This window comes from Schistocerca gregaria, chromosome 10 (genome assembly GCF_023897955.1).
Source record: "Schistocerca gregaria isolate iqSchGreg1 chromosome 10, iqSchGreg1.2, whole genome shotgun sequence".
Taxonomy (NCBI): Eukaryota; Metazoa; Arthropoda; class Insecta; order Orthoptera; family Acrididae; genus Schistocerca; species Schistocerca gregaria.
The window spans coordinates 24,403,275-24,475,363 of NC_064929.1; the positions used below are offsets into that span (position 1 = coordinate 24,403,275).

The 72,089-nt window shown below is 48.5% G+C and overlaps 2 non-coding genes across 2 annotated transcripts; both read left to right on the forward strand.

The window, feature by feature from the left end:
- The first annotated feature begins 16,355 nt into the window (after nucleotides 1–16,355).
- Nucleotides 16,356–16,429, forward strand: Trnat-ugu (transfer RNA threonine (anticodon UGU)). Its single transcript has one exon. It is a non-coding gene; the product is annotated as a tRNA-Thr (tRNA).
- A 24,870-nt stretch (nucleotides 16,430–41,299) lies between these two features.
- Trnaa-ggc (transfer RNA alanine (anticodon GGC)) lies at nucleotides 41,300–41,372 on the forward strand. Its single transcript has one exon. It is a non-coding gene; the product is annotated as a tRNA-Ala (tRNA).
- Nucleotides 41,373–72,089: the final 30,717 nt, after the last annotated feature.

Here is a 72,089-nt window from a genome sequence, read left to right on the forward strand (position 1 = left end):
TTCGCTTGGCATGTGAAAGGTCCAGGGTTCAAGCGGCGGCGTCTCCATTTTTTGTGGTCAGTGCATGGTAAGTGTTGGTCGCGGCGAACCTAAAGGCACGCAAGATGTTGCAAAGCCAGCGTCACAGACTGATATGATGTATACTGACGTAAGGAGAGCAAGATGTAAGTGTGGGGACCGGCTGTTATCGAGGTGTCATCGAGTGCAGATCTGTCTTAGGTATCGCGGCTTAACCTCATTGAAGTCTAGAGGGTGGACAACACGTTGGTCTTACTAAGAGCGGTGTCCGAATTCTATTTTCGACGTTATACGTGCCACTTTCATTGTGGCCAACTACGATTCGATACAGAATGCACGAAACCTGAAAGCACCCTAACGGATACATAGAGAGTAGTGTTTGTCTGCTGAATAATGGGAGTGCAAGGGTCTGTGTCGTCTTTATATCTGTATGTAGCACCATCAGTCTTCGGGGGGACGGGCGTAGCTCAGATGGTAGAGCGCTCGCTTAGTATGCGAGAGGTACTGGGATCAATACCCAGTGCCTCCAGATTTTTTAACACACCTACATGCGCACCTTGATATGCAAGTGGAATAATTCACAGCCAGCAGATGTGTCTAGGAAGATACAAGCTTGCGCCGAGTTCACGTAAATCCCACTGCACATTCCTATTCTTTGCGTGCAGTCAGCTGCTACTGGTGTTGCTAGTTGTGACTGCTGATAACAGATGCCGTAGCAATCAATTCATGGAGTGAGTTGTATGTTTTGCGATAGTCTGTCTCTGACAAGCAAGCACAGGTGACATAGGTGCGAACACAGGAAGCTTGCAGACCCTCGCTGCCTGCAGACACCGAGCAGCCACACTAGGAGGGCGGCCTAAGCCGTAGGCGAAATGTACTCATTCGCTTTGGCGCGACGTCGAACTATAAATAATGCTGTCACTAGCGTAAGCGTCGTGGAAAGTCGGAAAAGTCGGCTGCGAGGGTGAGTGCCAAGTTTGGGGAGCGTTTCGTAGTATGCGCAGTGCAATGGAGACGCGGAAACTTGTTGTGGCCCAGTGTTTTGCAGTTGGACGACAAGATTGGTACACAGTAGTAAAGAGCGAGGCACTGAGTTGGCATAAATAATGTAGTGCACAATGGGGCTCGAGATGTGTTTGTTACCTCAGGTGCTGTATAATTGTCGACAAGGAGTGAAAACGGAGCAATTTGTGACGGCTCTTTCAATTTAAGACGTTAAAAACAGACGGAATTTGCATTTGTAATACCAGAGCATCGAAACTACTTGGAACTTTTGTGTATATGAACGGGTCCGCGCCTTTGTACTCTGCTCCCTTCACCGCTACAAACCAACCATCGTGTCCGTGCGCATCTGAGTCGCAAAGAATGGGGAATAGCGCAGTTTGCTCGTGCGTGGGGCGTAGCTCAGTTGGTAGAGCGTTCGCTTGGCATGTGAAAGGTCCAGGGTTCAAGCGGCGGCGCCTCCATTTTTTGTGGTCAGTGCATGGTAAGTGTTGGTCGCGGCGAACCTAAAGGCACGCAAGATGTTGCAAAGCCAGCGTCACAGACTGATATGATGTATACTGACGTAAGGAGAGCAAGATGTAAGTGTGGGGACCGGCTGTTATCGAGGTGTCACCGAGTGCAGTTCTGTCTTAGGTATCGCGGCTTAACCTCATTGAAGTCTAGAGGGTGGACAACACGTTGGTCTTACTCAGAGCGGTGTCCCAATTCTATTTTCGACGTTATACGTGCCACTTTCATTGTGGCCAACTACGATTCGATACAGAATGCACGAAACCTGAAAGCACCCTAACGGATACATAGAGAGTAGTGTTTGTCTGCTGAATAATGGGAGTGCAAGGGTCTGTGTCGTCTTTATATCTGTATGTAGCACCATCAGTCTTCGGGGGGGCGGGCGTAGCTCAGATGGTAGAGCGCTCGCTTAGTATGCGAGAGGTACTGGGATCAGTACCCAGTGCCTCCAGATTTTTTAACACACCTACATGCGCACCTTGATATGCAAGTGGAATAATTCACAGCCAGCAGATGTGTCTAGGAAGATACAAGCTTGCGCCGAGTTCACGTAAATCCCACTGCACATTCCTATTCTTTGCGTGCAGTCAGCTGCTACTGGTGTTGCTAGTTGTGACTGCTGATAACAGATGCCGTAGCAATCAATTCATGGAGTGAGTTGTATGTTTTGCGATAGTCTGTCTCTGACAAGCAAGCACAGGTGACATAGGTGCGAACACAGGAAGCTTGCAGACCCTCGCTGCCTGCAGACACCGAGCAGCCACACTAGGAGGGCGGCCTAAGCCGTAGGCGAAATGTACTCATTCGCTTTGGCGCGACGTCGAACTATAAAGAATGCTGTCACTAGCGTGAGCGTTGCGTGAGCGTCGTGGAAAGTCGGAAAAGTCGGCTGCGAGGGTGAGTGCCAAGTTTGGGGAGCGTTTCGTAGTATGCGCAGTGCAATGGAGACGCGGAAACTTGTTGTGGCCCAGTGTTTTGCAGTTGGACGACAAGATTGGTACACAGTAGTAAAGAGCGAGGCACTGAGTTGGCATAAATAATGTAGTGCACAATGGGGCTCGAGATGTGTTTGTTACCTCAGGTGCTGTATAATTGTCTACAATGAGTGAAAACGGAGCAATTTGTGACGGCTCTTTCAATTTAAGATGTTAAAAACAGACGGAATTTGCATTTGTAATACTAGAGCATCGAAACTACTTGGAACTTTTGTGTATATGAACGGGTCCGCGCCTTTGTACTCTGCTCCCTTCACCGCTACAAACCAACCAACCATCGTGTCCGTGCGCATCTGAGTCGCAAAGAATGGGGAATAGCGCAGTTTGCTCGTGCGTGGGGCGTAGCTCAGTTGGTAGAGCGTTCGCTTGGCATGTGAAAGGTCCAGGGTTCAAGCGGCGGCGCCTCCATTTTTTGTGGTCAGTGCATGGTAAGTGTTGGTCGCGGCGAACCTAAAGGCACGCAAGATGTTGCAAAGCCAGCGTCACAGACTGATATGATGTATACTGACGTAAGGAGAGCAAGATGTAAGTGTGGGGACCGGCTGTTATCGAGGTGTCACCGAGTGCAGTTCTGTCTTAGGTATCGCGGCTTAACCTCATTGAAGTCTAGAGGGTGGACAACACGTTGGTCTTACTCAGAGCGGTGTCCCAATTCTATTTTCGACGTTATACGTGCCACTTTCATTGTGGCCAACTACGATTCGATACAGAATGCACGAAACCTGAAAGCACCCTAACGGATACATAGAGAGTAGTGTTTGTCTGCTGAATAATGGGAGTGCAAGGGTCTGTGTCGTCTTTATATCTGTATGTAGCACCATCAGTCTTCGGGGGGGCGGGCGTAGCTCAGATGGTAGAGCGCTCGCTTAGTATGCGAGAGGTACTGGGATCAGTACCCAGTGCCTCCAGATTTTTTAACACACCTACATGCGCACCTTGATATGCAAGTGGAATAATTCACAGCCAGCAGATGTGTCTAGGAAGATACAAGCTTGCGCCGAGTTCACGTAAATCCCACTGCACATTCCTATTCTTTGCGTGCAGTCAGCTGCTACTGGTGTTGCTAGTTGTGACTGCTGATAACAGATGCCGTAGCAATCAATTCATGGAGTGAGTTGTATGTTTTGCGATAGTCTGTCTCTGACAAGCAAGCACAGGTGACATAGGTGCGAACACAGGAAGCTTGCAGACCCTCGCTGCCTGCAGACACCGAGCAGCCACACTAGGAGGGCGGCCTAAGCCGTAGGCGAAATGTACTCATTCGCTTTGGCGCGACGTCGAACTATAAATAATGCTGTCACTAGCGTGAGCGTTGCGTGAGCGTCGTGGAAAGTCGGAAAAGTCGGCTGCGAGGGTGAGTGCCAAGTTTGGGGAGCGTTTCGTAGTATGCGCAGTGCAATGGAGACGCGGAAACTTGTTGTGGCCCAGTGTTTTGCAGTTGGACGACAAGATTGGTACACAGTAGTAAAGAGCGAGGCACTGAGTTGGCATAAATAATGTAGTGCACAATGGGGCTCGAGATGTGTTTGTTACCTCGGGTGCTGTATAATTGTCTACAATGAGTGAAAACGGAGCAATTTGTGACGGCTCTTTCAATTTAAGACGTTAAAAACAGACGGAATTTGCATTTGTAATACTAGAGCATCGAAACTACTTGGAACTTTTGTGTATATGAACGGGTCCGCGCCTTTGTACTCTGCTCCCTTCACCGCTACAAACCAACCAACCATCGTGTCCGTGCGCATCTGAGTCGCAAAGAATGGGGAATAGCGCAGTTTGCTCGTGCGTGGGGCGTAGCTCAGTTGGTAGAGCGTTCGCTTGGCATGTGAAAGGTCCAGGGTTCAAGCGGCGGCGCCTCCATTTTTTGTGGTCAGTGCATGGTAAGTGTTGGTCGCGGCGAACCTAAAGGCACGCAAGATGTTGCAAAGCCAGCGTCACAGACTGATATGATGTATACTGACGTAAGGAGAGCAAGATGTAAGTGTGGGGACCGGCTGTTATCGAGGTGTCACCGAGTGCAGTTCTGTCTTAGGTATCGCGGCTTAACCTCATTGAAGTCTAGAGGGTGGACAACACGTTGGTCTTACTCAGAGCGGTGTCCGAATTCTATTTTCGACGTTATATGTGCCACTTTCATTGTGGCCAACTACGATTCGATACAGAATGCACGAAACCTGAAAGCACCCTAACGGATACATAGAGAGTAGTGTTTGTCTGCTGAATAATGGGAGTGCAAGGGTCTGTGTCGTCTTTATATCTGTATGTAGCACCATCAGTCTTCGGGGGGGCGGGCGTAGCTCAGATGGTAAAGCGCTCGCTTAGTATGCGAGAGGTACTGGGATAAGTACCCAGTGCCTCCAGATTTTTTAACACACCTACATGCGCACCTTGATATGCAAGTGGAATAATTCACAGCCAGCAGATGTGTCTAGGAAGATACAAGCTTGCGCCGAGTTCACGTAAATCCCACTGCACATTCCTATTCTTTGCGTGCAGTCAGCTGCTACTGGTGTTGCTAGTTGTGACTGCTGATAACAGATGCCGTAGCAATCAATTCATGGAGTGAGTTGTATGTTTTGCGATAGTCTGTCTCTGACAAGCAAGCACAGGTGACATAGGTGCGAACACAGGAAGCTTGCAGACCCTCGCTGCCTGCAGACACCGAGCAGCCACACTAGGAGGGCGGCCTAAGCCGTAGGCGAAATGTACTCATTCGCTTTGGCGCGACGTCGAACTATAAATAATGCTGTCACTAGCGTGAGCGTCGTGGAAAGTCGGAAAAGTCGGCTGCGAGGGTGAGTGCCAAGTTTGGGGAGCGTTTCGTAGTATGCGCAGTGCAATGGAGACGCGGAAACTTGTTGTGGCCCAGTGTTTTGCAGTTGGACGACAAGATTGGTACACAGTAGTAAAGAGCGAGGCACTGAGTTGGCATAAATAATGTAGTGCACAATGGGGCTCGAGATGTGTTTGTTACCTCAGGTGCCGTATAATTGTCTACAATGAGTGAAAACGGAGCAATTTGTGACGGCTCTTTCAATTTAAGACGTTAAAAACAGACGGAATTTGCATTTGTAATACCAGAGCATCGAAACTACTTGGAACTTTTGTGTATATGAACGGGTCCGCGCCTTTGTACTCTGCTCCCTTCACCGCTACAAACCAACCAACCATCGTGTCCGTGCGCATCTGAGTCGCAAAGAATGGGGAATAGCGCAGTTTGCTCGTGCGTGGGGCGTAGCTCAGTTGGTAGAGCGTTCGCTTGGCATGTGAAAGGTCCAGGGTTCAAGCGGCGGCGCCTCCATTTTTTGTGGTCAGTGCATGGTAAGTGTTGGTCGCGGCGAACCTAAAGGCACGCAAGATGTTGCAAAGCCAGCGTCACAGACTGATATGATGTATACTGACGTAAAGAGAGCAAGATGTAAGTGTGGGGACCGGCTGTTATCGAGGTGTCACCGAGTGCAGTTCTGTCTTAGGTATCGCGGCTTAACCTCATTGAAGTCTAGAGGGTGGACAACACGTTGGTCTTACTCAGAGCGGTGTCCGAATTCTATTTTCGACGTTATACGTGCCACTTTCATTGTGGCCAACTACGATTCGATACAGAATGCACGAAGCCTGAAAGCACCCTAACGGATACATAGAGAGTAGTGTTTGTCTGCTGAATAATGGGAGTGCAAGGGTCTGTGTCGTCTATATGGCTGTATGTAGCACCATCAGTGTTTGGGGGGGGGCGGGCGTAGCTCAGATGGTAGAGCGCTCGCTTAGTATGCGAGAGGTACTGGGATCAATACCCAGTGCCTCCAGAATTTTTAACACACCTACATGCGCACCTTCATATGCAAGTGGAATAATTCACAGCCAGCAGATGTGTCTAGGAAGATACAAGCTTGCGCCGAGTTCACGTAAATCCCACTGCACATTCCTATTCTTTGCGTGCAGTCAGCTGCTACTGGTGTTGCTAGTTGTGACTGCTGATAACAGATGCCGTAGCAATCAATTCATGGAGTGAGTTGTATGTTTTGCGATAGTCTGTCTCTGACAAGCAAGCACAGGTGACATAGGTGCGAACACAGGAAGCTTGCAGACCCTCGCTGCCTGCAGACACCGAGCAGCCACACTAGGAGGGCGGCCTAAGCCGTAGGCGAAATGTACTCATTCGCTTTGGCGCGACGTCGAACTATAAATAATGCTGTCACTAGCGTGAGCGTCGTGGAAAGTCGGAAAAGTCGGCTGCGAGGGTGAGTGCCAAGTTTGGGGAGCGTTTCGTAGTATGCGCAGTGCAATGGAGACGCGGAAACTTGTTGTGGCCCAGTGTTTTGCAGTTGGACGACAAGATTGGTACACAGTAGTAAAGAGCGAGGCACTGAGTTGGCATAAATAATGTAGTGCACAATGGGGCTCGAGATGTGTTTGTTACCTCAGGTGCTGTATAATTGTCTACAATGAGTGAAAACGGAGCAATTTGTGACGGCTCTTTCAATTTAAGACGTTAAAAACAGACGGAATTTGCATTTGTAATACTAGAGCATCGAAACTACTTGGAACTTTTGTGTATATGAACGGGTCCGCGCCTTTGTACTCTGCTCCCTTCACCGCTACAAACCAACCAACCATCGTGTCCGTGCGCATCTGAGTCACAAAGAATGGGGAATAGCGCAGTTTGCTCGTGCGTGGGGCGTAGCTCAGTTGGTAGAGCGTTCGCTTGGCATGTGAAAGGTCCAGGGTTCAAGCGGCGGCGCCTCCATTTTTTGTGGTCAGTGCATGGTAAGTGTTGGTCGCGGCGAACCTAAAGGCACGCAAGATGTTGCAAAGCCAGCGTCACAGACTGATATGATGTATACTGACGTAAGGAGAGCAAGATGTAAGTGTGGGGACCGGCTGTTATCGAGGTGTCACCGAGTGCAGTTCTGTCTTAGGTATCGCGGCTTAACCTCATTGAAGTCTAGAGGGTGGACAACACGTTGGTCTTACTCTTAGCGGTGTCCGAATTCAATTTTCGACGTTATACGTGCCACTTTCATTGTGGCCAACTACGATTCGATACAGAATGCACGAAACCTGAAAGCACCCTAACGGATACATAGAGAGTAGTGTTTGTCTGCTGAATAATGGGAGTGCAAGGGTCTGTGTCGTCTATATGGCTGTATGTAGCACCATCAGTCTTCGGGGGGGCGGGCGTAGCTCAGATGGTAGAGCGCTCGCTTAGTATGCGAGAGGTACTGGGATCAATACCCAGTGCCTCCATAACTTTTAACACACCTACATGCGCACCTTGATATGCAAGTGGAATAATTCACAGCCAGCAGATGTGTCTAGGAAGATACAAGCTTGCGCCGAGTTCACGTAAATCCCACTGCACATTCCTATTCTTTGCGTGCAGTCAGCTGCTACTGGTGTTGCTAGTTGTGACTGCTGATAACAGATGCCGTAGCAATCAATTCATGGAGTGAGTTGTATGTTTTGCGATAGTCTGTCTCTGACAAGCAAGCACAGGTGACATAGGTGCGAACACAGGAAGCTTGCAGACCCTCGCTGCCTGCAGACACCGAGCAGCCACACTAGGAGGGCGGCCTAAGCCGTAGGCGAAATGTACTCATTCGCTTTGGCGCGACGTCGAACTATAAATAATGCTGTCACTAGCGTGAGCGTCGTGGAAAGTCGGAAAAGTCGGCTGCGAGGGTGAGTGCCAAGTTTGGGGAGCGTTTCGTAGTATGCGCAGTGCAATGGAGACGCGGAAACTTGTTGTGGCCCAGTGTTTTGCAGTTGGACGACAAGATTGGTACACAGTAGTAAAGAGCGAGGCACTGAGTTGGCATAAATAATGTAGTGCACAATGGGGCTCGAGATGTGTTTGTTACCTCAGGTGCCGTATAATTGTCTACAATGAGTGAAAACGGAGCAATTTGTGACGGCTCTTTCAATTTAAGACGTTAAAAACAGACGGAATTTGCATTTGTAATACTAGAGCATCGAAACTACTTGGAACTTTTGTGTATATGAACGGGTCCGCGCCTTTGTACTCTGCTCCCTTCACCGCTACAAACCAACCAACCATCGTGTCCGTGCGCATCTGAGTCGCAAACAATGGGGAATAGCGCAGTTTGCTCGTGCGTGGGGCGTAGCTCAGTTGGTAGAGCGTTCGCTTGGCATGTGAAAGGTCCAGGGTTCAAGCGGCGGCGCCTCCATTTTTTGTGGTCAGTGCATGGTAAGTGTTGGTCGCGGCGAACCTAAAGGCACGCAAGATGTTGCAAAGCCAGCGTCACAGACTGATATGATGTATACTGACGTAAAGAGAGCAAGATGTAAGTGTGGGGACCGGCTGTTATCGAGGTGTCACCGAGTGCAGTTCTGTCTTAGGTATCGCGGCTTAACCTCATTGAAGTCTAGAGGGTGGACAACACGTTGGTCTTACTCAGAGCGGTGTCCGAATTCTATTTTCGACGTTATACGTGCCACTTTCATTGTGGCCAACTACGATTCGATACAGAATGCACGAAGCCTGAAAGCACCCTAACGGATACATAGAGAGTAGTGTTTGTCTGCTGAATAATGGGAGTGCAAGGGTCTGTGTCGTCTATATGGCTGTATGTAGCACCATTAGTCTTCGGGGGGCGGGCGTAGCTCAGATGGTAGAGCGCTCGCTTAGTATGCGAGAGGTACTGGGATCAATACCCAGTGCCTCCATAACTTTTAACACACCTACATGCGCACCTTGATATGCAAGTGGAATAATTCACAGCCAGCAGATGTGTCTAGGAAGATACAAGCTTGCGCCGAGTTCACGTAAATCCCACTGCACATTCCTATTCTTTGCGTGCAGTCAGCTGCTACTGGTGTTGCTAGTTGTGACTGCTGATAACAGATGCCGTAGCAATCAATTCATGGAGTGAGTTGTATGTTTTGCGATAGTCTGTCTCTGACAAGCAAGCACAGGTGACATAGGTGCGAACACAGGAAGCTTGCAGACCCTCGCTGCCTGCAGACACCGAGCAGCCACACTAGGAGGGCGGCCTAAGCCGTAGGCGAATTGTGCTCATTCGCTTTGGCGCGACGTCGAACTATAAATAATGCTGTCACTAGCGTGAGCGTCGTGGAAAGTCGGAAAAGTCGGCTGCGAGGGTGAGTGCCAAGTTTGGGGAGCGTTTCGTAGTATGCGCAGTGCAATGGAGACGCGGAAACTTGTTGTGGCCCAGTGTTTTGCAGTTGGACGACAAGATTGGTACACAGTAGTAAAGAGCGAGGCACTGAGTTGGCATAAATAATGTAGTGCACAATGGGGCTCGAGATGTGTTTGTTACCTCAGGTGCTGTATAATTGTCTACAATGAGTGAAAACGGAGCAATTTGTGACGGCTCTTTCAATTTAAGACGTTAAAAACAGACGGAATTTGCATTTGTAATACTAGAGCATCGAAACTACTTGGAACTTTTGTGTATATGAACGGGTCCGCGCCTTTGTACTCTGCTCCCTTCACCGCTACAAACCAACCAACCATCGTGTCCGTGCGCATCTGAGTCGCAAAGAATGGGGAATAGCGCAGTTTGCTCGTGCGTGGGGCGTAGCTCAGTTGGTAGAGCGTTCGCTTGGCATGTGAAAGGTCCAGGGTTCAAGCGGCGGCGCCTCCATTTTTTGTGGTCAGTGCATGGTAAGTGTTGGTCGCGGCGAACCTAAAGGCACGCAAGATGTTGCAAAGCCAGCGTCACAGACTGATATGATGTATACTGACGTAAGGAGAGCAAGATGTAAGTGTGGGGACCGGCTGTTATCGAGGTGTCACCGAGTGCAGTTCTGTCTTAGGTATCGCGGCTTAACCTCATTGAAGTCTAGAGGGTGGACAACACGTTGGTCTTACTCAGAGCGGTGTCCGAATTCTATTTTCGACGTTATACGTGCCACTTTCATTGTGGCCAACTACGATTCGATACAGAATGCACGAAACCTGAAAGCACCCTAACGGATACATAGAGAGTAGTGTTTGTCTGCTGAATAATGGGAGTGCAAGGGTCTGTGTCGTCTTTATATCTGTATGTAGCACCATCAGTCTTCGGGGGGGCGGGCGTAGCTCAGATGGTAGAGCGCTCGCTTAGTATGCGAGAGGTACTGGGATCAGTACCCAGTGCCTCCAGATTTTTTAACACACCTACATGCGCACCTTGATATGCAAGTGGAATAATTCACAGCCAGCAGATGTGTCTAGGAAGATACAAGCTTGCGCCGAGTTCACGTAAATCCCACTGCACATTCCTATTCTTTGCGTGCAGTCAGCTGCTACTGGTGTTGCTAGTTGTGACTGCTGATAACAGATGCCGTAGCAATCAATTCATGGAGTGAGTTGTATGTTTTGCGATAGTCTGTCTCTGACAAGCAAGCACAGGTGACATAGGTGCGAACACAGGAAGCTTGCAGACCCTCGCTGCCTGCAGACACCGAGCAGCCACACTAGGAGGGCGGCCTAAGCCGTAGGCGAAATGTACTCATTCGCTTTGGCGCGACGTCGAACTATAAATAATGCTGTCACTAGCGTGAGCGTCGTGGAAAGTCGGAAAAGTCGGCTGCGAGGGTGAGTGCCAAGTTTGGGGAGCGTTTCGTAGTATGCGCAGTGCAATGGAGACGCGGAAACTTGTTGTGGCCCAGTGTTTTGCAGTTGGACGACAAGATTGGTACACAGTAGTAAAGAGCGAGGCACTGAGTTGGCATAAATAATGTAGTGCACAATGGGGCTCGAGATGTGTTTGTTACCTCAGGTGCCGTATAATTGTCTACAATGAGTGAAAACGGAGCAATTTGTGACGGCTCTTTCAATTTAAGACGTTAAAAACAGACGGAATTTGCATTTGTAATACTAGAGCATCGAAACTACTTGGAACTTTTGTGTATATGAACGGGTCCGCGCCTTTGTACTCTGCTCCCTTCACCGCTACAAACCAACCAACCATCGTGTCCGTGCGCATCTGAGTCGCAAAGAATGGGGAATAGCGCAGTTTGCTCGTGCGTGGGGCGTAGCTCAGTTGGTAGAGCATTCGCTTGGCATGTGAAAGGTCCAGGGTTCAAGCGGCGGCGCCTCCATTTTTTGTGGTCAGTGCATGGTAAGTGTTGGTCGCGGCGAACCTAAAGGCACGCAAGATGTTGCAAAGCCAGCGTCACAGACTGATATGATGTATACTGACGTAAGGAGAGCAAGATGTAAGTGTGGGGACCGGCTGTTATCGAGGTGTCACCGAGTGCAGTTCTGTCTTAGGTATCGCGGCTTAACCTCATTGAAGTCTAGAGGGTGGACAACACGTTGGTCTTACTCAGAGCGGTGTCCGAATTCTATTTTCGACGTTATACGTGCCACTTTCATTGTGGCCAACTACGATTCGATACAGAATGCACGAAACCTGAAAGCACCCTAACGGATACATAGAGAGTAGTGTTTGTCTGCTGAATAATGGGAGTGCAAGGGTCTGTGTCGTCTATATGGCTGTATGTAGCACCACCAGTCTTTGGGGGGGGCGGGCGTAGCTCAGATGGTAGAGCGCTCGCTTAGTATGCGAGAGGTACTGGGATCAATACCCAGTGCCTCCAGAATTTTTAACACACCTACATGCGCACCTTGATATGCAAGTGGAATAATTCACAGCCAGCAGATGTGTCTAGGAAGATACAAGCTTGCGCCGAGTTCACGTAAATCCCACTGCACATTCCTATTCTTTGCGTGCAGTCAGCTGCTACTGGTGTTGCTAGTTGTGACTGCTGATAACAGATGCCGTAGCAATCAATTCATGGAGTGAGTTGTATGTTTTGCGATAGTCTGTCTCTGACAAGCAAGCACAGGTGACATAGGTGCGAACACAGGAAGCTTGCAGACCCTCGCTGCCTGCAGACACCGAGCAGCCACACTAGGAGGGCGGCCTAAGCCGTAGGCGAAATGTACTCATTCGCTTTGGCGCGACGTCGAACTATAAATAATGCTGTCACTAGCGTGAGCGTCGTGGAAAGTCGGAAAAGTCGGCTGCGAGGGTGAGTGCCAAGTTTGGGGAGCGTTTCGTAGTATGCGCAGTGCAATGGAGACGCGGAAACTTGTTGTGGCCCAGTGTTTTGCAGTTGGACGACAAGATTGGTACACAGTAGTAAAGAGCGAGGCACTGAGTTGGCATAAATAATGTAGTGCACAATGAGGCTCGAGATGTGTTTGTTACCTCAGGTGCTGTATAATTGTCTACAATGAGTGAAAACGGAGCAATTTGTGACGGCTCTTTCAATTTAAGACGTTAAAAACAGACGGAATTTGCATTTGTAATACTAGAGCATCGAAACTACTTGGAACGTTTGTGTATATGAACGGGTCCGCGCCTTTGTACTCTGCTCCCTTCACCGCTACAAACCAACCAACCATCGTGTCCGTGCGCATCTGAGTCGCAAAGAATGGGGAATAGCGCAGTTTGCTCGTGCGTGGGGCGTAGCTCAGTTGGTAGAGCGTTCGCTTGGCATGTGAAAGGTCCAGGGTTCAAGCGGCGGCGCCTCCATTTTTTGTGGTCAGTGCATGGTAAGTGTTGGTCGCGGCGAACCTAAAGGCACGCAAGATGTTGCAAAGCCAGCGTCACAGACTGATATGATGTATACTGACGTAAGGAGAGCAAGATGTAAGTGTGGGGACCGGCTGTTATCGAGGTGTCACCGAGTGCAGTTCTGTCTTAGGTATCGCGGCTTAACCTCATTGAAGTCTAGAGGGTGGACAACACGTTGGTCTTACTCTGAGCGGTGTCCGAATTCAATTTTCGACGTTATACGTGCCACTTTCATTGTGGCCAACTACGATTCGATACAGAATGCACGAAACCTGAAAGCACCCTAACGGATACATAGAGAGTAGTGTTTGTCTGCTGAATAATGGGAGTGCAAGGGTCTGTGTCGTCTATATGGCTGTATGTAGCACCATTAGTCTTCGGGGGGCGGGCGTAGCTCAGATGGTAGAGCGCTCGCTTAGTATGCGAGAGGTACTGGGATCAATACCCAGTGCCTCCATAACTTTTAACACACCTACATGCGCACCTTGATATGCAAGTGGAATAATTCACAGCCAGCAGATGTGTCTAGGAAGATACAAGCTTGCGCCGAGTTCACGTAAATCCCACTGCACATTCCTATTCTTTGCGTGCAGTCAGCTGCTACTGGTGTTGCTAGTTGTGACTGCTGATAACAGATGCCGTAGCAATCAATTCATGGAGTGAGTTGTATGTTTTGCGATAGTCTGTCTCTGACAAGCAAGCACAGGTGACATAGGTGCGAACACAGGAAGCTTGCAGACCCTCGCTGCCTGCAGACACCGAGCAGCCACACTAGGAGGGCGGCCTAAGCCGTAGGCGAATTGTGCTCATTCGCTTTGGCGCGACGTCGAACTATAAATAATGCTGTCACTAGCGTGAGCGTCGTGGAAAGTCGGAAAAGTCGGCTGCGAGGGTGAGTGCCAAGTTTGGGGAGCGTTTCGTAGTATGCGCAGTGCAATGGAGACGCGGAAACTTGTTGTGGCCCAGTGTTTTGCAGTTGGACGACAAGATTGGTACACAGTAGTAAAGAGCGAGGCACTGAGTTGGCATAAATAATGTAGTGCACAATGGGGCTCGAGATGTGTTTGTTACCTCAGGTGCTGTATAATTGTCTACAATGAGTGAAAACGGAGCAATTTGTGACGGCTCTTTCAATTTAAGACGTTAAAAACAGACGGAATTTGCATTTGTAATACTAGAGCATCGAAACTACTTGGAACTTTTGTGTATATGAACGGGTCCGCGCCTTTGTACTCTGCTCCCTTCACCGCTACAAACCAACCAACCATCGTGTCCGTTCGCATCTGAGTCGCAAAGAATGGGGAATAGCGCAGTTTGCTCGTGCATGGGGCGTAGCTCAGTTGGTAGAGCGTTTGCTTGGTATGTGAAAGGTCCAGGGTTCAAGCGGCGGCGCCTCCATTTTTTGTGGTCAGTGCATGGTAAGTGTTGGTCGCGGCGAACCTAAAGGCACGCAAGATGTTGCAAAGCCAGCGTCACAGACTGATATGATGTATACTGACGTAAGGAGAGCAAGATGTAAGTGTGGGGACCGGCTGTTATCGAGGTGTCATCGAGTGCAGATCTGTCCTAGGTATCACGGCTTAACCTCATTGAAGTCTAGAGGGTGGACAACACGTTGGTCTTACTAAGAGCGGTGTCCGAATTCTATTTTCGACGTTATACGTGCCACTTTCATTTTGGCCAACTACGATTCGATACAGAATGTACGAAACCTGAAAGACACCCAAACGGATACATAGAGAGTAGTATTTGTCTGCTGAATAATGGGAGTGCAAGGGTCTGTGTCGTCTATATGGCTGTATGTAGCACCAATAGTGTTCGGGGGACGGTCGTAGCTCAGATGGTAGAGCGCTCGCTTAGTATGCGAGAGGTACTGGGATCAATACCCAGTGCCTCCACAATTTTTAACACACCTACATGCGCACCTTGATATGCAAGTGGAATAATTCACAGCCAGCAGATGTGTCTAGGAAGATACAAGCTTGCGCCGAGTTCACGTAAATCCCACTGCACATTCCTATTCTTTGCGTGCAGTCAGCTGCTACTGGTGTTGCTAGTTGTGACTGCTGATAACAGATGCCGTAGCAATCAATTCATGGAGTGAGTTGTATGTTTTGCGATAGTCTGTCTCTGACAAGCAAGCACAGGTGACATAGGTGCGAACACAGGAAGCTTGCAGACCCTCGCTGCCTGCAGACACCGAGCAGCCACACTAGGAGGGCGGCCTAAGCCGTAGGCGAAATGTACTCATTCGCTTTGGCGCGACGTCGAACTATAAATAATGCTGTCACTAGCGTGAGCGTTGCGTGAGCGTCGTGGAAAGTCGGAAAAGTCGGCTGCGAGGGTGAGTGCCAAGTTTGGGGAGCGTTTCGTAGTATGCGCAGTGCAATGGAGACGCGGAAACTTGTTGTGGCCCAGTGTTTTGCAGTTGGACGACAAGATTGGTACACAGTAGTAAAGAGCGAGGCACTGAGTTGGCATAAATAATGTAGTGCACAATGGGGCTCGAGATGTCTTTGTTACCTCCGGTGCTGTATAATTGTCGACAAGGAGTGAAAACGGAGCAATTTGTGACGGCTCTTTCAATTTAAGACGTTAAAAACAGACGGAATTTGCATTTGTAATACCAGAGCATCGAAACTACTTGGAACTTTTGTGTATATGAACGGGTCCGCGCCTTTGTACTCTGCTCCCTTCACCGCTACAAACCAACCAACCATCGTGTCCGTGCGCATCTGAGTCGCAAAGAATGGGGAATAGCGCAGTTTGCTCGTGCGTGGGGCGTAGCTCAGTTGGTAGAGCGTTCGCTTGGCATGTGAAAGGTCCAGGGTTCAAGCGGCGGCGCCTCCATTTTTTGTGGTCAGTGCATGGTAAGTGTTGGTCGCGGCGAACCTAAAGGCACGCAAGATGTTGCAAAGCCAGCGTCACAGACTGATATGATGTATACTGACGTAAGGAGAGCAAGATGTAAGTGTGGGGACCGGCTGTTATCGAGGTGTCACCGAGTGCAGTTCTGTCTTAGGTATCGCGGCTTAACCTCATTGAAGTCTAGAGGGTGGACAACACGTTGGTCTTACTCAGAGCGGTGTCCGAATTCTATTTTCGACGTTATACGTGCCACTTTCATTGTGGCCAACTACGATTCGATACAGAATGCACGAAACCTGAAAGCACCCTAACGGATACATAGAGAGTAGTGTTTGTCTGCTGAATAATGGGAGTGCAAGGGTCTGTGTCGTCTCTATGGCTGTATGTAGCACCATCAGTCTTCGGGGGGGGCGGGCGTAGCTCAGATGGTAGAGCGCTCGCTTTGTATGCGAGAGGTGCTGGGATCAATACCCAGTGCCTCCATAATTTTTAACACACCTACATGCGCACCTTGATATGCAAGTGGAATAATTCACAGCCAGCACATGTGTCTAGGAAGATACAAGCTTGCGCCGAGTTCACGTAAATCCCACTGCACATTCCTATTCTTTGCGTGCAGTCAGCTGCTACTGGTGTTGCTAGTTGTGACTGCTGATAACAGATGCCGTAGCAATCAATTCATGGAGTGAGTTGTATGTTTTGCGATAGTCTGTCTCTGACAAGCAAGCACAGGTGACATAGGTGCGAACACAGGAAGCTTGCAGACCCTCGCTGCCTGCAGACACCGAGCAGCCACACTAGGAGGGCGGCCTAAGCCGTAGGCGAATTGTGCTCATTCGCTTTGGCGCGACGTGAACTATAAATAATGCTGTCACTAGCGTGAGCGTTGCGTGAGCGTCGTGGAAAGTCGGAAAAGTCGGCTGCGAGGGTGAGTGCCAAGTTTGGGGAGCGTTTCGTAGTATGCGCAGTGCAATGGAGACGCGGAAACTTGTTGTGGCCCAGTGTTTTGCAGTTGGACGACAAGATTGGTACACAGTAGTAAAGAGCGAGGCACTGAGTTGGCATAAATAATGTAGTGCACAATGGTTCTCGAGATGTGTTTGTTACCTCAGGTGCTGTATAATTGTCTACAATGAGTGAAAACGGAGCAATTTGTGACGGCTCTTTCAATTTAAGACGTTAAAAACAGACGGAATTTGCATTTGTAATACCAGAGCATCGAAACTACTTGGAACTTTTGTGTATATGAACGGGTCCGCGCCTTTGTACTCTGCTCCCTTCACCGCTACAAACCAACCAACCATCGTGTCCGTGCGCATCTGAGTCGCAAAGAATGGGGAATAGCGCAGTTTGCTCGTGCATGGGGCGTAGCTCAGTTGGTAGAGCGTTCGCTTGGCATGTGAAAGGTCCAGGGTTCAAGCGGCGGCGCTTCCATTTTTTGTGGTCAGTGCATGGTAAGTGTTGGTCGCGGCGAACCTAAAGGCACGCAAGATGTTGCAAAGCCAGCGTCACAGACTGATATGATGTATACTGACGTAAGGAGAGCAAGATGTAAGTGTGGGGACCGGCTGTTATCGAGGTGTCATCGAGTGCAGATCTGTCTTAGGTATCGCGGCTTAACCTCATTGAAGTCTAGAGGGTGGACAACACGTTGGTCTTACTAAGAGCGGTGTCCGAATTCTATTTTCGACGTTATACGTGCCACTTTCATTTTGGCCAACTACGATTCGATACAGAATGCACGAAACCTGAAAGACACCCAAACGGATACATAGAGAGTAGTGTTTGTCTGCTGAATAATGGGAGTGCAAGGGTCTGTGTCGTCTATATGGCTGTATGTAGCACCAATAGTCTTTGGGGGGGCGGTCGTAGCTCAGATGGTAGAGCGCTCGCTTAGTATGCGAGAGGTACTGGGATCAATACCCAGTGCCTCCAGAATTTTTAACACACCTACATGCGCACCTTGATATGCAAGTGGAATAATTCACAGCCAGCAGATGTGTCTAGGAAGATACAAGCTTGCGCCGAGTTCACGTAAATCCCACTGCACGTTCCTATTCTTTCCGTGCAGTCAGCTGCTACTGGTGTTGCTAGTTGTGACTGCTGATAACAGATGCCGTAGCAATCAATTCATGGAGTGAGTTGTATGTTTTGCGATAGTCTGTCTCTGACAAGCAAGCACAGGTGACATAGGTGCGAACACAGGAAGCTTGCAGACACTCGCTGCCTGCAGACACCGAGCAGCCACACTAGGAGGGCGGCCTAAGCCGTAGGCGAATTGTGCTCATTCGCTTTGGCGCGACGTCGAACTATAAATAATGCTGTCACTAGCGTGAGCGTTGCGTGAGCGTCGTGGAAAGTCGGAAAAGTCGGCTGCGATGGTGAGTGCCAAGTTTGGGGAGCGTTTCGTAGTATGCGCAGTGCAATGGAGACGCGGAAACTTGTTGTGGCCCAGTGTTTTGCAGTTGGACGACAAGATTGGTACACAGTAGTAAAGAGCGAGGCACTGAGTTGGCATAAATAATGTAGTGCACAATGGGGCTCGAGATGTGTTTGTTACCTCAGGTGCTGTATAATTGTCGACAAGGAGTGAAAACGGAGCAATTTGTGACGGCTCTTTCAATTTAAGACGTTAAAAACAGACGGAATTTGCATTTGTAATACCAGAGCATCGAAACTACTTGGAACTTTTGTGTATATGAACGGGTCCGCGCCTTTGTACTCTGCTCCCTTCACCGCTACAAACCAACCAACCATCGTGTCCGTGCGCATCTGAGTCGCAAAGAATGGGGAATAGCGCAGTTTGCTCGTGCATGGGGCGTAGCTCAGTTGGTAGAGCGTTCGCTTGGCATGTGAAAGGTCCAGGGTTCAAGCGGCGGCGCCTCCATTTTTTGTGGTCAGTGCATGGTAAGTGTTGGTCGCGGCGAACCTAAAGGCACGCAAGATGTTGCAAAGCCAGCGTCACAGACTGATATGATGTATACTGACGTAAGGAGAGCAAGATGTAAGTGTGGGGACCGGCTGTTATCGAGGTGTCATCGAGTGCAGATCTGTCTTAGGTATCGCGGCTTAACCTCATTGAAGTCTAGAGGGTGGACAACACGTTGGTCTTACTAAGAGCGGTGTCCGAATTCTATTTTCGACGTTATACGTGCCACTTTCATTTTGGCCAACTACGATTCGATACAGAATGCACGAAACCTGAAAGACACCCAAACGGATACATAGAGAGTAGTGTTTGTCTGCTGAATAATGGGAGTGCAAGGGTCTGTGTCGTCTATATGTCTGTATGTAGCACCAATAGTCTTCGGGGGGGCGGTCGTAGCTCAGATGGTAGAGCGCTCGCTTAGTATGCGAGAGGTACTGGGATCAATACCCAGTGCCTCCAGAATTTTTAACACACCTACATGCGCACCTTGATATGCAAGTGGAATAATTCACAACCAGCAGATGTGTCTAGGAAGATACAAGCGAATGATTAGCATCCACAATTGACAAGCGTGCTGTTATTAGTGCGCAGGAAGCACCCTCCTCCCACGCCTACACTTAATTTAGAAACAGTACAAGTGTTCCCGTAAGATTCTCAAGCCTATGTCGGAAAGATCTGCCTTGCGCCGAGTTCACGTAAATCCCACTGCACATTCCTATTCTTTGCGTGCAGTCAGCTGCTACTGGTGTTGCTAGTTGTGACTGCTGATAACAGATGCCGTAGCAATCAATTCATGGAGTGAGTTGTATGTTTTGCGATAGTCTGTCTCTGACAAGCAAGCACAGGTGACATAGGTGCGAACACAGGAAGCTTGCAGACCCTCGCTGCCTGCTGACACCGAGCAGCCACACTAGGAGGGCGGCCTAAGCCGTAGGCGAATTGTGCTCATTCGCTTTGGCGCGACGTCGAACTATAAATAATGCTGTCACTAGCGTGAGCGTTGCGTGAGCGTCGTGGAAAGTCGGAAAAGTCGGCTGCGAGGGTGAGTGCCAAGTTTGGGGAGCGTTTCGTAGTATGCGCAGTGCAATGGAGACGCGGAAACTTGTTGTGGCCCAGTGTTTTGCAGTTGGACGACAAGATTGGTACACAGTAGTAAAGAGCGAGGCACTGAGTTGGCATAAATAATGTAGTGCACAATGGGGCTCGAGATGTGTTTGTTACCTCAGGTGCTGTATAATTGTCGACAAGGAGTGAAAACGGAGCAATTTGTGACGGCTCTTTCAATTTAAGACGTTAAAAACAGACGGAATTTGCATTTGTAATACCAGAGCATCGAAACTACTTGGAACTTCTGTGTATATGAACGGGTCCGCGCCTTTGTACTCTGCTCCCTTCACCGCTACAAACCAACCAACCATCGTGTCCGTGCGCATCTGAGTCGCAAACAATGGGGAATAGCGCAGTTTGCTCGTGCATGGGGCGTAGCTCAGTTGGTAGAGCGTTCGCTTGGCATGTGAAAGGTCCAGGGTTCAAGCGGCGGCGCTTCCATTTTTTGTGGTCAGTGCATGGTAAGTGTTGGTCGCGGCGAACCTAAAGGCACGCAAGATGTTGCAAAGCCAGCGTCACAGACTGATATGATGTATACTGACGTAAGGAGAGCAAGATGTAAGTGTGGGGACCGGCTGTTATCGAGGTGTCATCGAGTGCAGATCTGTCTTAGGTATCGCGGCTTAACCTCATTGAAGTCTAGAGGGTGGACAACACGTTGGTCTTACTAAGAGCGGTGTCCGAATTCTATTTTCGACGTTATACGTGCCACTTTCATTTTGGCCAACTACGATTCGATACAGAATGCACGAAACCTGAAAGACACCCAAACGGATACATAGAGAGTAGTGTTTGTCTGCTGAATAATGGGAGTGCAAGGGTCTGTGTCGTCTATATGGCTGAATGTAGCACCAACAGTCTTCGGGGGGGCGGTCGTAGCTCAGATGGTAGAGCGCTCGCTTAGTATGCGAGAGGTACTGGTATCAATACCCAGTGCCTCCAGAATTTTTAACACACCTACATCCGCACCTTGATATGCAAGTGGAATAATTCACAGCCAGCAGATGTGTCTAGGAAGATACAAGATTGCGCCGAGTTCACGTAAATCCCACTGCACATTCCTATTCTTTGCGTGCAGTCAGCTGCTACTGGTGTTGTTAGTTGTGACTGCTGATAACAGATGCCGTAGCAATCAATTCATGGAGTGAGTTGTATGTTTTGCGATAGTCTGTCTCTGACAAGCAAGCACAGGTGACATAGGTGCGAACACAGGAAGCTTGCAGACCCTCGCTGCCTGCAGACACCGAGCAGCCACACTAGGAGGGCGGCCTAAGCCGTAGGCGAATTGTGCTCATTCGCTTTGGCGCGACGTCGAACTATAAGTAATGCTGTCACTAGCGTGAGCGTCGTGGAAAGTCGGAAAAGTCGGCTGCGAGGGTGAGTGCCAAGTTTGGGGAGCGTTTCGTAGTATGCGCAGTGCAATGGAGACGCGGAAACTTGTTGTGGCCCAGTGTTTTGCAGTTGGACGACAAGATTGGTACACAGTAGTAAAGAGCGAGGCACTGAGTTGGCATAAATAATGTAGTGCACAATGGGGCTCGAGATGTGTTTGTTACCTCAGGTGCTGTATAATTGTCTACAATGAGTGAAAACGGAGCAATTTGTGACGGCTCTTTCAATTTAAGACGTTAAAAACAGACGGAATTTGCATTTGTAATACCAGAGCATCGAAACTACTTGGAACTTTTGTGTATATGAACGGGTCCGCGCCTTTGTACTCTGCTCCCTTCACCGCTACAAACCAACCAACCATCGTGTCCGTGCGCATTTGAGTCGCAAACAATGGGGAATAGCGCAGTTTGCTCGTGCATGGGGCGTAGCTCAGTTGGTAGAGCGTTCGCTTGGCATGTGAAAGGTCCAGGGTTCAAGCCGCGGCGCCTCCATTTTTTGTGGTCAGTGCATGGTAAGTGTTGGTCGCAGCGAACCTAAAGGCACGCAAGATGTTGCAAAGCCAGCGTCACAGACTGATATGATGTATACTGACGTAAGGAGAGCAAGATGTAAGTGTGGGGACCGGCTGTTATCGAGGTGTCACCGAGTGCAGTTCTGTCTTAGGTATCGCGGCTTACCCTCATTGAAGTCTAGAGGGTGGACAACACGTTGGTCTTACTCAGAGCGGTGTCCGAATTCTATTTTCGACGTTATACGTGCCACTTTCATTGTGGCCAACTACGATTCGATACAGAATGCACGAAACCTGAAAGCACCCTAACGGATACATAGAGAGTAGTGTTTGTCTGCTGAATAATGGGAGTGCAAGGGTCTGTGTCGTCTATATGGCTGTATGTAGCACCATCAGTCTTCGGGGGGGCGGGCGTAGCTCAGATGGTAGAGCGCTCGCTTAGTATGCGAGACGTACTGGGATCAATACCCAGTGCCTCCACAATTTTTAACACACCTACATGCGCACCTTGATATGCAAGTGGAATAATTCACAGCCAGCAGATGTGTCTAGGAAGATACAAGCTTGCGCCGAGTTCACGTAAATCCCACTGCACATTCCTATTCTTTGCGTGCAGTCAGCTGCTACTGGTGTTGCTAGTTGTGACTGCTGATAACAGATGCCGTAGCAATCAACTCATGGAGTGAGTTGTATGTTTTGCGATAGTCTGTCTCTGACAAGCAAGCACAGGTGACATAGGTGCGAACACAGGAAGCTTGCAGACCCTCGCTGCCTGCTGACACCGAGCAGCCACACTAGGAGGGCGGCCTAAGCCGTAGGCGAATTGTGCTCATTCGCTTTGGCGCGACGTCGAACTATAAATAATGCTGTCACTAGCGTGAGCGTTGCGTGAGCGTCGTGGAAAGTCGGAAAAGTCGGCTGCGAGGGTGAGTGCCAAGTTTGGGGAGCGTTTCGTAGTATGCGCAGTGCAATGGAGACGCGGAAACTTGTTGTGGCCCAGTGTTTTGCAGTTGGACGACAAGATTGGTACACAGTAGTAAAGAGCGAGGCACTGAGTTGGCATAAATAATGTAGTGCACAATGGTTCTCGAGATGTGTTTGTTACCTCAGGTGCTGTATAATTGTCTACAATGAGTGAAAACGGAGCAATTTGTGACGGCTCTTTCAATTTAAGACGTTAAAAACAGACGGAATTTGCATTTGTAATACCAGAGCATCGAAACTACTTGGAACTTTTGTGTATATGAACGGGTCCGCGCCTTTGTACTCTGCTCCCTTCACCGCTACAAACCAACCAACCATCGTGTCCGTGCGCATCTGAGTCGCAAACAATGGGGAATAGCGCAGTTTGCTCGTGCATGGGGCGTAGCTCAGTTGGTAGAGCGTTCGCTTGGCATGTGAAAGGTCCAGGGTTCAAGCGGCGGCGCTTCCATTTTTTGTGGTCAGTGCATGGTAAGTGTTGGTCGCGGCGAACCTAAAGGCACGCAAGATGTTGCAAAGCCAGCGTCACAGACTGATATGATGTATACTGACGTAAGGAGAGCAAGATGTAAGTGTGGGGACCGGCTGTTATCGAGGTGTCATCGAGTGCAGATCTGTCTTAGGTATCGCGGCTTAACCTCATTGAAGTCTAGAGGGTGGACAACACGTTGGTCTTACTAAGAGCGGTGTCCGAATTCTATTTTCGACGTTATACGTGCCACTTTCATTTTGGCCAACTACGATTCGATACAGAATGCACGAAACCTGAAAGACACCCAAACGGATACATAGAGAGTAGTGTTTGCCTGCTCAATAATGGGAGTGCAAGGGTCTGTGTCGTCTATATGGCTGTATGTAGCACCAATAGTCTTCGGGGGGGCGGTCGTAGCTCAGATGGTAGAGCGCTCGCTTAGTATGCGAGAGGTACTGGGATCAATACCCAGTGCCTCCAGAATTTTTAACACACCTACATCCGCACCTTGATATGCAAGTGGAATAATTCACAGCCAGCAGATGTGTCTAGGGAGATACAAGCTTGCGCCGAGTTCACGTAAATCCCACTGCACATTCCTATTCTTTCCGTGCAGTCAGCTGCTACTGGTGTTGCTAGTTGTGACTGCTGATAACAGATGCCGTGGCAATCAATTCATGGAGTGAGTTGTATGTTTTGCGATAGTCTGTCTCTGACAAGCAAGCACAGGTGACATAGGTGCGAACACAGGAAGCTTGCAGACCCTCGCTGCCTGCAGACACCGAGCAGCCACACTAGGAGGGCGGCCTAAGCCGTAGGCGAATTGTGCTCATTCGCTTTGGCGCGACGTCGAACTATAAATAATGCTGTCACTAGCGTGAGCGTCGTGGAAAGTCGGAAAAGTCGGCTGCGAGGGTGAGTGCCAAGTTTGGGGAGCGTTTCGTAGTATGCGCAGTGCAATGGAGACGCGGAAACTTGTTGTGGCCCAGTGTTTTGCAGTTGGACGACAAGATTGGTACACAGTAGTAAAGAGCGAGGCACTGAGTTGGCATAAATAATGTAGTGCACAGTGGGGCTCGAGATGTGTTTGTTACCTCAGGTGCTGTATAATTGTCGACAAGGAGTGAAAACGGAGCAATTTGTGACGGCTCTTTCAATTTAAGACGTTAAAAACAGACGGAATTTGCATTTGTAATACCAGAGCATCGAAACTACTTGGAACTTTTGTGTATAATAACGGGTCCGCGCCTTTGTACTCTGCTCCCTTCACCGCTACAAACCAACCAACCATCGTGTCCGTGCGCATCTGAGTCGCAAAGAATAGGGAATAGCGCAGTTTGCTCGTGCATGGGGCGTAGCTCAGTTGGTAGAGCGTTCGCTTGGCATGTGAAAGGTCCAGGGTTCAAGCGGCGGCGCCTCCTTTTTTTGTGGTCAGTGCATGGTAAGTGTTGGTCGCGGCGAACCTAAAGGCACGCAAGATGTTGCAAAGCCAGCGTCACAGACTGATATGATGTATACTGACGTAAGGAGAGCAAGATGTAAGTGTGGGGACCGGCTGTTATCGAGGTGTCATCGAGTGCAGATCTGTCTTAGGTATCGCGGCTTAACCTCATTGAAGTCTAGAGGGTGGACAACACGTTGGTCTTACTAAGAGCGGTGTCCGAATTCTATTTTCGACGTTATACGTGCCACTTTCATTTTGGCCAACTACGATTCGATACAGAATGCACGAAACCTGAAAGACACCCAAACGGATACATAGAGAGTAGTGTTTGTCTGCTGAATAATGGGAGTGCAAGGGTCTGTGTCGTCTATATGGCTGTATGTAGCACCAATAGTCTTCGGGGGGGCGGTCGTAGCTCAGATGGTAGAGCGCTCGCTTAGTATGCGAGACGTACTGGGATCAATACCCAGTGCCTCCAGAATTTTTAACACACCTACATGCGCACCTTGATATGTAAGTGGAATAATTCACAACCAGCAGATGTGTCTAGGAAGATACAAGCGAATGATTAGCATCCACAATTGACAAGCGTGCTGTTATTAGTGCGCAGGAAGCACCCTCCTCCCACGCCTACACTTAATTTAGAAACAGTACAAGTGTTCCCGTGAGATTCTCAAGCCTATGTCGGAAAGATCTGCCTTGCGCCGAGTTCACGAAAATCCCACTGCACATTCCTATTCTTTGCGTGCAGTCAGCTGCTACTGGTGTTGCTAGTTGTGACTGCTGATAACAGATGCCGTAGCAATCATTTCATGGAGTGAGTTGTATGTTTTGCGATAGTCTGTCTCTGACAAGCAAGCACAGGTGACATAGGTGCGAACACAGGAAGCTTGCAGTCCCTCGCTGCCTGCTGACACCGAGCAGCCACACTAGGAGGGCGGCCTAAGCCGTAGGCGAATTGTGCTCATTCGCTTTGGCGCGACGTCGAACTATAAATAATGCTGTCACTAGCGTGAGCGTTGCGTGAGCGTCGTGGAAAGTCGGAAAAGTCGGCTGCGAGGGTGAGTGCCAAGTTTGGGGAGCGTTTCGTAGTATGCGCAGTGCAATGGAGACGCGGAAACTTGTTGTGGCCCAGTGTTTTGCAGTTGGACGACAAGATTGGTACACAGTAGTAAAGAGCGAGGCACTGAGTTGGCATAAATAATGTAGTGCACAATGGGGCTCGAGATGTGTTTGTTACCTCAGGTGCTGTATAATTGTCGACAAGGAGTGAAAACGGAGCAATTTGTGACGGCTCTTTCAATTTAAGACGTTAAAAACAGACGGAATTTGCATTTGTAATACCAGAGCATCGAAACTACTTGGAACTTTTGTGTATATGAACGGGTCCGCGCCTTTGTACTCTGCTCCCTTCACCGCTACAAACCAACCAACCATCGTGTCCGTGCGCATCTGAGTCGCAAAGAATGGGGAATAGCGCAGGTTGCTCGTGCATGGGGCGTAGCTCAGTTGGCATTCTGGCTTTAGCCGTCGCCGCGGTCGGACGTGCTTGTTGTTTACTCCGCGTACGTTAGCGCTATCGCCGGTGTTTGGTGTTTACGTGAAGTTAGCTGTACATTTTCGCTGTTATTTTTTGAGTGGTGTCTCTGATAAGTGTTTTTATAGTGCTTTCGTCCGTTCCACGTTTCGTGCTTCGCCGCAATTTCGGTTGTTGCCGGAATTTCGTCGGAACCGACGACCATGTCTGACACCGTCAGGAAGAATACTTTAGTCTTCTCGTTCGAGAAAGGAACACGGCCGGTCCAACCCACTGCGCTGGAAATCCACGATTGGCTGACTGAGGTAATCGGTATTAATTCTGACTCTGTTCATACCACGCAATTAGATGCTGAAAAATACTGTGTTTTTGTTAAATTTCTGAACTCAGTGACAGTCGATAAGTTGCTTGCAAAATGGGGTAATTCCGTCGAATTTGTTCATCGAGACGGTTCAAAAAGTAATGTCTCTGTACGAAAAGCTGATATCATGTACACCAATGTCAGGATTTTGAATGTTCCAATTGAAATTGATAATCAGTTGATCAAGGACGCTCTATCTAAATATGGCGAAGTTAAATCTATCTATAACGAAAGATGGTCGAAGCTATACAAGATACAGTGTTTTAATGGCATTAGATCCGTTGAAATGGAGGTGAAAGCCAACATTCCGTCCCATATATCCGTTGCAGGCCATAAAGCACATGTTGTGTATTCTGGTCAGGAGCGCACGTGCAATATTTGCAATGAGACAGGTCATTTCCGACAAGATTGTCCGCGCCGTGTTTTTGTTCTTCGGAACAATCTAACACAGCGTCAAAAACTGACCCTCAGCGATGTCTTACCAAATAGCACTTCCCTTCTTTCGGTTAACGACAGTGGTGCATGTACTTCTGCAGTGCCCGCCATAACTACTACGGAGTTCCCTCCCCTGAGCGTCATTACATCACACCCTTCTGTTCCCGATTGCGATCTCCAGAATAAGAAGCGACCGTTGGAAACGACCGATGACGGCTCGGACGGCGAGTCCGCCCGTAATTCGCCTTCCACCCGCAAGCAGAAGCAGTGTAATGCGGATGTGCTCGAGGAAACAAACAGTACATGTATTGACGTGACGACAGCCGCTGAGGCAACCCGGCCGCTGTCGGCGGCTGAACAGGTACAAACGGTCCACGGAGGGGACGCAGTAACGATTGTCGCGGAGACGGAAGAGGCGCACTCCGAAGCACAAGAGGTGACGGAGCGGAACCCAACTCAAGAACTTACAGACCCACAAACCGCCGACTCAGTCAGTGCTCTGGAGCTAGTGACGGAAGAACAAGGAAATGGCACTCGTAAAAAGGACGCTGTTGAGGCAGCTTCGGTCACAACGGTGGTAAAGATAGACAATCCGAATGACGGCGCGTTGAACCAAGATGTCCGAAGACGCCGACTCAAACCGCTACCTACTCTCAAAGCTTCCCGTAACCAAAGCAAACAACAACCAGCACAAGAGGAAGCGACGGCCAAGAACGTCTTGTATGAAATCATCACGGAAAGACCTAAGGAGGTACCTTCAAGTGACATTAGTGATGCAAAGCCCCTCGGTAAAACTAAAACCCGAGATGTTCGGAATCCTGCACCAAAATGAGGCTGTAAGATGAAAAAAAAAAGGGATTTTGTTGAACCAGTTTCATTTCTAATTGTACTACTGTCTTAGTCATATTTCAGAGGAACCAGATGAAGTGTTTACCGAGCTTCAAATACTGACTATTCTTTTAGATGTTTGTTTAAGCGGAGTCGTTTCTCTCTTCTAGAAGCTGCACATCTCTTTTCTTTTTTTTTATTAATCTTTTGTTATCTTTTTAATCACTTATTTACTTTTTATGCAAACTAAATGTCCCAGGCATATACAATTACGACTATCAATATTAACAGGATTACATCCGTGACTAAAGTTACAGCGCTCAAGGATTATTTATATGAGTCAGGGACGGACATTGCTTTCCTACAGGAAGTAGTGCTGACTAATCTTACAGTGCCTGGATATTTGGCGATTTTAAATGTCTCACTTGACACCAACGTCGGTACAGCAATTTTAGTCAGGGAGGGGATTCCTGTCTCGGATATCGAGAGGTTGGACTCCGGCAGAGCGATAGGTATAAAAGTCTTTGGTTCTACCCTTATCAATCTGTATGCCCCTTCTGGCACATCCAATAGAATGGAAAGAGCACAGTTCTATAAAGAAGAAATCATTTATTTATTACGGAAAAACCCAAAAGATCTTATAATAGGCGGTGATTTTAATTGTGTGATAAATAAGAAAGACCAGGTTCCGAATTTTAATAACTGCAGTGAACTGAAGCGTTTCGTCACTGTTTTACAGCTTAAAGATGCTTGGGAAATAATGTATCCCACTTTTGTGGCATTTACATTCCTAGGTCCTCACTCACGTAGCAGGATCGACAGACTCTACATATCGCAAAGTCTAGTTAGCTCCTTCATTAAAGCAGAGACGATTCCAGTTTACTTTTCTGATCATAGCTCCGTGCTAGCTTCCATCAACCTTACTGCGCAACCCACTCGCCGTTTTAGAAGTTCATGGCACCTTAATACGTCACTGATGCAGGACGACGGATTAGAAGAAAGTTTGACAGAAGCGTGGGCATTGTGCCTCCGCTCTGCAGATAGACACGTCTCAGTACTAGACTGGTGGTGCAACAGGGCAAAGCCTAAACTGAGAAAAGTTCTCATCCAGTATAGTGTACAACGATCGAAAGACTTGAAAAATTCCATCGAATTTTGTTATACCATGCTGCGAAATTTATATGAGCAGGCAAACACTTCCAACGTCCGTCTGGCAGATATCAAGCAATCTAAGGCCAAATTGCTCAGTCTTAAAAGACAGCAGATGGAGGGTCTGAAATTAAAATCCAAGGCTAAGACAGTCGTGGAGGATGAACATGCTTCCTTGTACCATCTACTGAAGCACGAAAGAAACAGGAGACGCACCTTCATTGATGGACTTCAGTCTGAAACTGGCGAGACACTCACGACTCAGAGAGACATCGTCAATGCAGTGCACAAATATTACGAAGACCTATACACTGCCAACCCGGTATGTGAAGAGTCCTTCGATGAGTTCCTTAGTTACATAGCTCCACAGGTCTCGGACGAGGAAAACGAAGACCTTCTCGTTGAGTGTACTAACGAAGATATCCACAGAATCATCTGCAAATCTCCTCTGAGGAAATCGCCGGGACCGGATGGTTTGCCTGTTGAATTTTATAAACGATACTGGCCACTGATTGGTGACATGTTTACCCGAATGACGAACGAGGTGCTTCAGGGAAAGCATTTACCTGCTGTTTTTAAAGAGAGCACAATAGTACTAATCCCAAAAAATGCTGCAAAAAGAAACCTCAACAACTTTCGTCCTATCTCCCTGTTAAACTCTGATTATAAAATCATCGGCAGAATTTTAAACAACAGACTCTCTCAGTTGGCCAAAAAGATAGTAAGTCCATACCAGTCCTGTGTGCCTACCAAGAGCATTTTCAAAAGCATAGCTGAATATAGAGATATAATTGCCATCACTGCTGTGACCACCATAAAATGTGCTATCATGTTTATTGACTTCCAGAAAGCATTTGATCGTGTGGATCATAGATTCCTTAGTGCCACACTGAACAAAATAGGTTTTAATGAGCGAGTCGTAAGTGTGATCAGCAATGTTGCAACAGGCATCAGCGCTTGTATATCAGTTAACTGCCAGAGGACAAAGCAGATTCAGATCAGGCGCGGCGTTCCTCAAGGAAGCCCCCTCTCCATGTTCCTATTCGTGCTTTCATTAGAACCTTTCCTCCGCAGTGTTCATGCCACTCTAACTGGCATCACATTATCTGGTCACCGAACAGTCATAAACGCCTATGCCGATGATGTCGGAGTCGTCCTGCGAAATCCCGACGACATTTTGAAATTGGAAACGCTAATTAAAAAGTACTGTAGAGTCTCCGGAGCAGGTGTCAACGCAAACAAAAGCAAACTCCTAAACCTGCGGGGTTTTCAACATACCACCTTAGCCTGGGCCACAATGGTCACCCAATGCAAAGCATTAGGAATAACACTGACACCTTGTCCGTTAAAAATGGCAGCTATCAATTGGAGAAATACGTCGGGACAACTTCTTGGAACAACAAGAGAAAACCTCCACCGTAACTTGAACCAAGTTCAGAGGGTGATTTTCATTAACCACTGCATTCTCTCCAGGAGTTACTTTATAGCACAGATCTTCCCACTACCGAAAATGATTGGAAAAAAGATAATGTCTACCATTGCCAGCTATCTTTGGAGAGGGGATATATTCAGAGTCGACGCAAAAACTGCGACCTTAGATCCCAGGAATGGAGGTTTGGGGTTAGTTGACATCAGAAATAAGGCGTCTGCGCTTTTTATAAAAAGGAACGCCACTATCCTTAGCGACCACGCTGATAGCATTACAACTAAATTATTTGAAGTTGTCAGGCCTGCCAGTTTACAGGCGCCGGTGAATGTGCAAAAAATAAATAACCGGCTCCAGTACGTTCGTGTATATTTTGTGGAATTCAGCTATCTCGGCGGTGTCATCATCAACTCACGACGGATCACGGCCCGCGATATTCTGTCCCATCGAAAGAAAATGGAGGGGAGAAACAAATTGGAAAGGAAATACCCACACACTGATTGGGACGCCATATGGAAAAATATTAATATGCGTGGTCTACCATCGGACGTCAAGTCAGCGTGGTATAAAACAGTGAATGAGACCGTAAGCACCAATGAAAGGTTACATGCAATCGGCGTTAGCGACACGAACCTATGTCTCAAATGTAAATTGATCGACACGTTAGTGCACAGATTCACGTGCGGTGGCAATCTACAACTCTGTAATTGGATTAGGGAACAACTGGCTTTTCTTACGAGATCTTCGGTGGAAAATTTTCCCCCTGTTACATTCCTCAGGCCTCAGACTTGCTATTTTCCAGCAGCAAAAAACAACTCGGTCCATTGGTTAATGGGACACTATGTGAATTACGTAATTAATCACCTGGGAAATGACAATTCCACTGATTTTTACATGTACTTGAAGTGTGCTTTTTATAACGCCCTGAAATATAAAGACCACAAGAAAAACTACGGCAATATGCTTAAAATTGTATTCGAGCGACTGGGCATTGGTTGACAAGCCAACGAGATAAACAAAAATCGTTTATTTAAGCGAAACGACGCTTAAACAAAAACAATTGGGGAGAAGTACACTTTTACAGTTTCATATTACAATCACTTATCTTCTGCTGGCAAAGAAGGCTATTTTGTTTATTGCACAGAAGAAGCCGAAGCCGAAAGCCAGTATCGCAGGGTTAAAGATAAATTGTTTTCTTATACATTCATTTTATGACTGAGAAGGAAGTCTCATTTGTTTCCATGGAAGGGAACATACTTTTTTATTATTATTATTAATCTCAAGAAGGAAAGGAGGCTATGGAATTAGTGCCTTAACATAAAATTCCTTCTTCACATTCCATGAAGATTTTTCTTTTACAATAAAAAAATAACAAACAAACAAAAATAATAATAATAACAATAAAAAAAAACTAAACAGAAAATAAAAAAAAATAATATACAGGTTCAGGGTCCACTACTTCCCACAACTTTCTTATATATTACAAAGAAGTATGCTAGGTTGCCGAGAAGCAGTGGATGAGAAAAAAAAAAAAAAAAAAAAAGCACTAAAGCTATAACCTTCAATCTCTATTGCCTCGGCATGACATAAATTTTTTGTTTCAAATGAAGCATCTTTTGGTTCAGGATTTCGAAGGCAAAACAGCATATATCTACGTATACACAAGTTGTAAAATTTCTTATTGAAAACTATGATAAAGACACGCCTCAGCAACAGGACTGGGTGGAGACATCGCGGCCAGGCCTCGAGATTTTGACCCCTGCCCGCTTTGCCTCCGCCTGCCTCATGCTGCCAAATTCCTTACAAAAAAAAAAAAAAAAAAAAAAAAAAAAAAAAAAAAAGTGGCTAGGATACCTGGCTTTCATATATTAAAAAAAAAATGGATAAGGCGTCGGACTTCGGAAAAAAAAGGATAAAAAAATGGTGTAATGGTTAGCACTCTGGACTTTGAATCCAGCGATCCGAGTTCGAGTCTCGGTGGAACCTGATTCAGTAGAAAAAAAAAAAAAAAAAAAAAGTGGTTAGGACATTGCAAAAAAAAAAAAATGGATAAGGCGTCGGACTTCGGATCTGAAGATTACAGGTTCGAATGCTGTCACGCTTGTGTTTTTCAAAAAAAAAAAAAAAAAAGTTGGTAGAGCGTTCGCTTGGCATGTGAAAGGTCCAGGGTTCAAGCGGCGGCGCTTCCATTTTTTGTGGTCAGTGCATGGTAAGTGTTGGTCGCGGCGAACCTAAAGGCACGCAAGATGTTGCAAAGCCAGCGTCACAGACTGATATGATGTATACTGACGTAAGGAGAGCAAGATGTAAGTGTGGGGACCGGCTGTTATCGAGGTGTCATCGAGTGCAGATCTGTCTTAGGTATCGCGGCTTAACCTCATTGAAGTCTAGAGGTTGGACAACACGTTGGTCTTACTAAGAGCGGTGTCCGAATTCTATTTTCGACGTTATACGTGCCACTTTCATTTTGGCCAACTACGATTCGATACAGAATGCACGAAACCTGAAAGACACCCAAACGGATACATAGAGAGTAGTGTTTGTCTGCTGAATAATGGGAGTGCAAGGGTCTGTGTCGTCTATATGGCTGTATGTAGCACCATTAGTCTTCAGGGGGGGGCAGGGGGCGGGCGTAGCTCAGATGGTAGAGCGCTCGCTTAGTATGCGAGAGGTACTGGGATCAATACCCAGTGCCTCCATAATTTTTAACACACCTACATGCGCACCTTGATATGCAAGTGGAATAATTCACAGCCAGCAGATGTGTCTAGGAAGATACAAGATTGCGCCGAGTTCACGTAAATCCCACTGCACATTCCTATTCTTTGCGTGCAGTCAGCTGCTACTGGTGTTGTTAGTTGTGACTGCTGATAACAGATGCCGTAGCAATCAATTCATGGAGTGAGTTGTATGTTTTGCGATAGTCTGTCTCTGACAAGCAAGCACAGGTGACATAGGTGCGAACACAGGAAGCTTGCAGACCCTCGCTGCCTGCAGACACCGAGCAGCCACACTAGGAGGGCGGCCTAAGCCGTAGGCGAATTGTGCTCATTCGCTTTGGCGCGACGTCGAACTATAAATAATGCTGTCACTAGCGTGAGCGTCGTGGAAAGTCGGAAAAGTCGGCTGCGAGGGTGAGTGCCAAGTTTGGGGAGCGTTTCGTAGTATGCGCAGTGCAATGGAGACGCGGAAACTTGTTGTGGCCCAGTGTTTTGCAGTTGGACGACAAGATTGGTACACAGTAGTATAGAGCGAGGCACTGAGTTGGCATAAATAATGTAGTGCACAATGGGGCTCGAGATGTGTTTGTTACCTCAGGTGCTGTATAATTGTCTACAATGAGTGAAAACGGAGCAATTTGTGACGGCTCTTTCAATTTAAGACGTTAAAAACAGACGGAATTTGCATTTGTAATACCAGAGCATCGAAACTACTTGGAACTTTTGTGTATATGAACGGGTCCGCGCCTTTGTACTCTGCTCCCTTCACCGCTACAAACCAACCAACCATCGTGTCCGTGCGCATCTGAGTCGCAAAGAATGGGGAATAGCGCAGTTTGCTCGTGCATGGGGCGTAGCTCAGTTGGTAGAGCGTTCGCTTGGCATGTGAAAGGTCAAGGGTTCAAGCCGCGGCGCCTCCATCTTTTGTGGTCAGTGCATGGTAAGTGTTGGTCGCAGCGAACCTAAAGGCACGCAAGATGTTGCAAAGCCAGCGTCACAGACTGATATGATGTATACTGACGTAAGGAGAGCAAGATGTAAGTGTGGGGACCGGCTGTTATCGAGGTGTCACCGAGTGCAGTTCTGTCTTAGGTATCGCGGCTTAACCTCATTGAAGTCTAGAGGGTGGACAACACGTTGGTCTTACTCAGAGCGGTGTCCGAATTCTTTTTTCGACGTTATACGTGCCACTTTCATTGTGGCCAACTACGATTCGATACAGAATGCACGAAACCTGAAAGCACCCTAACGGATACATAGAGAGTAGTGTTTGTCTGCTGAATAATGGGAGTGCAAGGGTCTGTGTCGTCTATATGGCTGTATGTAGCACCATCAGTCGTCGGGGGGGCGGGCGTAGCTCAGATGGTAGAGCGCTCGCTTAGTATGCGAGAGGTACTGGGATCAATACCCAGTGCCTCCATAATTTTTAACACACCTACATGCGCACCTTGGTATGCAAGTGGAATAATTCACAGCCAGCAGATGTGTCTAGGAAGATACAAGCTTGCGCCGAGTTCACGTAAATCCCACTGCACATTCCTATTCTTTGCGTGCAGTCAGCTGCTACTGGTGTTGCTAGTTGTGACTGCTGATAACAGATGCCGTAGCAATCAATTCATGGAGTGAGTTGTATGTTTTGCGATAGTCTGTCTCTGACAAGCAAGCACAGGTGACATAGGTGCGAACTCAGGAAGCTTGCAGACCCTCGCTGCCTGCAGACACCGAGCAGCCACACTAGGAGGGCGGCCTAAGCCGTAGGCGAATTGTGCTCATTCGCTTTGGCGCGACGTCGAGCTATAAATAATGCTGTCACTAGCGTGAGCGTCGTGGAAAGTCGGAAAAGTCGGCTGCGAGGGTGAGTGCCAAGTTTGGGGAGCGTTTCGTAGTATGCGCAGTGCAATGGAGACGCGGAAACTTGTTGTGGCCCAGTGTTTTGCAGTTGGACGACAAGATTGGTACACAGTAGTAAAGAGCGAGGCACTGAGTTGGCATAAATAATGTAGTGCACAATGGGGCTCGAGATTTGTTTGTTACCTCAGGTGCTGTATAATTGTCGACAAGGGGTGAAAACGGAGCAATTTGTAACGGCTCTTTCAATTTAAGACGTTAAAAACAGACGGAATTTGCATTTGTAATACCAGAGCATCGAAACTACTTGGAACTTTTGTGTATATGAACGGGTCCGCGCCTTTGTACTCTGCTCCCTTCACCGCTACAAACCAACCAACCATCGTGTCCGTGCGCATCTGAGTCGCAAAGAATGGGGAATTGCGCAGTTTGCTCGTGCATGGGGCGTAGCTCAGTTGGTAGAGCGTTCGCTTGGCATGTGAAAGGTCCAGGGTTCAAGCGGCGGCGCCTCCATTTTTTGTGGTCAGTGCATGGTAAGTGTTGGTCGCGGCGAACCTAAAGGCACGCAAGATGTTGCAAAGCCAGCGTCACAGACTGATATGATGTATACTGACGTAAGGAGAGCAAGATGTAAGTGTGGGGACCGGCTGTTATCGAGGTGTCATCGAGTGCAGATCTGTCTTAGGTATCGCGGCTTAACCTCATTGAAGTCTAGAGGGTGGACAACACGTTGGTCTTACTAAGAGCGGTGTCCGAATTCTATTTTCGACGTTATACGTGCCACTTTCATTTTGGCCAACTACGATTCGATACAGAATGCACGAAACCTGAAAGACACCCAAACGGATACATAGAGAGTAGTGTTTGTCTGCTGAATAATGGGAGTGCAAGGGTCTGTGTCGTCTATATGGCTGTATGTAGCACCATCAGTCTTCGGGGGGGCGGGCGTAGCTCAGATGGTAGAGCGCTCGCTTAGTATGCGAGACGTACTGGGATCAATACCCAGTGCCTCCAGAATTTTTAACACACCTACATGCGCACCTTGATATGCAAGTGGAATAATTCACAGCCAGCAGATGTGTCTAGGAAGATACAAGCTTGCGCCGAGTTCACGTAAATCCCACTGCACATTCCTATTCTTTGCGTGCAGTCAGCTGCTACTGGTGTTGCTAGTTGTGACTGCTGATAACAGATGCCGTAGCAATCAATTCATGGAGTGAGTTGTATGTTTTGCGATAGTCTGTCTCTGACAAGCAAGCACAGGTGACATAGATGCGAACACAGGAAGCTTGCAGACCCTCGCTGCCTGCTGACACCGAGCAGCCACACTAGGAGGGCGGCCTAAGCCGTAGGCGAATTGTGCTCATTCGCTTTGGCGCGACGTCGAACTATAAATAATGCTGTCACTAGCGTGAGCGTCGTGGAAAGTCGGAAAAGTCGGCTGCGAGGGTGAGTGCCAAGTTTGGGGAGCGTTTCGTAGTATGCGCAGTGCAATGGAGACGCGGAAACTTGTTGTGGCCCAGTGTTTTGCAGTTGGACGACAAGATTGGTACACAGTAGTAAAGAGCGAGGCACTGAGTTGGCATAAATAATGTAGTGCACAATGGGGCTCGAGATGTGTTTGTTACCTCAGGTGCTGTATAATTGTCGACAAGGAGTGAAAACGGAGCAATTTGTGACGGCTCTTTCAATTTAAGACGTTAAAAACAGACGGAATTTGCATTTGTAATACCAGAGCATCGAAACTACTTGGAACTTTTGTGTATATGAACGGGTCCGCGCCTTTGTACTCTGCTCCCTTCACCGCTACAAACCAACCAACCATCGTGTCCGTGCGCATCTGAGTCGCAAAGAATGGGGAATAGCGCAGTTTGTTCGTGCATGGGGCGTAGCTCAGTTGGTAGAGCGTTCGCTTGGCATGTGAAAGGTCCAGGGTTCAAGCGGCGGCGCCTCCATTTTTTGTGGTCAGTGCATGGTAAGTGTTGGTCGCGGCGAACCTAAAGGCACGCAAGATGTTGCAAAGCCAGCGTCACAGACTGATATGATGTATACTGACGTAAGGAGAGCAAGATGTAAGTGTGGGGACCGGCTGTTATCGAGGTGTCATCGAGTGCAGATCTGTCTTAGGTATCGCGGCTTAACCTCATTGAAGTCTAGAGGGTGGACAACACGTTGGTCTTACTAAGAGCGGTGTCCGAATTCTATTTTCGACGTTATACGTGCCACTTTCATTTTGGCCAACTACGATTCGATACAGAATGCACGAAACCTGAAAGACACCCAAACGGATACATAGAGAGTAGTGTTTGTCTGCTGAATAATGGGAGTGCAAGGGTCTGTGTCGTCTATATGGCTGTATGTAGCACCAATAGTCTTCGGGGGGGCGGTCGTAGCTCAGATGGTAGAGCGCTCGCTTAGTATGCGAGAGGTACTGGGATCAATACCCAGTGCCTCCAGAATTTTTAACACACCTACATGCGCACCTTGATATGCAAGTGGAATAATTCACAGCCAGCAGATGTGTCTAGGAAGATACAAGCTTGCGCCGAGTTCACGTAAATCCCACTGCACATTCCTATTCTTTGCGTGCAGTCAGCTGCTACTGGTGTTGTTAGTTGTGACTGCTGATAACAGATGCCGTAGCAATCAATTCATGGAGTGAGTTGTATGTTTTGCGATAGTCTGTCTCTGACAAGCAAGCACAGGTGACATAGGTGCGAACACAGGAAGCTTGCAGACCCTCGCTGCCTGCAGACACCGAGCAGCCACACTAGGAGGGCGGCCTAAGCCGTATGCGAATTGTGCTCATTCGCTTTGGCGCGACGTCGAACTATAAATAATGCTGTCACTAGCGTGACCGTTGCGTGAGCGTCGTGGAAAGTCGGAAAATTCGGCTGCGAGGGTGAGTGCCAAGTTTGGGGAGCATTTCGTAGTATGCGCAGTGCAATGGAGACGCGGAAACTTGTTGTGGCCCAGTGTTTTGCAGTTGGACGACAAGATTGGTACACAGTAGTAAAGTGCGAGGCACTGAGTTGGCATAAATATTGTAGTGCACAATGGGGCTCGAGATGTGTTTGTTACCTCAGGTGCTGTATAATTGTCTACAATGAGTGAAAACGGAGCAATTTGTGACGGCTCTTTCAATTTAAGACGTTAAAAACAGACGGAATTTGCATTTGTAATACCAGAGCATCGAAACTACTTGGAACTTTTGTGTATATGAACGGGTCCGCGCCTTTGTACTCTGCTCCCTTCACCGCTACAAACCAACCAACCATCGTGTCCGTGCGCATTTGAGTCGCAAAGAATGGGGAATAGCGCAGTTTGCTCGTGCATGGGGCGTAGCTCAGTTGGTAGAGCGTTCGCTTGGCATGTGAAAGGTCCAGGGTTCAAGCGGCGGCGCCTCCATTCTTTGTGGTCAGTGCATGGTAAGTGTTGGTCGCGGCGAACCTAAAGGCACGCAAGATGTTGCAAAGCCAGCGTCACAGACTGATAGGATGTATACTGACGTAAGGAGAGCAAGATGTAAGTGTGGGGACCGGCTGTTATCGAGGTGTCACCGAATGCAGTTCTGTCTTAGGTATCGCGGCTTAACCTCATTGAAGTCTAGAGGGTGGACAACACGTTGGTCTTACTCAGAGCGGTGTCCGAATTCTATTTTCGACGTTATACGTGCCACTTTCATTTTGGCCAACTACGATTCGATACAGAATGCACGAAACCTGAAAGACACCCAAACGGATACATAGAGAGTAGTGTTTGTCTGCTGAATAATGGGAGTGCAAGGGTCTGTGTCGTCTATATGGCTGTATGTAGCACCAATAGTCTTCGGGGGGGCGGTCGTAGCTCAGATGGTACTGGGATCAATACCCAGTGCCTCCAGAGTTTTTAACACACCTACATGCGCACCTTGATATGCAAGTGGAATAATTCACAGCCAGCAGATGTGTCTAGGAAGATACAAGCTTGCGCCGAGTTCACGTAAATCCCACTGCACATTCCTATTCTTTGCGTGCAGTCAGCTGCTACTGGTGTTGCTAGTTGTGACTGCTGATAACAGATGCCGTAGCAATCAATTCATGGAGTGAGTTGTATGTTTTGCGATAGTCTGTCTCTGACAAGCAAGCACAGGTGACATAGGTGCGAACACAGGAAGCTTGCAGACCCTCGCTGCCTGCAGACACCGAGCAACCACACTAGGAGGGCGGCCTAAGCCGTAGGCGAATTGTGCTCATTCGCTTTGGCGCGACGTCGAACTATAAATAATGCTGTCACTAGCGTGAGCGTTGCGTGAACGTCGTGAAAGTCGGAAAAGTCGGCTGCGAGGGTGAGTGCCAAGTTTGGGGAGCGTTTCGTAGTATGCGCAGTGCAATGGAGACGCGGAAACTTGTTGTGGCCCAGTGTTTTGCAGTTGGACGACAAGATAGGTACACAGTAGTAAAGAGCGAGGCACTGAGTTGGCATAAATAATGTAGTGCACAATGGGGCTCGAGATGTGTTTGTTACCTCAGGTGCTGTATAATTGTCGACAAGGAGTGAAAACGGAGCAATTTGTGACGGCTCTTTCAATTTAAGACGTTAAAAACAGACGGAATTTGCATTTGTAATACCAGAGCATCGAAACTACTTGGAACTTTTGTGTATATGAACGGGTCCGCGCCTTTGTACTCTGCTCCCTTCACCGCTACAAACCAACCAACCATCGTGTCCGTGCGCATCTGAGTCGCAAAGAATGGGGAATAGCGCAGTTTGCTCGTGCATGGGGCGTAGCTCAGTTGGTAGAGCGTTCGCTTGGCATGTGAAAGGTCCAGGGTTCAAGCGGCGGCGCCTCCATTTTTTGTGGTCAGTGCATGGTAAGTGTTGGTCGCGGCGAACCTAAAGGCACGCAAGATGTTGCAAAGCCAGCGTCACAGACTGATATGATGTATACTGACGTAAGGAGAGCAAGATGTAAGTGTGGGGACCGGCTGTTATCGAGGTGTCATCGAGTGCAGATCTGTCTTAGGTATCGCGGCTTAACCTCATTGAAGTCTAGAGGGTGGACAACACGTTGGTCTTACTAAGAGCGGTGTCCGAATTCTATTTTCGACGTTATACGTGCCACTTTCATTTTGGCCAACTACGATTCGATACAGAATGCACGAAACCTGAAAGACACCCAAACGGATACATAGAGAGTAGTGTTTGTCTGCTGAATAATGGGAGTGCAAGGGTCTGTGTCGTCTATATGGCTGTATGTAGCACTAATAGTCTTCGGGGGGACGGTCGTAGCTCAGATGGTAGAGCGCTCGCTTAGTATGCGAGAGGTACTGGGATCAATACCCAGTGCCTCCAGAATTTTTAACACACCTACATGCGCACCTTGATATGCAAGTGGAATAATTCACAGCCAGCAGATGTGTCTAGGAAGATACAAGCTTGCGCCGAGTTCACGTAAATCCCACTGCACATTCCTATTCTTTGCGTGCAGTCAGCTGCTACTGGTGTTGTTAGTTGTGACTGCTGATAACAGATGCCGTAGCAATCAATTCATGGAGTGAGTTGTATGTTTTGCGATAGTCTGTCTCTGACAAGCAAGCACAGGTGACATAGGTGCGAACACAGGAAGCTTGCAGACCCTCGCTGCCTGCAGACACCGAGCAGCCACACTAGGAGGGCGGCCTAAGCCGTAGGCGAATTGTGCTCATTCGCTTTGGCGCGACGTCGAACTATAAATAATGCTGTCACTAGCGTGAGCGTTGCGTGAGCGTCGTGGAAAGTCGGAAAAGTCGGCTGCGAGGGTGAGTGCCAAGTTTGGGGAGCGTTTCGTAGTATGCGCAGTGCAATGGAGACGCGGAAACTTGTTGTGGCCCAGTGTTTTGCAGTTGGACGACAAGATTGGTACACAGTAGTAAAGAGCGAGGCACTGAGTTGGCATAAATAATGTAGTGCACAATGGGGCTCGAGATGTGTTTGTTACCTCAGGTGCTGTATAATTGTCTACAATGAGTGAAAACGGAGCAATTTGTGACGGCTCTTTCAATTTAAGACGTTAAAAACAGACGGAATTTGCATTTGTAATACCAGAGCATCGAAACTACTTGGAACTTTTGTGTATATGAACGGGTCCGCGCCTTTGTACTCTGCTCCCTTCACCGCTACAAACCAACCAACCATCGTGTCCGTGCGCATCTGAGTCGCAAAGAATGGGGAATAGCGCAGTTTGCTCGTGCATGGGGCGTAGCTCAGTTGGTAGAGCGTTCGCTTGGCATGTGAAAGGTCCAGGGTTCAAGCCGCGGCGCCTCAAATTTTTGTGGTCAGTGCATGGTAAGTGTTGGTCGCAGCGAACCTAAAGGCACGCAAGATGTTGCAAAGCCAGTGTCACAGACAGATATGATGTATACTGACGTAAGGAGAGCAAGATGTAAGTGTGGGGACCGGCTGTTATCGAGGTGTCACCGAGTGCAGTTCTGTCTTAGGTATCGCGGCTTAACCTCATTGAAGTCTAGAGGGTGGACAACACGTTGGTCTTACTCAGAGCGGTGTCCGAATTCTATTTTCGACGTTATACGTGCCACTTTCATTGTGGCCAACTACGATTCGATACAGAATGCACGAAACCTGAAAGCACCCTAACGGATACATAGAGAGTAGTGTTTGTCTGCTGAATAATGGGAGTGCAAGGGTCTGTGTCGTCTATATGGCTGTATGTAGCACCATTAGTCTTCAGGGGGGGGCAGGGGGCGGGCGTAGCTCAGATGGTAGAGCGCTCGCTTAGTATGCGAGAGGTACTGGGATCAATACCCAGTGCCTCCATAATTTTTAACACACCTACATGCGCACCTTGATATGCAAGTGGAATAATTCACAGCCAGCAGATGTGTCTAGGAAGATACAAGCTTGCGCCGAGTTCACGTAAATCCCACTGCACATTCCTATTCTTTGCGTGCAGTCAGCTGCTACTGGTGTTGCTAGTTGTGACTGCTGATAACAGATGCCGTAGCAATCAATTCATGGAGTGAGTTGTATGTTTTGCGATAGTCTGTCTCTGACAAGCAAGCACAGGTGACATAGGTGCGAACACAGGAAGCTTGCAGACCCTCGCTGCCTGCAGACACCGAGCAGCCACACTAGGAGGGCGGCCTAAGCCGTAGGCGAATTGTGCTCATTCGCTTTGGCGCGACGTCGAACTATAAATAATGCTGTCACTAGCGTGAGCGTCGTGGAAAGTCGGAAAAGTCGGCTGCGAGGGTGAGTGCCAAGTTTGGGGAGCGTTTCGTAGTATGCGCAGTGCAATGGAGACGCGGAAACTTGTTGTGGCCCAGTGTTTTGCAGTTGGACGACAAGATTGGTACACAGTAGTAAAGAGCGAGGCACTGAGTTGGCATAAATAATGTAGTGCACAATGGGGCTCGAGATTTGTTTGTTACCTCAGGTGCTGTATAATTGTCGACAAGGGGTGAAAACGGAGCAATTTGTAACGGCTCTTTCAATTTAAGACGTTAAAAACAGACGGAATTTGCATTTGTAATACCAGAGCATCGAAACTACTTGGAACTTTTGTGTATATGAACGGGTCCGCGCCTTTGTACTCTGCTCCCTTCACCGCTACAAACCAACCAACCATCGTGTCCGTGCGCATCTGAGTCGCAAAGAATGGGGAATTGCGCAGTTTGCTCGTGCATGGGGCGTAGCTCAGTTGGTAGAGCGTTCGCTTGGCATGTGAAAGGTCCAGGGTTCAAGCGGCGGCGCCTCCATTTTTTGTGGTCAGTGCATGGTAAGTGTTGGTCGCGGCGAACCTAAAGGCACGCAAGATGTTGCAAAGCCAGCGTCACAGACTGATATGATGTATACTGACGTAAGGAGAGCAAGATGTAAGTGTGGGGACCGGCTGTTATCGAGGTGTCATCGAGTGCAGATCTGTCTTAGGTATCGCGGCTTAACCTCATTGAAGTCTAGAGGGTGGACAACACGTTGGTCTTACTAAGAGCGGTGTCCGAATTCTATTTTCGACGTTATACGTGCCACTTTCATTTTGGCCAACTACGATTCGATACAGAATGCACGAAACCTGAAAGACACCCAAACGGATACATAGAGAGTAGTGTTTGTCTGCTGAATAATGGGAGTGCAAGGGTCTGTGTCGTCTATATGGCTGTATGTAGCACCATCAGTCTTCGGGGGGGCGGGCGTAGCTCAGATGGTAGAGCGCTCGCTTAGTATGCGAGACGTACTGGGATCAATACCCAGTGCCTCCAGAATTTTTAACACACCTACATGCGCACCTTGATATGCAAGTGGAATAATTCACAGCCAGCAGATGTGTCTAGGAAGATACAAGCTTGCGCCGAGTTCACGTAAATCCCACTGCACATTCCTATTCTTTGCGTGCAGTCAGCTGCTACTGGTGTTGCTAGTTGTGACTGCTGATAACAGATGCCGTAGCAATCAATTCATGGAGTGAGTTGTATGTTTTGCGATAGTCTGTCTCTGACAAGCAAGCACAGGTGACATAGGTGCGAACACAGGAAGCTTGCAGACCCTCGCTGCCTGCTGACACCGAGCAGCCACACTAGGAGGGCGGCCTAAGCCGTAGGCGAATTGTGCTCATTCGCTTTGGCGCGACGTCGAACTATAAATAATGCTGTCACTAGCGTGAGCGTCGTGGAAAGTCGGAAAAGTCGGCTGCGAGGGTGAGTGCCAAGATTGGGGAGCGTTTCGTAGTATGCGCAGTGCAATGGAGACGCGGAAACTTGTTGTGGCCCAGTGTTTTGCAGTTGGACGACAAGATTGGTACACAGTAGTAAAGAGCGAGGCACTGAGTTGGCATAAATAATGTAGTGCAAAATGGGGCTCGGGATGTGTTTGTTACCTCAGGTGCTGTATAATTGTCGACAAGGAGTGAAAACGGAGCAATTTGTGACGGCTCTTTCAATTTAAGACGTTAAAAACAGACGGAATTTGCATTTGTAATACCAGAGCATCGAAACTACTTGGAACTTTTGTGTATATGAACGGGTCCGCGCCTTTGTACTCTGCTCCCTTCACCGCTACAAACCAACCAACCATCGTGTCCGTGCGCATCTGAGTCGCAAAGAATGGGGAATAGCGCAGTTTGCTCGTGCATGGGGCGTAGCTCAGTTGGTAGAGCGTTCGCTTGGCATGTGAAAGGTCCAGGGTTCAAGCGGCGGCGCCTCCATTTTTTGTGGTCAGTGCATGGTAAGTGTTGGTCGCGGCGAACCTAAAGGCACGCAAGATGTTGCAAAGCCAGCGTCACAGACTGATATGATGTATACTGACGTAAGGAGAGCAAGATGTAAGTGTGGGGACCGGCTGTTATCGAGGTGTCATCGAGTGCAGATCTGTCTTAGGTATCGCGGCTTAACCTCATTGAAGTCTAGAGGGTGGACAACACGTTGGTCTTACTAAGCGCGGTGTCCGAATTCTATTTTCGACGTTATACGTGCCACTTTCATTTTGGCCAACTACGATTCGATACAGAATGCACGAAACCTGAAAGACACCCAAACGGATACATAGAGAGTAGTGTTTGTCTGCTGAATAATGGGAGTGCAAGGGTCTGTGTCGTCTATATGGCTGTATGTAGCACCAATAGTCTTCGGGGGGGCGGTCGTAGCTCAGATGGTACTGGGATCAATACCCAGTGCCTCCAGAATTTTTAACACACCTACATGCGCACCTTGATATGCAAGTGGAATAATTCACAGCCAGCAGATGTGTCTAGGAAGATACAAGCTTGCGCCGAGTTCACGTAAATCCCACTGCACATTCCTATTCTTTGCGTGCAGTCAGCTGCTACTGGTGTTGCTAGTTGTGACTGCTGATAACAGATGCCGTAGCAATCAATTCATGGAGTGAGTTGTATGTTTTGCGATAGTCTGTCTCTGACAAGCAAGCACAGGTGACATAGGTGCGAACACAGGAGGCTTGCAGACCCTCGCTGCCTGCAGACACCGAGCAACCACACTAGGAGGGCGGCCTAAGCCGTAGGCGAATTGTGCTCATTCGCTTTGGCGCGACGTCGAACTATAAATAATGCTGTCACTAGCCTGAGCGTTGCGTGAACGTCGTGAAAGTCGGAAAAGTCGGCTGCGAGGGTGAGTGCCAAGTTTGGGGAGCGTTTCGTAGTATGCGCAGTGCAATGGAGACGCGGAAACTTGTTGTGGCCCAGTGTTTTGCAGTTGGACGACAAGATTGGTACACAGTAGTAAAGAGCGAGGCACTGAGTTGGCATAAATAATGTAGTGCACAATGGGGCTCGAGATGTGTTTGTTACCTCAGGTGCTGTATAATTGTCGACAAGGATTGAAAACGGAGCAATTTGTGACGGCTCTTTCAATTTAAGACGTTAAAAACAGACGGAATTTGCATTTGTAATACCAGAGCATCGAAACTACTTGGAACTTTTGTGTATATGAACGGGTCCGCGCCTTTGTACTCTGCTCCCTTCACCGCTACAAACCAACCAACCATCGTGTCCGTGCGCATCTGAGTCGCAAAGAATGGGGAATAGAGCAGTTTGCTCGTGCATGGGGCGTAGCTCAGTTGGTAGAGCGTTCGCTTGGCATGTGAAAGGTCCAGGGTTCAAGCCGCGGCGCCTCCATTTTTTGTGGTCAGTGCATGGTAAGTGTTGGTCGCGGCGAACCTAAAGGCACGCAAGATGTTGCAAAGCCAGCGTCACAGACTGATATGATGTATACTGACGTAAGGAGAGCAAGATGTAAGTGTGGGGACCGGCTGTTATCGAGGTGTCATCGAGTGCAGATCTGTCTTAGGTATCGCGGCTTAACCTCATTGAAGTCTAGAGGGTGGACAACACGTTGGTCTTACTAAGAGCGGTGTCCGAATTCTATTTTCGACGTTATACGTGCCACTTTCATTGTGGCCAACTACGATTCGATACAGAATGCACGAAACCTGAAAGCACCCTAACGGATACATAGAGAGTAGTGTTTGTCTGCTGAATAATGGGAGTGCAAGGGTCTGTGTCGTCTATATGGCTGTATGTAGCACCATTAGTCTTCGGGGGGGCGGGCGTAGCTCAGATGGTAGAGCGCTCGCTTAGTATGCGAGAGGTACTGGGGTCAATACCCAGTGCCTCCAGAATTTTTAACACACCTACATGCGCACCTTGATATGCAAGTGGAATAATTCACGACCAGCAGATGTGTCTAGGAAGATACAAGCGAATGATTAGCATCCACAATTGACAAGCGTGCTGTTATTTGTGCGCAGGAAGCACCCTCCTCCCACGCCTACACTTAATTTAGAAACAGTACAAGTGTTCCCGTAAGATTCTCAAGCCTATGTCGGAAAGATCTGCCTTGCGCCGAGTTCACGTAAATCCCACTGCACATTCCTATTCTTTGAGTGCAGTCAGCTGCTACTGGTGTTGCTAGTTGTGACTGCTGATAACAGATGCCGTAGCAATCAATTCATGGAGTGAGTTGTATGTTTTGCGATAGTCTGTCTCTGACAAGCAAGCACAGGTGACATAGGTGCGAACACAGGAAGCTTGCAGACCCTCGTTGCCTGCAGACACCGAGCAGCCACACTAGGAGGGCGGCCTAAGCCGTAGGCGAAATGTACTCATTCGCTTTGGCGCGACGTCGAACTATAAATAATGCTGTCACTAGCGTGAGCGTTTCGTGAGCGTCGTGGAAAGTCGGAAAAGTCGGCTGCGAGGGTGAGTGCAAAGTTTGGGGAGCGTTTCGTAGTATGCGCAGTGCAATGGAGACGCGGAAACTTGTTGTGGCCTAGTGTTTTGCAGTTGGACGACAAGATTGGTACACAGTAGTAAAGAGCGAGGCACTGAGTTGGCATAAATAATGGAGTGCACAATGGTTCTCGAGATGGGTTTGTTACCTCAGGTGCTGTATAATTGTCTACAATGAGTGAAAACGGAGCAATTTGTGACGGCTCTTTCAATTTAAGACGTTAAAAACAGACGGAATTTGCATTTGTAATACCAGAGCATCGAAACTACTTGGAACTTTTGTGTATATGAACGGGTCCGCGCCTTTGTACTCTGCTCCCTTCACCGCTACAAACCAACCAACCATCGTGTCCGTGCGCATCTGATTCGCAAACAATGGGGAATAGCGCAGTTTGCTCGTGTTTGGGGCGTAGCTCAGTTGGTAGAGCGTTCGCTTGGCATGTGAAAGGTCCAGGGTTGAAGCCACGGCGCCTCCATTTTTTGTGGTCAGTGCATGGTAAGTGTTGGTCGCGGCGAACCTAAAGGCACGCAAGATGTTGCAAAGCCAGCGTCACAGACTGATATGATGTATACTGACGTAAGGAGGGCAAGATGTAAGTGTGGGGACCGGCTGTTATCGAGGTGTCATCGAGTGCAGATCTGTCTTAGGTATCGCGGCTTAACCTCATTGAAGTCTAGAGGGTGGACAACACGTTGGTCTTACTCAGAGCGGTGTCCGAATTCCATTTTCGACGTTATACGTGCCACTTTCATTTTGGCAACTACGATTCGATACAGAATGCACGAAACCTGAAAGACACCCTAACGGATACATAGAGAGTAGTGTTTGTCTGCTGAATAATGGGAGTGCAAGGGTCTGTGTCGTCTATATGGCTGTATGTAGCACCATTAGTCTTCGGGGGGGCAGGCGTAGCTCAGACGGTAGAGCGCTCGCTTAGTATGCGAGAGGTACTGGGATCAATACCCAGTGCCTCCAGGATTTTTACCACACCTACATGCGCACCTTCATATGCAAGTGGAATACTTCACAGCCAGCAGATGTGTCTAGGAGGATACAAGCTAGCGGCGAGTTCACGTAAATCCCACTGCACATTCCTATTCTTTGCGTGCAGTCAGCTGCTACTGGTGTTGTTAGTTGTGACTGCTGATAACAGATGCCGTAGCAATCAATTCATGGAGTGAGTTGTATGTTTTGCGATAGTCTGTCTCTGACAAGCAAGCACAGGTGACATAGGTGCGAACACAGGAAGCTTGCAGACCCTCGCTGCCTGCTGACACCGAGCAGCCACACTAGGAGGGCGGCCTAAGCCGTAGGCGAATTGTGCTCATTCGCTTTGGCGCGACGTCGAACTATAAATAATGCTGTCACTAGCGTGAGCGTCGTGGAAAGTCGGAAAAGTCGGCTGCGAGGGTGAGTGCCAAGTTTGGGGAGCGTTTCGTAGTATGCGCAGTGCAATGGACACGCGGAAACTTGTTGTGGCCCAGTGTTTTGCAGTTGGACGACAAGATTGGTACACAGTAGTAAAGAGCGAGGCACTGAGTTGGCATAAATAATGTAGTGCACAATGGGGCTCGAGATGTGTTTGTTACCTGAGGTGCTGTATAATTGTCGACAAGGAGTGAAAACGGAGCAATTTGTGACGGCTCTTTCAATTTAAGACGTTAAAAACAGACGGAATTTGCATTTGTAATACCAGAGCATCGAAACTACTTGGAACTTTTGTGTATATGAACGGGTCCGCGCCTTTGTACTCTGCTCCCTTCACCGCTACAAACCAACCAACCATCGTGTCCGTGCGCATCTGAGTCGCAAAGAATGGGGAATAGCCCAGTTTGCTCGTGCATGGGGCGTAGCTCAGTTGGTAGAGCGTTCGCTTGGCATGTGAAAGTTCCAGGGTTCACGCGGCGGCGCCTCCATTTTTTGTGGTCAGTGCATGGTAAGTGTTGGTCGCGGCGAACCTAAAGGCACGCAAGATGTTGCAAAGCCAGCGTCACAGACTGATATGATGTATACTGACGTAAGGAGAGCAAGATGTAAGTGTGGGGACCGGCTGTTATCGAGGTGTCATCGAGTGCAGATCTGTCTTAGGTATCGCGGCTTAACCTCATTGAAGTCTAGAGGGTGGACAACACGTTGGTCTTACTAAGAGCGGTGTCCGAATTCTATTTTCGACGTTATACGTGCCACTTTCATTTTGGCCAACTACGATTCGATACAGAATGCACGAAACCTGAAAGACACCCAAACGGATACATAGAGAGTAGTGTTTGTCTGCTGAATAATGGGAGTGCAAGGGTCTGTGTCGTCTATATGGCTGTATGTAGCACCATTAGTCTTCGGGGGGGCGGGCGTAGCTCAGATGGTAGAGCGCTCGCTTAGTATGCGAGAGGTACTGGGATCAATACCCAGTGCCTCCAGAATTTTTAACACACCTACATGCGCACCTTGATATGCAAGTGGAATAATTCACAACCAGCAGATGTGTCTAGGAAGATACAAGCGAATGATTAGCATCCACAATTGACAAGCGTGCTGTTATTAGTGCGCAGGAAGCACCCTCCTTCCAAGCCTACACTTAATTTAGAAACAGTACAAGTGTTCCCGTAAGATTCTCAAGCCTATGTCGGAAAGATCTGCCTTGCGCCGAGTTCACGTAAATCCCACTGCACAATCCTATTCTTTGCGTGCAGTCAGCTGCTACTGATGTTGCTAGTTGTGACTGCTGATAACAGATGCCATAGCAATCAATTCATGGAGTGAGTTGTATGTTTTGCGATAGTCTGTCTCTGACAAGCAAGCACAGGTGACATAGGTGCGAACACAGGAAGCTTGCAGACCCTCGCTGCCTGCAGACACCGAGCAGCCACACTAGGAGGGCGGCCTAAGCCGTAGGCGAAATGTACTCATTCGCTTTGGCGCGACGTCGAACTATAAATAATGCTGTCACTAGCGTGAGCGTCGTGGAAAGTCGGAAAAGTCGGCTGCGAGGGTGAGTGCCAAGTTTGGGGAGCGTTTCGTAGTATGCGCAGTGCAATGGAGACGCGGAAACTTGTTGTGGCCCAGTGTTTTGCAGTTGGACGACAAGATTGGTCCACAGTAGTAAAGAGCGAGGCACTGAGTTGGCATAAATAATGTAGTGCACAATGGTTCTCGAGATGTGTTTGTTACCTCAGGTGCTGTATAATTGTCTACAATGAGTGAAAACGGAGCAATTTGTGACGGCTCTTTCAATTTAAGACGTTAAAAACAGACGGAATTTGCATTTGTAATACCAGAGCATCGAAACTACTTGGAACTTTTGTGTATATGAACGGGTCCGCGCCTTTGTACTCTGCTCCCTTCACCGCTACAAACCAACCAACCATCGTGTCGGTGCGCATCTGAGTCGCAAAGAATGGGGAATAGCGCAGTTTGCTCGTGCATGGGGCGTAGCTCAGTTGGTAGAGCGTTCGCTTGGCATGTGAAAGGTCCAGGGTTCAAGCCGCGGCGCCTCCATTTTTTGTGGTCAGTGCATGGTAAGTGTTGGTCGCGGCGAACCTAAAGGCACGCAAGATGTTGCAAAGCCAGCGTCACAGACTGATATGATGTATACTGACGTAAGGAGAGCAAGATGTAAGTGTGGGGACCGGCTGTTATCGAGGTGTCATCGAGTGCAGATCTGTCTTAGGTATCGCGGCTTAACCTCATTGAAGTCTAGAGGTTGGACAACACGTTGGTCTTACTCAGAGCGGTGTCCGAATTCTATTTTCGACGTTATACGTGCCACTTTCATTTTGGCAACTACGATTCGATACAGAATGCACGAAACCTGAAAGACACCCTAACGGATACATAGAGAGTAGTGTTTGTCTGCTGAATAATGGGAGTGCAAGGGTCTGTGTCGTCTATATGGCTGTATGTAGCACCATTAGTCTTCGGGGTAGGTGGGCGAGCGTAGCTCAGATGGTAGAGCGCTCGCTTAGTATGCGAGAGGTACTGGGATCAATACCCAGTGCCTCCAGAATTTTTAACACACCTACATGCGCACCTTGATATGCAAGTGGAATAATTCACGACCAGCAGATGTGTCTAGGAAGATACAAGCGAATGATTAGCATCCACAATTGACAAGCGTGCTGTTATTTGTGCGCAGGAAGCACCCTCCTCCCACGCCTACACTTAATTTAGAAACAGTACAAGTGTTCCCGTAAGATTCTCAAGCCTATGTCGGAAAGATCTGCCTTGCGCCGAGTTCACGTAAATCCCACTGCACATTCCTATTCTTTGCGTGCAGTCAGCTGCTACTGGTGTTGCTAGTTGTGACTGCTGATAACATATGCCGCAGCAATCAATTCATGGAGTGAGTTGTATGTTTTGCGATAGTCTGTCTCTGACAAGCAAGCAAAGGTGACATAGGTGCGAACACAGGACGCTTGCAGACCCTCGCTGCCTGCAGACACCGAGCAGCCACACTAGGAGGGCGGCCTAAGCCGTAGGCGAAATGTACTCATTCGCTTTGGCGCGACGTCGAACTATAAATAATGCTGTCACTAGCGTGAGCGTTGCGTGAGCGTCGTGGAAAGTCGGAAAAGTCGGCTGCGAGGGTGAGTGCCAAGTTTGGGGAGCGTTTCGTAGTATGCGCAGTGCAATGGAGACGCGGAAACTTGTTGTGGCCCAGTGTTTTGCAGTTGGACGACAAGATTGGTACACAGTAGTAAAGAGCGAGGCACTGAGTTGGCATAAATAATGTAGTGCACAATGGTTCTCGAGATGTGTTTGTTACCTCATGTGCTGTATAATTGTCTACAATGAGTGAAAACGGAGCAATTTGTGACGGCTCATCAATTTAAGACGTTAAAAACAGACGGAATTTGCATTTGTAATACCAGAGCATCGAAACTACTTGGAACTTTTGTGTATATGAACGGGTCCGCGCCTTTGTACTCTGCTCCCTTCACCGCTACAAACCAACCAACCATCGTGTCCGTGCGCATCTGAGTCGCAAAGAATGGGGAATAGCGCAGTTTGCTCGTGCATGGGGCGTAGCTCAGTTGGTAGAGCGTTCGCTTGGCATGTGAAAGGTCCAGGGTTCAAGCCGCGGCGCCTCCATTTTTTGTGGTCAGTGCATGGTAAGTGTTGGTCGCGGCGAACCTAAAGGCACGCAAGATGTTGCAAAGCCAGCGTCACAGACTGATATGATGTATACTGACGTAAGGAGAGCAAGATGTAAGTGTGGGGACCGGCTGTTATCGAGGTGTCACCGAGTGCAGTTCTGTCTTAGGTATCGCGGCTTAACCTCATTGAAGTCTAGAGGGTGGACAACACGTTGGTCTTACTCAGAGCGGTGTCCGAATTCTATTTTCGACGTTATACGTGCCACTTTCATTGTGGCCAACTACGATTCGATACAGAATGCAAGAAACCTGAAAGCACCCTAACGGATACATAGAGAGTAGTGTTTGTCTGCTGAATAATGGGAGTGCAAGGGTCTGTGTCGTCTATATGGCTGTATGTAGCACCATCAGTCTTCGGGGGGGCGGGCGTAGCTCAGATGGTAGAGCGCTCGCTTAGTATGCGAGAGGTACTGGGATCAATACCCAGTGCCTCCAGAATTTTTAACACACCTACATCCGCACCTTGATATGCAAGTGGAATAATTCACGACCAGCAGATGTGTCTAGGAAGATACAAGCGAATGATTAGCATCCACAATTAACAAGCGTGCTGTTATATGTGCGCAGGAAGCACCCTCCTCCCACGCCTACACTTAATTTAGAAACAGTACAAGTGTTCCCGTAAGATTCTCAAGCCTATGTCGGAAAGATCTGCCTTGCGCCGAGTTCACGTAAATCCCACTGCACAATCCTATTCTTTGCGTGCAGTCAGCTGCTACTGGTGTTGCTAGTTGTGACTGCTGATAACAGATGCCGTAGCAATCAATTCATGGAGTGAGTTGTATGTTTTGCGATAGTCTGTCTCTGACAAGCAAGCACAGGTGACATAGGTGCGAACACAGGAAGCTTGCAGACCCTCGCTGCCTGCAGACACCGAGCAGCCACACTAGGAGGGCGGCCTAAGCCGTAGGCGAAATGTACTCATTCGCTTTGGCGCGACGTCGAACTATAAATAATGCTGTCACTAGCGTGAGCGTCGTGGAAAGTCGGAAAAGTCGGCTGCGAGGGTGAGTGCCAAGTTTGGGGAGCGTTTCGTAGTATGCGCAGTGCAATGGAGACGCGGAAACTTGTTGTGGCCCAGTGTTTTGCAGTTGGACGACAAGATTGGTACACAGTAGTAAAGAGCGAGGCACTGAGTTGGCATATATAATGTAGTGCACAATGGTTCTCGAGATGTGTTTGTTACCTCAGGTGCTGTATAATTGTCTACAATGAGTGAAAACGGAGCAATTTGTGACGGCTCTTTCAATTTAAGACGTTAAAAACAGACGGAATTTGCATTTGTAATACCAGAGCATCGAAACTACTTGGAACTTTTGTGTATATGAACGGGTCCGCACCTTTGTACTCTGCTCCCTTCACCGCTACAAACCAACCAACCATCGTGTCCGTGCGCATCTGAGTCGCAAAGAATGGGGAATAGCGCAGTATGCTCGTGCATGGGGCGTAGCTCAGTTGGTAGAGCGTTCGCTGGGCATGTGAAAGGTCCAGGGTTCAAGCCGCGGCGCCTCCATTTTTTGTGGTCAGTGCATGGTAAGTGTTGGTCGCGGCGAACCTAAAGGCACGCAAGATGTTGCAAAGCCAGCGTCACAGACTGATATGATGTATACTGACGTAAGGAGAGCAAGATGTAAGTGTGGGGACCGGCTGTTATCGAGGTGTCATCGAGTGCAGATCTGTCTTAGGTATCGCGGCTTAACCTCATTGAAGTCTAGAGGTTGGACAACACGTTGGTCTTACTCAGAGCGGTGTCCGAATTCTATTTTCGACGTTATACGTGCCACTTTCATTTTGGCAACTACGATTCGATACAGAATGCACGAAACCTGAAAGACACCCTAACGGATACATAGAGAGTAGTGTTTGTCTGCTGAATAATGGGAGTGCAAGGGTCTGTGTCGTCTATATGGCTGTATGTAGCACCATTAGTCTTCGGGGTGGGTGGGCGAGCGTAGCTCAGATGGTAGAGCGCTCGCTTAGTATGCGAGAGGTACTGGGATCAATACCCAGTGCCTCCAGAATTTTTAACACACCTACATGCGCACCTTGATATGCAAGTGGAATAATTCACGACCAGCAGATGTGTCTAGGAAGATACAAGCGAATGATTAGCATCCACAATTGACAAGCGTGCTGTTATTTGTGCGCAGGAAGCACCCTCCTCCCACGCCTACACTTAATTTAGAAACAGTACAAGTGTTCCCGTAAGATTCTCAAGCCTATGTCGGAAAGATCTGCCTTGCGCCGAGTTCACGTAAATCCCACTGCACATTCCTATTCTTTGCGTGCAGTCAGCTGCTACTGGTGTTGCTAGTAGTGACTGCTGATAACATATGCCGTAGCAATCAATTCATGGAGTGAGTTGTATGTTTTGCGATAGTCTGTCTCTGACAAGCAAGCAAAGGTGACATAGGTGCGAACACAGGACGCTTGCAGACCCTCGCTGCCTGCAGACACCGAGCAGCCACACTAGGAGGGCGGCCTAAGCCGTAGGCGAAATGTACTCATTCGCTTTGGCGCGACGTCGAACTATAAATAATGCTGTCACTAGCGTGAGCGTTGCGTGAGCGTCGTGGAAAGTCGGAAAAGTCGGCTGCGAGGGTGAGTGCCAAGTTTGGGGAGCGTTTCGTAGTATGCGCAGTGCAATGGACACGCGGAAACTTGTTGTGGCCCAGTGTTTTGCAGTTGGACGACAAGATTGGTACACAGTAGTAAAGAGCGAGGCACTGAGTTGGCATAAATAATGTAGTGCACAATGGTTCTCGAGATGTGTTTGTTACCTCAGGTGCTGTATAATTGTCTACAATGAGTGAAAACGGAGCAATTTGTGACGGCTCTTTCAATTTAAGACGTTAAAAACAGACGGAATTTGCATTTGTAATACCAGAGCATCGAAACTACTTGGAACTTTTGTGTATATGAACGGGTCCGCGCCTTTGTACTCTGCTCCCTTCACCGCTACAAACCAACCAACCATCGTGTCCGTGCGCATCTGAGTCGCAAAGAAAGGGGAATAGCGCAGTTTGCTCGTGCATGGGGCGTAGCTCAGTTGGTAGAGCGTTCGCTTGGCATGTGAAAGTTCCAGGGTTCAAGCCGCGGCGCCTCCATTTTTTGTGGTCAGTGCATGGTAAGTGTTGGTCGCGGCGAACCTAAAGGCACGCAAGATGTTGCAAAGCCAGCGTCACAGACTGATATGATGTATACTGACGTAAGGAGAGCAAGATGTAAGTGTGGGGACCGGCTGTTATCGAGGTGTCACCGAGTGCAGTTCTGTCTTAGGTATCGCGGCTTAACCTCATTGAAGTCTAGAGGGTGGACAACACGTTGGTCTTACTCAGAGCGGTGTCCGAATTCTATTTTCGACGTTATACGTGCCACTTTCATTGTGGCCAACTACGATTCGATACAGAATGCACGAAACCTGAAAGCACCCTAACGGATACATAGAGAGTAGTGTTTGTCTGCTGAATAATGGGAGTGCAAGGGTCTGTGCCGTCTATATGGCTGTATGTAGCACCATTAGTCTTCGGGATGGGTGGGCGAGCGTAGCTCAGATGGTAGAGCGCTCGCTTAGTATGCGAGAGGTACTGGGATCAATACCCAGTGCCTCCAGAATTTTTAACACACCTACATGCGCACCTTGATATGCAAGTGGAATAATTCACGACCAGCAGATGTGTCTAGGAAGATACAAGCGAATGATTAGCATCCACAATTGACAAGCGTGCTGTTATTTGTGCGCAGGAAGCACCCTCCTCCCACGCCTACACTTAATTTAGAAACAGTACAAGTGTTCCCGTAAGATTCTCAAGCCTATGTCGGAAAGATCTGCCTTGCGCCGAGTTCACGTAAATCCCACTGCACATTCCTATTCTTTGCGTGCAGTCAGCTGCTACTGGTGTTGCTAGTTGTGACTGCTGATAACATATGCCGTAGCAATCAATTCATGGAGTGAGTTGTATGTTTTGCGATAGTCTGTCTCTGACAAGCAAGCAAAGGTGACATAGGTGCGAACACAGGACGCTTGCAGACCCTCGCTGCCTGCAGACACCGAGCAGCCACACTAGGAGGGCGGCCTAAGCCGTAGGCGAAATGTACTCATTCGCTTTGGTGCGACGTCGAACTATAAATAATGCTGTCACTAGCGTGAGCGTTGCGTGAGCGTCGTGGAAAGTCGGAAAAGTCGGCTGCGAGGGTGAGTGCCAAGTTTGGGGAGCGTTTCGTAGTATGCGCAGTGCAATGGAGACGCGGAAACTTGTTGTGGCCCAGTGTTTTGCAGTTGGACGACAAGATTGGTACACAGTAGTAAAGAGCGAGGCACTGAGTTGGCATAAATAATGTAGTGCACAATGGGGCTCGAGATGTGTTTGTTACCTCAGGTGCTGTATAATTGTCGACAAGGAGTGAAAACGGAGCAATTTGTGACGGCTCTTTCAATTTAAGACGTTAAAAACAGACGGAATTTGCATTTGTAATACCAGAGCATCGAAACTACTTGGAACTTTTGTGTATATGAACGGGTCCGCGCCTTTGTACTCTGCTCCCTTCACCGCTACAAACCAACCAACCATCGTGTCCGTGCGCATCTGCGTCGCAAAGAATGGGGAATAGCGCAGTTTGCTCGTGCATGGGGCGTAGCTCAGTTGGTAGAGCGTTCGCTTGGCATGTGAAAGTTCCAGGGTTCACGCGGCGGCGCCTCCATTTTTTGTGGTCAGTGCATGGTAAGTGTTGGTCGCGGCGAACCTAAAGGCACGCAAGATGTTGCAAAGCCAGCGTCACAGACTGATATGATGTATACTGACGTAAGGAGAGCAAGATGTAAGTGTGGGGACCGGCTGTTATCGAGGTGTCATCGAGTGCAGATCTGTCTTAGGTATCGCGGCTTAACCTCATTGAAGTCTAGAGGGTGGACAACACGTTGGTCTTACTAAGAGCGGTGTCCGAATTCTATTTTCGACGTTATACGTGCCACTTTCATTTTGGCCAACTACGATTCGATACAGAATGCACGAAACCTGAAAGACACCCAAACGGATACATAGAGAGTAGTGTTTGTCTGCTGAATAATGGGAGTGCAAGGGTCTGTGTCGTCTATATGGCTGTATGTAGCACCATTAGTCTTCGGGGGGGCGGGCGTAGCTCAGATGGTAGAGCGCTCGCTTAGTATGCGAGAGGTACTGGGATCAATACCCAGTGCCTCCAGAATTTTTAACACACCTACATGCGCACCTTGATATGCAAGTGGAATAATTCACAACCAGCAGATGTGTCTAGGAAGATACAAGCGAATGATTAGCATCCACAATTGACAAGCGTGCTGTTATTAGTGCGCAGGAAGCACCCTCCTTCCACGCCTACACTTAATTTAGAAACAGTACAAGTGTTCCCGTAAGATTCTCAAGCCTATGTCGGAAAGATCTGCCTTGCGCCGAGTTCACGTAAATCCCACTGCACAATCCTATTCTTTGCGTGCAGTCAGCTGCTACTGGTGTTGCTAGTTGTGACTGCTGATAACAGATGCCGTAGCAATCAATTCATGGAGTGAGTTGTATGTTTTGCGATAGTCTGTCTCTGACAAGCAAGCACAGGTGACATAGGTGCGAACACAGGAAGCTTGCAGACCCTCGCTGCCTGCAGACACCGAGCAGCCACACTAGGAGGGCGGCCTAAGCCGTAGGCGAAATGTACTCATTCGCTTTGGCGCGACGTCGAACTATAAATAATGCTGTCACTAGCGTGAGCGTCGTGGAAAGTCGGAAAAGTCGGCTGCGAGGGTGAGTGCCAAGTTTGGGGAGCGTTTCGTAGTATGCGCAGTGCAATGGAGACGCGGAAACTTGTTGTGGCCCAGTGTTTTGCAGTTGGACGACAAGATTGGTCCACAGTAGTAAAGAGCGAGGCACTGAGTTGGCATAAATAATGTAGTGCACAATGGTTCTCGAGATGTGTTTGTTACCTCAGGTGCTGTATAATTGTCTACAATGAGTGAAAACGGAGCAATTTGTGACGGCTCTTTCAATTTAAGACGTTAAAAACAGACGGAATTTGCATTTGTAATACCAGAGCATCGAAACTACTTGGAACTTTTGTGTATATGAACGGGTCCGCGCCTTTGTACTCTGCTCCCTTCACCGCTACAAACCAACCAACCATCGTGTCCGTGCGCATCTGAGTCGCAAAGAATGGGGAATAGCGCAGTTTGCTCGTGCATGGGGCGTAGCTCAGTTGGTAGAGCGTTCGCTTGGCATGTGAAGGGTCCAGGGTTCAAGCCGCGGCGCCTCCATTTTTTGTGGTCAGTGCATGGTAAGTGTTGGTCGCGGCGAACCTAAAGGCACGCAAGATGTTGCAAAGCCAGCGTCACAGACTGATATGATGTATACTGACGTAAGGAGAGCAAGATGTAAGTGTGGGGACCGGCTGTTATCGAGGTGTCATCGAGTGCAGATCTGTCTTAGGTATCGCGGCTTAACCTCATTGAAGTCTAGAGGTTGGACAACACGTTGGTCTTACTCAGAGCGGTGTCCGAATTCTATTTTCGACGTTATACGTGCCACTTTCATTTTGGCAACTACGATTCGATACAGAATGCACGAAACCTGAAAGACACCCTAACGGATACATAGAGAGTAGTGTTTGTCTGCTGAATAATGGGAGTGCAAGGGTCTGTGTCGTCTATATGGCTGTATGTAGCACCATTAGTCTTCGGGGTGGGTGGGCGAGCGTAGCTCAGATGGTAGAGCGCTCGCTTAGTATGCGAGAGGTACTGGGATCAATACCCAGTGCCTCCAGAATTTTTAACACACCTACATGCGCACCTTGATATGCAAGTGGAATAATTCACGACCAGCAGATGTGTCTAGGAAGATACTAGCGAATGATTAGCATCCACAATTGACAAGCGTGCTGTTATTTGTGCGCAGGAAGCACCCTCCTCCCACGCCTACACTTAATTTAGAAACAGTACAAGTGTTCCCGTAAGATTCTCAAGCCTATGTCGGAAAGATCTGCCTTGCGCCGAGTTCACGTAAATCCCACTGCACATTCCTATTCTTTGCGTGCAGTCAGCTGCTACTGGTGTTGCTAGTTGTGACTGCTGATAACAGATGCCGTAGCAATCAATTCATGGAGTGAGTTGTATGTTTTGCGATAGTCTGTCTCTGACAAGCAAGCAAAGGTGACATAGGTGCGAACACAGGACGCTTGCAGACCCTCGCTGCCTGCAGACACCGAGGAGCCACACTAGGAGGGCGGCCTAAGCCGTAGGCGAAATGTACTCATTCGCTTTGGCGCGACGTCGAACTATAAATAATGCTGTCACTAGCGTGAGCGTTGCGTGACCGTCGTGGAAAGTCGGAAAAGTCGGCTGCGAGGGTGAGTGCCAAGTTTGGGAAGCGTTTCGTAGTATGCGCAGTGAAATGGAGACGCGGAAACTTGTTGTGGCCCAGTGTTTTGCAGTTGGACGACAAGATTGGTACACAGTAGTAAAGAGCGAGGCACTGAGTTGGCATAAATAATGTAGTGCACAATGGTTCTCGAGATGTGTTTGTTACCTCAGGTGCTGTATAATTGTCTACAATGAGTGAAAACGGAGCAATTTGTGACGGCTCTTTCAATTTAAGACGTTAAAAACAGACGGAATTTGCATTTGTAATACCAGAGCATCGAAACTACTTGGAACTTTTGTGTATATGAACGGGTCCGCGCCTTTGTACTCTGCTCCCTTCACCGCTACAAACCAACCAACCATCGTGTCCGTGCGCATCTGAGTCGCAAAGAATGGGGAATAGCGCAGTTTGCTCGTGCATGGGGCGTAGCTCAGTTGGTAGAGCGTTCGCTTGGCATGTGAAAGGTCCAGGGTTCAAGCCGCGGCGCCTCCATTTTTTGTGGTCAGTGCATGGTAAGTGTTGGTCGCGGCGAACCTAAAGGCACGCAAGATGTTGCAAAGCCAGCGTCACAGACTGATATGATGTATACTGACGTAAGGAGAGCAAGATGTAAGTGTAAGGACCGGCTGTTATCGAGGTGTCACCGAGTGCAGTTCTGTCTTAGGTATCGCGGCTTAACCTCATTGAAGTCTAGAGGGTGGACAACACGTTGGTCTTACTCAGAGCGGTGTCCGAATTCTATTTTCGACGTTATACGTGCCACTTTCATTGTGGCCAACTACGATTCGATACAGAATGCACGAAACCTGAAAGCACCCTAACGGATACATAGAGAGTAGTGTTTGTCTGCTGAATAATGGGAGTGCAAGGGTCTGTGTCGTCTATATGGCTGTATGTAGCACCATCAGTCTTCGGGGGGGCGGGCGTAGCTCAGATGGTAGAGCGCTCGCTTAGTATGCGAGAGGTACTGCGATCAATACCCAGTGCCTCCAGAATTTTTAACACACCTACATCCGCACCTTGATATGCAAGTGGAATAATTCACGACCAGCAGATGTGTCTAGGAAGATACAAGCGAATGATTAGCATCCACAATTAACAAGCGTGCTGTTATTTGTGCGCAGGAAGCACCCTCCTCCCACGCCTACACTTAATTTAGAAACAGTACAAGTGTTCCCGTAAGATTCTCAAGCCTATGTCGGAAAGATCTGCCTTGCGCCGAGTTCACGTAAATCCCACTGCACATTCCTATTCTTTGCGTGCAGTCAGCTGCTACTGGTGTTGCTAGTTGTGACTGCTGATAACAGATGCCGTAGCAATCAATTCATGGAGTGAGTTGTATGTTTTGCGATAGTCTGTCTCTGACAAGCAAGCAAAGGTGACATAGGTGCGAACACAGGAAGCTTGCAGACCCTCGCTGCCTGCAGACACCGAGCAGCCACACTAGGAGGGCGGCCTAAGCCGTAGGCGAAATGTACTCATTCGCTTTGGCGCGACGTCGAACTATAAATAATGCTGTCACTAGCGTGAGCGTCGTGGAAAGTCGGAAAAGTCGGCTGCGAGGGTGAGTGCCAAGTTTGGGGAGCGTTTCGTAGTATGCGCAGTGCAATGGAGACGCGGAAACTTGTTGTGGCCCAGTGTTTTGCAGTTGGACGACAAGATTGGTACACAGTAGTAAAGAGCGAGGCACTGAGTTGGCATAAATAATGTAGTGCACAATGGTTCTCGAGATGTGTTTGTTACCTCAGGTGCTGTATAATTGTCTACAATGAGTGAAAACGGAGCAATTTGTGACGGCTCTTTCAATTTAAGACGTTAAAAACAGACGGAATTTGCATTTGTAATACCAGAGCATCGAAACTACTTGGAACTTTTGTGTATATGAACGGGTCCGCGCCTTTGTACTCTGCTCCCTTCACCGCTACAAACCAACCAACCATCGTGTCCGTGCGCATCTGAGTCGCAAACAATGGGGAATAGCGCAGTTTGCTCGTGCATGGGGCGTAGCTCAGTTGGTAGAGCGTTCGCTTGGCATGTGAAAGGTCCAGGGTTCAAGCCGCGGCGCCTCCATTTTTTGTGGTCAGTGCATGGTAAGTGTTGGTCGCGGCGAACCTAAAGGCACGCAAGATGTTGCAAAGCCAGCGTCACAGACTGATATGATGTATACTGACGTAAGGAGAGCAAGATGTAAGTGTGGGGACCGGCTGTTATCGAGGTTTCACCGAGTGCAGTTCTGTCTTAGGTATCGCGGCTTAACCTCATTGAAGTCTAAAGGGTGGACAACACGTTGGTCTTACTCAGAGCGGTGTCCGAATTCTATTTTCGACGTTATACGTGCCACTTTCATTGTGGCCAACTACGATTCGATACAGAATGCACGAAACCTGAAAGCACCCTAACGGATACATAGAGAGTAGTGTTTGTCTGCTGAATAATGGGAGTGCAAGGGTCTGTGTCGTCTATATGGCTGTATGTAGCACCATCAGTCTTCGGGGGGGCGGGCGTAGCTCAGATGGTAGAGCGCTCGCTTAGTATGCGAGAGGTACTGGGATCAATACCCAGTGCCTCCAGAATTTTTAACACACCTACATCCGCACCTTGATATGCAAGTGGAATAATTCACGACCAGCAGATGTGTCTAGGAAGATACAAGCGAATGATTAGCATCCACAATTAACAAGCGTGCTGTTATTTGTGCGTAGGAAGCACCCTCCTCCCACGCCTACACTTAATTTAGAAACAGTACAAGTGTTCCCGTAAGATTCTCAAGCCTATGTCGGAAAGATCTGCCTTGCGCCGAGTTCACGTAAATCCCACTGCACATTCCTATTCTTTGCGTGCAGTCAGCTGCTACTGGTGTTGCTAGTTGTGACTGCTGATAACAGATGCCGTAGCAATCAATTCATGGAGTGAGTTGTATGTTTTGCGATAGTCTGTCTCTGACAAGCAAGCAAAGGTGACATAGGTGCGAACACAGGAAGCTTGCAGACCCTCGCTGCCTGCAGACACCGAGCAGCCACATTAGGAGGGCGGCCTAAGCCGTAGGCGAAATGTACTCATTCGCTTTGGCGCGACGTCGAACTATAAATAATGCTGTCACTAGCGTGAGCGTCGTGGAAAGTCGGAAAAGTCGGCTGCGAGGGTGAGTGCCAAGTTTGGGGAGCGTTTCGTAGTATGCGCAGTGCAATGGAGACGCGGAAACTTGTTGTGGCCCAGTGTTTTGCAGTTGGACGACAAGATTGGTACACAGTAGTAAAGAGCGAGGCACTGAGTTGGCATAAATAATGTAGTGCACAATGGTTCTCGAGATGTGTTTGTTACCTCAGGTGCTGTATAATTGTCTACAATGAGTGAAAACGGAGCAATTTGTGACGGCTCTTTCAATTTAAGACGTTAAAAACAGACGGAATTTGCATTTGTAATACCAGAGCATCGAAACTACTTGGAACTTTTGTGTATATGAACGGGTCCGCGCCTTTGTACTCTGCTCCCTTCACCGCTACAAACCAACCAACCATCGTGTCCGTGCGCATCTGAGTCGCAAACAATGGGGAATAGCGCAGTTTGCTCGTGCATGGGGCGTAGCTCAGTTGGTAGAGCGTTCGCTTGGCATGTGAAAGGTCCAGGGTTCAAGCCGCGGCGCCTCCATTTTTTGTGGTCAGTGCATGGTAAGTGTTGGTCGCGGCGAACCTAAAGGCACGCAAGATGTTGCAAAGCCAGCGTCACAGACTGATATGATGTATACTGACGTAAGGAGAGCAAGATGTAAGTGTGGGGACCGGCTGTTATCGAGGTGTCACCGAGTGCAGTTCTGTCTTAGGTATCGCGGCATAACCTCATTGAAGTCTAGAGGGTGGACAACACGTTGGTCTTACTCAGAGCGGTGTCCGAATTCTATTTTCGACGTTATACGTGCCACTTTCATTGTGGCCAACTACGATTCGATACAGAATGCACGAAACCTGAAAGCACCCTAACGGATACATAGAGAGTAGTGTTTGTCTGCTGAATAATGGGAGTGCAAGGGTCTGTGTCGTCTATATGGCTGTATGTAGCACCATCAGTCTTCGGGGGGGCGGGCGTAGCTCAGATGGTAGAGCGCTCGCTTAGTATGCGAGAGGTACTGGGATCAATACCCAGTGCCTCCAGAATTTTTAACACACCTACATCCGCACCTTGATATGCAAGTGGAATAATTCACGACCAGCAGATGTGTCTAGGAAGATACAAGCGAATGATTAGCATCCACAATTAACAAGCGTGCTGTTATTTGTGCGCAGGAAGCACCCTCCTCCCACGCCTACACTTAATTTAGAAACAGTACAAGTGTTCCCGTAAGATTCTCAAGCCTATGTCGGAAAGATCTGCCTTGCGCCGAGTTCACGTAAATCCCACTGCACATTCCTATTCTTTGCGTGCAGTCAGCTGCTACTGGTGTTGCTAGTTGTGACTGCTGATAACAGATGCCGTAGCAATCAATTCATGGAGTGAGTTGTATGTTTTGCGATAGTCTGTCTCTGACAAGCAAGCAAAGGTGACATAGGTGCGAACACAGGAAGCTTGCAGACCCTCGCTGCCTGCAGACACCGAGCAGCCACATTAGGAGGGCGGCCTAAGCCGTAGGCGAAATGTACTCATTCGCTTTGGCGCGACGTCGAACTATAAATAATGCTGTCACTAGCGTGAGCGTCGTGGAAAGTCGGAAAAGTCGGCTGCGAGGGTGAGTGCCAAGTTTGGGGAGCGTTTCGTAGTATGCGCAGTGCAATGGAGACGCGGAAACTTGTTGTGGCCCAGTGTTTTGCAGTTGGACGACAAGATTGGTACACAGTAGTAAAGAGCGAGGCACTGAGTTGGCATAAATAATGTAGTGCACAATGGTTCTCGAGATGTGTTTGTTACCTCAGGTGCTGTATAATTGTCTACAATGAGTGAAAACGGAGCAATTTGTGACGGCTCTTTCAATTTAAGACGTTAAAAACAGACGGAATTTGCATTTGTAATACCAGAGCATCGAAACTACTTGGAACTTTTGTGTATATGAACGGGTCCGCGCCTTTGTACTCTGCTCCCTTCACCGCTACAAACCAACCAACCATCGTGTCCGTGCGCATCTGAGTCGCAAAGAATGGGGAATAGCGCAGTTTGCTCGTGCATGGGGCGTAGCTCAGTTGGTAGAGCGTTCGCTTGGCATGTGAAAGGTCCAGGGTTCAAGCCGCGGCGCCTCCATTTTTTGTGGTCAGTGCATGGTAAGTGTTGGTCGCGGCGAACCTAAAGGCACGCAAGATGTTGCAAAGCCAGCGTCACAGACTGATATGATGTATACTGACGTAAGGAGAGCAAGATGTAAGTGTGGGGACCGGCTGTTATCGAGGTTTCACCGAGTGCAGTTCTGTCTTAGGTATCGCGGCTTAACCTCATTGAAGTCTAGAGGGTGGACAACACGTTGGTCTTACTCAGAGCGGTGTCCGAATTCTATTTTCGACGTTATACGTGCCACTTTCATTGTGGCCAACTACGATTCGATACAGAATGCACGAAACCTGAAAGCACCCTAACGGATACATAGAGAGTAGTGTTTGTCTGCTGAATAATGGGAGTGCAAGGGTCTGTGTCGTCTATATGGCTGTATGTAGCACCATCAGTCTACGGGGGGGCGGGCGTAGCTCAGATGGTAGAGCGCTCGCTTAGTATGCGAGAGGTACTGGGATCAATACCCAGTGCCTCCAGAATTTTTAACACACCTACATCCGCACCTTGATATGCAAGTGGTATAATTCACGACCAGCAGATGTGTCTAGGAAGATACAAGCGAATGATTAGCATCCACAATTAACAAGCGTGCTGTTATTTGTGCGCAGGAAGCACCCTCCTCCCACGCCTACACTTAATTTAGAAACAGTACAAGTGTTCCCGTAAGATTCTCAAGCCTATGTCGGAAAGATCTGCCTTGCGCCGAGTTCACGTAAATCCCACTGCACATTCCTATTCTTTGCGTGCAGTCAGCTGCTACTGGTGTTGCTAGTTGTGACTGCTGATAACAGATGCCGTAGCAATCAATTCATGGAGTGAGTTGTATGTTTTGCGATAGTCTGTCTCTGACAAGCAAGCAAAGGTGACATAGGTGCGAACACAGGAAGCTTGCAGACCCTCGCTGCCTGCAGACACCGAGCAGCCACACTAGGAGGGCGGCCTAAGCCGTAGGCGAAATGTACTCATTCGCTTTGGCGCGACGTCGAACTATAAATAATGCTGTCACTAGCGTGAGCGTTGCGTGAGCGTCGTGGAAAGTCGGAAAAGTCGGCTGCGAGGGTGAGTGCCAAGTTTGGGGAGCGTTTCGTAGTATGCGCAGTGCAATGGAGACGCGGAAACTTGTTGTGGCCCAGTGTTTTGCAGTTGGACGACAAGATTGGTACACAGTAGTAAAGAGCGAGGCACTGAGTTGGCATAAATTATGTAGTGCACAATGGTTCTCGAGATGTGTTTGTTACCTCAGGTGCTGTATAATTGCCTACAATGAGTGAAAACGGAGCAATTTGTGACGGCTCTTTCAATTTAAGACGTTAAAAACAGACGGAATTTGCATTTGTAATACCAGAGCATCGAAACTACTTGGAACTTTTGTGTATATGAACGGGTCCGCGCCTTTGTACTCTGCTCCCTTCACCGCTACAAACCAACCAACCATCGTGTCCGTGCGCATCTGAGTCGCAAAGAATGGGGAATAGCGCAGTTTGCCCGTGCATGGGGCGTAGCTCAGTTGGTAGAGCGTTCGCTTGGCATGTGAAAGGTCCAGGGTTCAAGCCGCGGCGCCTCCATTTTTTGTGGTCAGTGCATGGTAAGTGTTGGTCGCGGCGAACCTAAAGGCACGCAAGATGTTGCAAAGCCAGCGTCACAGACTGATATGATGTATACTGACGTAAGGAGAGCAAGATGTAAGTGTGGGGACCGGCTGTTATCGAGGTGTCACCGAGTGCAGTTCTGTCTTAGGTATCGCGGCTTAACCTCATTGAAGTCTAGAGGGTGGACAACACGTTGGTCTTACTCAGAGCGGTGTCCGAATTCTATTTTCGACGTTATACGTGCCACTTTCATTGTGGCCAACTACGATTCGATACAGAATGCACGAAACCTGAAAGCACCCTAACGGATACATAGAGAGTAGTGTTTGTCTGCTGAATAATGGGAGTGCAAGGGTCTGTGTCGTCTATATGGCTGTATGTAGCACCATCAGTCTTCGGGGGGGCGGGCGTAGCTCAGATGGTAGAGCGCTCGCTTAGTATGCGAGAGGTACTGGGATCAATACCCAGTGCCTCCAGAATTTTTAACACACCTACATCCGCACCTTGATATGCAAGTGGAATAATTCACGACCAGCAGATGTGTCTAGGAAGATACAAGCGAATGATTAGCATCCACAATTAACAAGCGTGCTGTTATTTGTGCGCAGGAAGCACCCTCCTCCCACGCCTACACTTAATTTAGAAACAGTACAAGTGTTCCCGTAAGATTCTCAAGCCTATGTCGGAAAGATCTGCCTTGCGCCGAGTTCACGTAAATCCCACTGCACATTCCTATTCTTTGCGTGCAGTCAGCTGCTACTGGTGTTGCTAGTTGTGACTGCTGATAACAGATGCCGTAGCAATCAATTCATGGAGTGAGTTGTATGTTTTGCGATAGTCTGTCTCTGACAAGCAAGCAAAGGTGACATAGGTGCGAACACAGGAAGCTTGCAGACCCTCGCTGCCTGCAGACACCGAGCAGCCACATTAGGAGGGCGGCCTAAGACGTAGGCGAAATGTACTCATTCGCTTTGGCGCGACGTCGAACTATAAATAATGCTGTCACTAGCGTGAGCGTCGTGGAAATTCGGAAAAGTCGGCTGCGAGGGTGAGTGCCAAGTTTGGGGAGCGTTTCGTAGTATGCGCAGTGCAATGGAGACGCGGAAACTTGTTGTGGCCCAGTGTTTTGCAGTTGGACGACAAGATTGGTACACAGTAGTAAAGAGCGAGGCACTGAGTTGGCATAAATAATGTAGTGCACAATGGTTCTCGAGATGTGTTTGTTACCTCAGGTGCTGTATAATTGTCTACAATGAGTGAAAACGGAGCAATTTGTGACGGCTCTTTCAATTTAAGACGTTAAAAACAGACGGAATTTGCATTTGTAATACCAGAGCATCGAAACTACTTGGAACTTTTGTGTATATGAACGGGTCCGCGCCTTTGTACTCTGCTCCCTTCACCGCTACAAACCAACCAACCATCGTGTCCGTGCGCATCTGAGTCGCAAAGAATGGGGAATAGCGCAGTTTGCTCGTGCATGGGGCGTAGCTCAGTTGGTAGAGCGTTCGCTTGGCATGTGAAAGGTCCAGGGTTCAAGCCGCGGCGCCTCCATTTTTTGTGGTCAGTGCATGGTAAGTGTTGGTCGCGGCGAACCTAAAGGCACGCAAGATGTTGCAAAGCCAGAGTCACAGACTGATATGATGTATACTGACGTAAGGAGAGCAAGATGTAAGTGTGGGGACCGGCTGTTATCGAGGTGTCACCGAGTGCAGTTCTGTCTTAGGTATCGCGGCTTAACCTCATTGAAGTCTAGAGGGTGGACAACACGTTGGTCTTACTCAGAGCGGTGTCCGAATTCTATTTTCGACGTTATACGTGCCACTTTCATTGTGGCCAACTACGATTCGATACAGAATGCACGAAACCTGAAAGCACCCTAACGGATACATAGAGAGTAGTGTTTGTCTGCTGAATAATGGGAGTGCAAGGGTCTGTGTCGTCTATATGGCTGTATGTAGCACCATCAGTCTTCGGGGGGGCGGGCGTAGCTCAGATGGTAGAGCGCTCGCTTAGTATGCGAGAGGTACTGGGATCAATACCCAGTGCCTCCAGAATTTTTAACACACCTACATGCGCACCTTGATATGCAAGTGGAATAATTCACAGCCAGCAGATGTGTCTAGGAAGATACAAGCTTGCGCCGAGTTCACGTAAATCCCACTGCACATTCCTATTCTTTGCGTGCAGTCAGCTGCTACTGGTGTTGCTAGTTGTGACTGCTGATAACAGATGCCGTAGCAATCAATTCATGGAGTGAGTTGTATGTTTTGCGATAGTCTGTCTCTGACAAGCAAGCAAAGGTGACATAGGTGCGAACACAGGAAGCTTGCAGACCCTCGCTGCCTGCAGACACCGAGCAGCCACATTAGGAGGGCGGCCTAAGCCGTAGGCGAAATGTACTCATTCGCTTTGGCGCGACGTCGAACTATAAATAATGCTGTCACTAGCGTGAGCGTCGTGGAAATTCGGAAAAGTCGGCTGCGAAGGTGAGTGCCAAGTTTGGGGAGCGTTTCGTAGTATGCGCAGTGCAATGGAGACGCGGAAACTTGTTGTGGCCCAGTGTTTTGCAGTTGGACGACAAGATTGGTACACAGTAGTAAAGAGCGAGGCACTGAGTTGGCATAAATAATGTAGTGCACAATGGTTCTCGAGATGTGTTTGTTACCTCAGGTGCTGTATAATTGTCTACAATGAGTGAAAACGGAGCAATTTGTGACGGCTCTTTCAATTTAAGACGTTAAAAACAGACGGAATTTGCATTTGTAATACCAGAGCATCGAAACTACTTGGAACTTTTGTGTATATGAACGGGTCCGCGCCTTTGTACTCTGCTCCCTTCACCGCTACAAACCAACCAACCATCGTGTCCGTGCGCATCTGAGTCGCAAACAATGGGGAATAGCGCAGTTTGCTCGTGCATGGGGCGTAGCTCAGTTGGTAGAGCGTTCGCTTGGCATGTGAAAGGTCCAGGGTTCAAGCCGCGGCGCCTCCATTTTTTGTGGTCAGTGCATGGTAAGTGTTGGTCGCGGCGAACCTAAAGGCTCGCAAGATGTTGCAAAGCCAGCGTCACAGACTGATATGATGTATACTGACGTAAGGAGAGCAAGATGTAAGTGTGGGGACCGGCTGTTATCGAGGTGTCATCGAGTGCAGATCTGTCTTAGGTATCGCGGCTTAACCTCATTGAAGTCTAGAGGGTGGACAACACGTTGGTCTTACTCAGAGCGGTGTCCGAATTCTATTTTCGACGTTATACGTGCCACTTTCATTTTGGCAACTACGATTCGATACAGAATGCACGAAACCTGAAAGACACCCTAACGGATACATAGAGAGTAGTGTTTGTCTGCTGAATAATGGGAGTGCAAGGGTCTGTGTCGTCTATATGGCTGTATGTAGCACCATTAGTCTTCGGGGGGGCGGGCGTAGCTCAGATGGTAGAGCGCTCGCTTAGTATGCGAGAGGTACTGGGATCAATACCCAGTGCCTCCAGAATTTTTAACACACCTACATGCGCACCTTGATATACAAATGGAATAATTCACGACCAGCAGATGTGTCTAGGAAGATACAAGCGAATGATTAGCATCCACAATTGACAAGCGTGCTGTTATTTGTGCGCAGGAAGCACCCTCCTCCCACGCCTACACTTAATTTAGAAACAGTACAAGTGTTCCCGTAAGATTCTCAAGCCTATGTCGGAAAGATCTGCCTTTCGCCGAGTTCACGTAAATCCCACTGCACATTCCTATTCTTTGCGTGCAGTCAGCTGCTACTGGTGTTGCTAGTTGTGACTGCTGATAACAGATGCCGTAGCAATCAATTCATGGAGTGAGTTGTATGTTTTGCGATAGTCTGTCTCTGACAAGCAAGCACAGGTGACATAGGTGCGAACACAGGAAGCTTGCAGACCCTCGCTGCCTGCAGACACCGAGCAGCCACACTAGGAGGGCGGCCTAAGCCGTAGGCGAAATGTACTCATTCGCTTTGGCGCGACGTCGAACTATAAATAATGCTGTCACTAGCGTGAGCGTTGCGTGAGCGTCGTGGAAAGTCGGAAAAGTCGGCTGCGAGGGTGAGTGCCAAGTTTGGGGAGCGTTTCGTAGTATGCGCAGTGCAATGGAGACGCGGAAACTTGTTGTGGCCCAGTGTTTTGCAGTTGGACGACAAGATTGGTACACAGTAGTAAAGAGCGAGGCACTGAGTTGGCATAAATAATGTAGTGCACAATGGTTCTCGAGATGTGTTTGTTACCTCAGGTGCTGTATAATTGTCTACAATGAGTGAAAACGGAGCAATTTGTGACGGCTCTTTCAATTTAAGACGTTAAAAACAGACGGAATTTGCATTTGTAATACCAGAGCATCGAAACTACTTGGAACTTTTGTGTATATGAACGGGTCCGCGCCTTTGTACTCTGCTCCCTTCACCGCTACAAACCAACCAACCATCGTGTCCGTGCGCATCTGAGTCGCAAACAATGGGGAATAGCGCAGTTTGCTCGTGCATGGGGCGTAGCTCAGTTGGTAGAGCGTTCGCTTGGCATGTGAAAGGTCCAGGGTTCAAGCCGCGGCGCCTCCATTTTTTGTGGTCAGTGCATGGTAAGTGTTGGTCGCGGCGAACCTAAAGGCTCGCAAGATGTTGCAAAGCCAGCGTCACAGACTGATATGATGTATACTGACGTAAGGAGAGCAAGATGTAAGTGTGGGGACCGGCTGTTATCGAGGTGTCATCGAGTGCAGATCTGTCTTAGGTATCGCGGCTTAACCTCATTGAAGTCTAGAGGGTGGACAACACGTTGGTCTTACTCAGAGCGGTGTCCGAATTCTATTTTCGACGTTATACGTGCCACTTTCATTTTGGCAACTACGATTCGATACAGAATGCACGAAACCTGAAAGACACCCTAACGGATACATAGAGAGTAGTGTTTGTCTGCTGAATAATGGGAGTGCAAGGGTCTGTGTCGTCTATATGGCTGTATGTAGCACCATTAGTCTTCGGGGGGGCGGGCGTAGCTCAGATGGTAGAGCGCTCGCTTAGTATGCGAGAGGTACTGGGATCAATACCCAGTGCCTCCAGAACTTTTAACACACCTACATGCGCACCTTGATATGCAAATGGAATAATTCACGACCAGCAGATGTGTCTAGGAAGATACAAGCGAATGATTAGCATCCACAATTGACAAGCGTGCTGTTATTTGTGCGCAGGAAGCACCCTCCTCCCACGCCTACACTTAATTTAGAAACAGTACAAGTGTTCCCGTAAGATTCTCAAGCCTATGTCGGAAAGATCTGCCTTTCGCCGAGTTCACGTAAATCCCACTGCACATTCCTATTCTTTGCGTGCAGTCAGCTGCTACTGGTGTTGCTAGTTGTGACTGCTGATAACAGATGCCGTAGCAATCAATTCATGGAGTGAGTTGTATATTTTGCGATAGTCTGTCTCTGACAAGCAAGCACAGGTGACATAGGTGCGAACACAGGAAGCTTGCAGACCCTCGCTGCCTGCAGACACCGAGCAGCCACACTAGGAGGGCGGCCTAAGCCGTAGGCGAAATGTACTCATTCGCTTTGGCGCGACGTCGAACTATAAATAATGCTGTCACTAGCGTGAGCGTCGTGGAAAGTCGGAAAAGTCGGCTGCGAGGGTGAGTGCCAAGTTTGGGGAGCGTTTCGTAGTATGCGCAGTGCAATGGAGACGCGGAAACTTGTTGTGGCCCAGTGTTTTGCAGTTGGACGACAAGATTGGTACACAGTAGTAAAGAGCGAGGCACTGAGTTGGCATAAATAATGTACTGCACAATGGTTCTCGAGATGTGTTTGTTACCTCAGGTGCTGTATAATTGTCTACAATGAGTGAAAACGGAGCAATTTGTGACGGCTCTTTCAATTTAAGACGTTAAA